This window comes from Medicago sativa, chromosome 3, assembly GCF_051527215.1.
Source record: "Medicago sativa cultivar Bolivia chromosome 3, Bolivia_mono, whole genome shotgun sequence".
NCBI lineage: Eukaryota > Viridiplantae > Streptophyta > Magnoliopsida > Fabales > Fabaceae > Medicago > Medicago sativa.
The window spans coordinates 21,483,962-21,547,392 of NC_140751.1; the positions used below are offsets into that span (position 1 = coordinate 21,483,962).

The 63,431-nt window shown below is 35.8% G+C and overlaps 5 long non-coding RNA genes across 5 annotated transcripts; all 5 read right to left on the reverse strand.

Moving 5' to 3' along the window:
• Nucleotides 1-18,365: 18,365 nt before the first annotated feature.
• LOC146936348 (uncharacterized) lies at nt 18,366-30,111 on the reverse strand. The gene is made up of 2 exons (XR_015030557.1): nt 28,423-30,111; nt 18,366-18,559 (listed from the first exon to the last, which is right to left on the reverse strand). It is a non-coding gene; the product is annotated as an uncharacterized LOC146936348 (long non-coding RNA).
• Nucleotides 30,112-30,147: 36 nt separating this feature from the next.
• Nucleotides 30,148-39,273, reverse strand: LOC146936349 (uncharacterized). The gene is made up of 3 exons (XR_015030556.1): nt 39,123-39,273; nt 38,029-38,277; nt 30,148-30,434 (listed from the first exon to the last, which is right to left on the reverse strand). It is a non-coding gene; the product is annotated as an uncharacterized LOC146936349 (long non-coding RNA).
• Nucleotides 39,274-40,425: 1,152 nt separating this feature from the next.
• On the reverse strand, nt 40,426-44,951 carry LOC146936350 (uncharacterized). The gene is made up of 4 exons (XR_015030559.1): nt 44,201-44,951; nt 42,630-44,085; nt 41,301-41,836; nt 40,426-41,047 (listed from the first exon to the last, which is right to left on the reverse strand). It is a non-coding gene; the product is annotated as an uncharacterized LOC146936350 (long non-coding RNA).
• A 2,300-nt stretch (nt 44,952-47,251) lies between these two features.
• On the reverse strand, nt 47,252-48,535 carry LOC146936351 (uncharacterized). Its single transcript, XR_015030558.1, has 2 exons — nt 47,609-48,535; nt 47,252-47,506 (listed from the first exon to the last, which is right to left on the reverse strand). It is a non-coding gene; the product is annotated as an uncharacterized LOC146936351 (long non-coding RNA).
• Nucleotides 48,536-50,501: 1,966 nt separating this feature from the next.
• LOC146936352 (uncharacterized) lies at nt 50,502-51,111 on the reverse strand. Its single transcript, XR_015030560.1, has 2 exons — nt 50,972-51,111; nt 50,502-50,869 (listed from the first exon to the last, which is right to left on the reverse strand). It is a non-coding gene; the product is annotated as an uncharacterized LOC146936352 (long non-coding RNA).
• Nucleotides 51,112-63,431: the final 12,320 nt, after the last annotated feature.

Below are 63,431 nucleotides of genomic sequence, written 5' to 3' on the forward strand. Positions count from 1 at the left end.
CTTCTTACTAATACTTATCCCGAGTTCTTACTTATGAGTTCACACTTCTGGTGCATCTTCATCACATACTTCGTTCCTCCAGGGTCCTATTCAGCTCTTAGGCGTCCGTTCTAATCGTTGAATGCTAAATTGAGTTGATCAGGCTCAACTAACAACAACAACTAGAACATTTACCCGGAACCCAATGGTCCCACTACCTTCGTTGTAACTTAATGACACAAGGCACGATTTCAATCGACCTGCTCTGATACCAAATGTGACACTCATACTAAACATATCTAGAAAGTTTAGCACCTGCGTTATTTTTAGTACTGGATACATTAAAATATACAACAGTAAAACTTCTAATGAATATTATTTACAACAACATACATTTGTACAATGATAATACTACTCATCTTTTCTAAAGTATAACAAATACATCCTTGAGATCCATAACCTCCTGCTGAGGGTACGAACGATCACTTGTTGAAACATCCATTCGGCTACTAGCTTGCCATCCAACCTGTTTATCTAAAACAAATAAGGATTAGGATGAGACATAATGTCTCAGTGAGTTCCCCTAAATCCTACGCTATAGGTAACCTCAGGGGAAACCTACGGTCACCACGTGTCTACAATACAACCTGACGGTTGATTATACGTGTGTGGTCATGCTTTCCTAGACGGTAGTGCATGCTAGACCCGTCATAGGTTCTTCTTACTTGTTAAAGGCTTCACTTCCTATATGTGTCATGGCGGTCAAGGGGAAATCTAAAACCGCATTGCCAAGAATACGCTCTATGTATCGAGGCCTAAACATAACATAGTCATGGCACGATTCTAAACCGGACGATTAGGGGAAACCTAAGATAGTCATCGGTATTATCTTCTTTCTTGTTCTGTACTTAACTTGTACATGTCTAAAGCATAATTGTGCATGAAATCATAATCATAATTATAACATACATGATCGTACATAAGTTCATTCATTATGTTAGCGTTGAACAAACATTCATTATCTTGATTCATTTTACGGAGAGCCCCGGGTGGAGTAACCCCGAGATACATGACCGATGAAAACTGTCATACCCCAATTTTTGACCTAAGACACCACTGACACATGTCACCTGACCCTGATCGGACCATGTGTTTCAGTTAAAAATTCGGCAGAGAGGTATTTTAAAATACCTCGTTTGGTTCCGAGTTGGGCCCTCTTCTCTCAATTTTTATTTTATTTTATAATTTAAGTTTGCATCTTTTATTAAACTCTAATTCTATTTTTATTTTATACTTTATTCAATTCTTTTATTTTCTTTTGAGTCACGTCCAAATAGGTCCAATTTTCTTTATGTTAGTAAGTCCAAAATTTTGTCCAATAATGCTCAACCCACACGCATGTTCATATCACATATCCAGTATGCTTCATTTTTTCCATCCCAATCCAAAGCAAACAAGCTGTTCCTAACCTTATCAATCCATAACAATATCTGCTTTTTCTCCTCCCCAAGTTACTGGTTTTCGGCACTTCTCCAACAGACCCTAAGCTCCAATCCCTTTGCTATAAATAAGCCTGTAAACTACACAATTGGGGGGAGCCGAAATTCAACTCATAAACCTGCAAAAAATATCAAATCGCAAAACAGCCAAAACCAATTCATCACAACCAACAGTTCCAATCAACACATAAACCCAAGCCCTTTCAACACCCAGTGTTCATCAGTCACAAAAATCACAACCGTATAATATTGCAAAAACTGTAAATCTAGCAGTGAACAAACCCAGCCGTTTACGAACCATACCAGACACCAATTCCTCAAATCGCCACAAACACATAACCCACAAAAGGTAACCACACAAAGTTTCCCGTCGACGGGCCCAACCGGCATTCAAGCATCACCAACTCGACAACGTCAAACACCAGAAATGGACCAACACAACAGCCACGCAACCAGAGTCGTACAATCATACACACAGAACAACAACCAACGGGCGGCAGCACTGCACGGATTCAAGTCCGATTCGAAATCAAGAACCAAAGGTATGATCTTTTAGATCTATTTTTTTAATTGTTTCAAAGCTTTTTTGGGAAATTGGTTTAGAATAAAAAAATCAAATAGAAATGAGTAGAAGGAGTTTGAACAAAAAAAAATAATAAAAAGAAGAAGAAAGGGAAATGAGGAAGAAACACGGCGAGAGAGAGAACAGAGAAGCATGGAGAGAGAAAGAAGGATGGAAATGAGAGACGAGAGAAGGGAAATAGAGATTTATAGGTTCCTCCGTTCCTGTGCATGCACGCCTACCCACTAACGTACACCCTCATGCCCCCTGCCCTTTGATCTTTGATCCTATGGCCCCTGATGCCTTGATCCTTGATCAGATGTAAGCCGTCTGATTTATCCGACGGCTGTAATCAATTCGGTTATAACCCACCCATACTTTTTAACCCAACCAACCCAACTTACAAACCGACCTGGTTCGGTTCTTTTCTCTTTTGAGCCCAACTCTTTTTTTACTACTGCACACCCCCTGCTCACTTCTTGCATCCCCAGCATCTCATTTGTTATCGTTTTCATGCATTTTAAATTCCCGTTACATTTAATTTTTCTTTAGCATTTTATTTTCTTCATGTCATCATTTGTTCAGCATTCACATATTTATTTCCATGTCTCTTTTTTCTTACTCGCATTGATTTAGAATGTATTTAGGCTATAATGTAACTTATTTATTTCCGTTTTTTTTCGCACACCATTTAGATTGTAAAAAAATAGGCTTTCATGTAATTTATTTATTTTCTCGCAGACCATAGAATGTATTAATAGGCTTTTTTGTAATAGCTTAGGTGCATGGGTGCGTGCGTGTGTGTATCCCTTTTATCTTGTTTCTAGTCTAGGTCAATGGTCTTTGTGGTGATCCAACGTCAATACAAAGTACCTACGCTTTTATCTTTCCTGCTCCGTTAGTTTAATTTCTTTCCAATTATTTGAAAACAACAAAAACATGCAAGTAACAAAATCACAAAAACATTTTCATAAATAAACCTTAATCTTAAATCAAGTGACGTCTTTTTTATTTTCTTTCCTTAATCAAACTTCAATCAATTTAATCATATTTCAAGTCATTTTTCTTTAATATAAAAAATACAAACAAATTCATTTCGCCATTTGGCTTTTCCATTTTAAAACCTTTTTCAAACTAATAAAAAACACACAACCAATCAAACGTCAGTTTTTTAACCCCGAACTACAAGGTTTTGGTCCCTCACGGGTACGTAGGCAGAGGACACTCGTCCTTCCAAATCAATAAAATGTAGATAAACTAGGTCTCCTTTCTTTTATCATTTCAAACTCTTTTTTTCAAAAGCAAGCAAGTTATAACACAAAACATTAAATAAAATCAAGAGGTTCCCGTAAAGTACTACAGACATAAAGGGTGCTAACACCTTCCCTTTATGTAACTAACCCCCGAACCCTAAATCTTTTCAATATGGGGTGTTTGAACTTTTTTCCTCTTTTCCTCAAAAATTAAATGTTCAGTCGTGAAATAAATTTAGTGAGTCAAAAGCTAATCAAATAGCCTTGATCTCCGAAAAATGACGCGACAGAAATGGCGACTTCACTGGGGAACCCCCTTAAGAGGGTTGAGCCTAACTTGGTTTTACCTAAATTTTTGTGCTATAACTTGCTTAAAAAATCAAAAAACTAAAAGATGGAAATACATGTATATATGTTCTCCCTTCTTCTTCTTTCTTCTTTTCTTAACGTGAGTGGTGAGATAAGTCCTAACTCGGACTTGAGAGAAATATAAGATAGGACGGGGTATAATCATAGTGCCATACCAAGAGCATTCTTGGACCATGTGTACATGTGATAACCCTACTCGGCGGAGGCCTCACGGAAGGTAGTACTCTTGTTGTCATGAGCATTCATGTCGACGTTATTACTTTCAATGAGAGTGTCCCGTGAAGCCGTGGACCTTAGTAACCCTTAACCCATCTTGGCCTTTTTAGGACGTAGTGCGGTGGCTAAACCAAGAGCATTCTTGACTTTAGTTGACACGCGATACTACACTCAAACTAGACTTCCTTGTGAATGATATTGGACTAGGAGCATTCCTATACACCGATATATTCATAAGGGTAGTTGCAATTTGGGAACTTGGTAGAACCCTTGTTACAATTACAAATGAAACCATAGTTCTTACCAAATGGCGTTGTTGCCCTTGACTCCAACATGTGGACTTAACCTCCCCATATTATCACTGTTTGTGTTAGCACAATCATGCATACATGCATTCATTCATGAAAACTTTTTCTCATTAAAAAATATCGAAGGACTTGAACAAGTTTTTGTTGTAAACATTGTAGATATGACTACTAGGAGTATTAAGAAGTATAGCTTCCAAAGCCAAGATCTGGAAAGCTTGAGGAGTTTAGGAGATGTCATCACTAATCCAGCGGGGTTTCAGTCTCACCATGGGAAGTTGCTCAAGATTCTCAATACAAAGTAAGACGAAGGGATCCTCAAGACTCTGGTCCAATTCTACAATCCTCGCCTCTACTGCTTCACCTTCCCGGACTACCAGCTTGTCCCCACCCTTGAAGAATATTCTTACTTGGTCGGCTTACCGATACTTGACAGAATACCTTTCAGTGGTTTCGAGGGGCCCCCTACAGCGTCAGATATTGCAAAAGCCCTTCACCTAAAGATATCCGACATAACTGATAACCTCACTACTAAAGGGAAAGAGAAAATCCAGGGGCTAACTTCCAAATTCCTAATCAATAAAGCCAACATTTTTGTTGCATCAAAGAATACCCTTGCTTTCGAGTCTATCCTAGCCTTGCTCATCTATGGTCTTGTGCTTTTCCCCAACGTTAATGGTTTTGTCGATGCTAATGCCATCCAAATCTTCCTCACCAAAAACCCGGTCCCTACTCTCCTTGCTGATACCTACCACTCCATCCACCATAGAACCGATAAGCAGGGCGGAACCATCCTTTGTTGTGCACCTTTACTCTATAAGTGGTACATCTCACACCTACCCCAATTCTACCTCTCCAAAGACAAAGCTATATACTCAGAGAAAATCATGTCCCTTGCTCCAGCTAATGTAGTTTGGTACAACCCAGCTTACGACACCGGAACCATCATTGACTCATGTGGAGACTTCGGTAATGTGCCTCTCCTCGGTATTCATGGGGGAATCAGCTACAACCCTATCCTAGCTAGACGCCAGTTAGGGTATCCTATGAAAGAAAAGCCTTGCAACATTGCACTAGAGGGCACATTCTATCTCAACCTCACTGACAGCAAGGGTATGAGAGATCAATTCGTGAAAGCTTGGCGTACCATCCGCAGGAAAAACAACAATCAATTAGGGGATAAGTCGGACCTCACTTATGAAACCTATACCCAATGGGTTATTGATAGAGCTGCCAAGTATAGGATGCCTTACCCTCTACCAAGGTACTTGTCCTCAACTATCCAGAACTACCTTTACCCTTACTCCCCAGTACCCAAGAGAAGTACCAGGAGAAAATGGCTGACTTAAACCGTGTGTGTACCACTTGGAAAAGGAAGTATGAGGAAGCTATGTCTGAAGCAGGGGATAAAGGTGTGGAAATACTGCAGCTCAAGCATGAGCTCCTCAACAAAGAGCGACAATTGATGGAGAAAAATGCTCAGATCCAAGCCCAAAGTGCGACGCTTGCACAATTCATCAGCAAAAAGGAGTGCATGGATTTCTTCGCAGGGGCGCACCCAGATTTCGAGGAGTAGTCTACTACAAGAGCTCAAGAGTTTCCCAGTTGTTTCACCACTTTATGTTGTTTTCTAGCTCTTTGTGATGTACTTTGGAGTCTATCCCTTGGCTCAGTTTTGTTAAAAGGGAATTATCTTGTAGTACTTTAATTAGTCAATGAAATTTTCAATTATGATGTTTACAAATTTGCTTTTATAAGTCCTTCAATAAAAAAAATGTGTGTCTATTTTTGCATAAGCATCATGCATCATTTTGCATTTCATAGTCTCAATTCCGAGTCTCACAAATTTTTCTTTTCCATAAAAGGGTCAACTCGTTTCACAAAGTGGTCCGACTGTTCTCTTTGCTCAGATATTTTACTTCAGTGCACATTCCAACAGGGGCAAACCCATCCTTCCCCAATATACAACATGGAGGTCGTGCTTCCCGTGGAGGTCGAAGTCCCGTCAATAGGAGTTCTGCTGAAGTCCAAGCTTGATCGAATTTAAACGCATGACGACCTTGTACGAACATATCAAAAGAAGTTTGAAACAAGCTTCTAACAAAAAGGTTCGTCCCCATGAATTTCAAGAAGGGAACTTTGTACTACTTTCCAACCAGACTCCAGGGGCAGGTGGACGCCTAATTATGAAGACTTGTGTGCAATGACTCTTACAATTATGGATGGTGACAAACTCGCATGTCCTATGTGTTTTATCTTGGTTTTCGGGTGTCAAACATTGATTACGTTTGAACCTTTTTAACCGGTGATATCTCATTTTTTCTTGGGAAGGGAAAAAATAAGCAAAACCCTTGAGAATCGAGGTCCGGGAGTTGTTTTCGCTACGGGAAGGTGTTAGGCACCCATAACGACTATAGTAACCTATAGGAACCGTCTTTACTTTCTACGCGCGCGCTTTATTTTTAAATGCTATTTGAAAGTGATATTTACACCTAAAGTTTGCTAAGTGAAGAATTGGAGGGAGGAGAAAGCGTTTGAATTTTTATTTTATTTGAATTGAAGGAATATTGGTTCCTTGCCTACGTACCCTTTTAAGGGATCAAATCCACCGTAGTTCTCTTCCAAAAAATGTTTTTGTTTTTGTTGGTTGATTTTAAGTTTGAAAATTGGAATTTGAAGAATGAGAGAGAGAGGCCTCAAGGGCATAAGATTGTGAAATTGTGAAGTTGAATTAGTTGTTTTGCAAAAGAAAGTCAAAGTATGATTAAAATTCATTAAGATTTTATTTAAGGAAAGAAAGGGAAAATTCAATGGGATTTGATCCCAAGGTCTATTTAGAAAATGATTTGAGTGATATTGTTCATATTTATTTGGAAAATGATTTTTTCTAAGTGTAAATCCTAGGCATTCATCTAAACATTCAATCCTAAACATACATCTAAACATGCATAACCTAAGCATATATCTAAAGTATCTATGTGATGTGTGTGCATGTGTCGGTGCTTGTGTCGGTGTACATCATTAGAGTCCATTGTCCTTTACATCATTGGCCTAGATACATTCTATGGTCTTGCAAGAAATTAAAAGCATAAGAAAAATATTACAAAATTCCTAAGTTTTTACATTCTAAGTATTGCATGAATTGTAAAATGCAAAAAAATAAGGGCTAAGAATGTGAGAGGGAGGATGAAATGTTTATGAAATGAATGGGACACAATGAAATTGTTAGTGGCACAAGGTGTAATATGGTAAAAATAAAGCAATAGAAACACTATAACAAGAACATAGAGATCAACACAAGATAATGCAAAATATAGCTAAAAACCCACTTCACCACATTCTTAAAGGCATAAACTCAAATTTTAGAATGAGAATCAAGACAACATGATGAACTTGACATTTTTAAAGTGAATTTAGGCATATATGCATTATTTATTCACAAACATAACTTGCAAACCAAGCAATTAAGCAAAGTTCACACACATGCAGCAAGAGCACATACAAACAGTAGTCAAAGATTCACAAAATCCTATGGTATGGATCACAAACACTCATCAAGGAATTGGAACTAGAATCAAGCAAATTTTCACAAGTTTTTTAATACAAAACATCACAAAATAGCAATAAAATCATCACATTATTTTTTATCAATTTTTATCATGCAAAATCATCACAAAAATATCACAAAATTAACAAGAAATGCACATGAGAAATTTTAGAATTTTTAAGGGATTTTTAGACTCAAGAACATGTAAAACTTCACAAATTTTAACAAAAGTAATAAACAATTAACAAGAAAATACCACACATTTTTAATCAAGATTTAACACATAATAACATCACAAAAATATCAATAAAATGATCAAGAACACATAGAAATTTTTTAGGAATTTTATAGTACAAAAATAAGCATGCAGGGGTTCAAACAGCAAGCAAACAGGTGCATATAGCAAGAAAACAAAAAAACGAAAAAAAAACAGGAAGCCTAGGCCCAAACCCAAGGGAATATGGATCCTAGACTATCCAAACGTATCAGGAACGTTGGATTGATCCAGGATCCTAAAACCCTAGATCAAACGGTTGAACATGAATCAGAGTTGAACCAGGACTGGACCGGTCTGGTTTAGGGGTCTATAAAAAAGCAAAGGGACCGGTCCAGTCCATTTCTTACTTCTCTTTCTCTCTCTAAGCCTATTCTAGTGAGAGAAGCTCTCACTTCTCTCTTCTTCTCCGATCATCTTCTCCGATGAACACTACGACGGAGGTACGGTGGCCGCCGGTGGCGCCGCCGTACCTGAACACTTTTTCTGAAAATTTTTATGTCGTTGTGTTCGTCTTTGACTCCTCTTCATGATTTTGAAACTCGTTTTTTGAAACAAGGCTTAGATTCGAACAGATCTACACTTGAATCTTACGTTCTAGGGTTTCAAATCTTTTTCTAATCTCTTTGAAACTAAACCCTAACTTGACCTATTTTCTACGCTGATGATGATTATAAACCTGGATTCATGAAATAAACGGTGAATCTTGGAGAATTTACATTTTTAGGGTTCGGTTTTCAATCTTTTTCAAAACTTTTCGAAGTTTTCGCTTCGATTCACCGTTTATTTTCAATTTCAAGCCTTCGATGATGATTTAGAGTGAAAACGAGAAGGATTTGTATGTTTACCTGGATTTGAATGAGAGTTTCAGACGAGATTCTTCGGAAAACTTGAATCCTGGATGTGTTCTTGATGTTTCTGGTAAGTTTTGCAAAGAAACTGAAAATAAATCAGTTCTTGATCCTCTTCTTCTTCACTGATCGAATTCAAACTTCGATTTCTTCGTCTTCTCTCTCTCAACTTTCTTCTTGTGATCGCCCTAGGGTTTGAATTGCAAGAAGAAAGGAAGCAGTTCAATGATGATGATTACGTAAGTAATCACTGAGAACTTCGCTAATTTCGAAAAGATTTTGTTGAATTGATAGTGTTTTTGCTTCGATCTTTAGATTTTGGTGTTGATTTTGTGTAATTTGTGACGAATTTGGTGAAGGATTGAATTGGTTAGGGTTCGGTGATGATGAATATTGATGAAGTTCTTGATGAACTTCAACAATGTTCTGTGGCTTTGTTGAATTTTTGATCTAACTGTCAAGAGAGAGAAAGTTATGATCTGTTTCTGTGATTTTGATGTGTTGGCGCAATCTGAATGGGATTGTGATGATTGGGACCTTTTATAGCTTGACATGTGTTCCTGATAGCCAATGTGTGCTTGCCACGTACTCTGGACTTTGGACTGAAATCTGGACTTGGGTCTTTCTGCAATTGTAAAAATTAAAAGGGCCAATCTGCAAAATAAAAAAAGGACTAAAAAATGAACTGGACCAAAATAGGACTACTCTGCAACTGTAAAAAAAACTTAAAAATAAATTGGAAACAAAAAGGACTTGAATGCAATTTTTTTTTAAAGACTTGAGGACTAATATAAAAAATGAATTAAAATTTGATAATTGGAAAAAAAACATAAAGTGAAACAAAAATAAAAAACACAAAAAGGACTAAAATGAACCAACTACTTAAATGAGGTACTTCAAAGTAACCTCTCTCTGCCAAAATTTTGTGTGAAAAGACCAAAATGCCCCTAGGGACTAAAACGACTCAAAACGACTCACATGCAATTTTAAAATGGTTTTTGACATGGGATTAAAGCAAGAGTTTATACAAGAAAAATTAAAAGACTCAGAGACAATTTTAAGAGATTTAAACAGAGCTTTAATACTAAAAATTACTAAAATGCCCCCCAGGGGCTAAACTGACTCAAAGTGACTTCAAATGTAATTTTTGAAATAGATTTTGTCATGAGATTGAAGCAAGTACTTATACAAACAATATGAAAGGACTCAAACAATTTTCAAAGACTAAAATGAGTTTGAATGCAGGAAATGACCAAAATACCCTTTTTCATGAATTTTGCAAATAACATTGAAATAAGATGCAGTAAAAGATGCAATTGATCAGAGACATATCAAATGTCTTGAAATACAAGAAAAGAAGAGTTGAGCTAGTATTTTTAGGTCCAAAATTAGGGTATAACAGCTGCCCCTATTTAAGTTTCTTTGTCCGGAGAGTCAAGAGACGAAGTCTTTGAGTTGACGGGACGAAGATACTTAAATATTAACATTTGCACTATTTTTGGACATAAAAATACGCTCTCAGATTTTCAAAATATGAATGCCATGCAATGTTTTGATTATGAATGCAAGACAAACAAACTGGAGTCTACATAGCATGTCACATCACTGGGGATTTAGGTAGACATTGATAGGGTAGACAAACCAGGGGACAAAAGATGGGTACAAGCTTTTCTTTGGATCGAACTCGCCACTTGACCATGCAATACAAACAGAAGATGGGTACAAGCTGTTCTTTGGATCGAACTTGCCACTTGACTGGGAATAGAAATACAAGACAGGTACAAGCTGTTCTTAGGATCGAACTTGTCACTTGATCGGAAATATGGATGTATAGGAAGATACAAGCTGTTCTTTGGATCGAACTTGTCGCTTGATTGAAAATGTAAACAGATAGGCAGGTACAAACTGTTCTTTAGATTGAACTTGCTGTTTGACCTAGAAATATAGACAAAAGACTGATACAAGTTGTTCTTTGGATCGAACTTGCGGCTTGATCAGTATTACAACATGCAGGTTGGTGCAAACTGTTCTTTCGATCGAACTTGTCGTTTGACCGATAACAAAACATAAGCAGGGTACAAACTGTTCTTTGGATCGAACTTGCCGTTTGACCGGAAACATAGGCATATAAGCAGGTACAAGCTGTTCTTTGGATCGAACTAGCCACTTGACCGATAACAAGATACAAATTGGAAGTTTGATTTGGAAAGATACAAATTGAGAGTAAGTTGATATTGACTTGACTTGAAAATAGACATGACCATTGTTGTTGGCCCAAAAGCAAATTGAGAGTGGATTAACATTGACAAAGACATTGAATTGAAAGTTTGAGATTGAAAATTGAGATTAATCAGAGACATAGACATAGACATTGAATTGGAGAGTTGAAATTGAGTTGAATTGGAGATTGAAATTGAATTGAATTAAATTGCCATTGAGATTGGATTGAAGGTTGAGGTTGAATTGAATTTGACAGTTGAAATTGAATTGAATTGAAATTGGGATTGGATTGAAATTGGGGATTGAGTTGAATTTGAAAGTGGAGGTTGAACTAAATTGGAAGTGAAGATTGAGTTGAATTGAAAGTTGAGATTGGGAGTGCAACATGTATGTATGGTATAACAAGATTATTAAATGTATGAGCACATAAAATGCATGATTATGCATGTATGAATGCTTGAAATGCATGATTGGTTTGTAGTTTGACAGAGAAATTTCACAGAGACAGATGAAACATTGGAAAATTGGGCACGTAGTGGCTCGTGCTACAACATATTCATATGGAAATCCTCTTTGGAGAAACCGTCATTGAAAGACGTATCAAACCCATGGCTGAGGGCAATAAAACTTGTAGAGGAGGGACCCTTGGAAGATTCTTGGATACAGGTCGCCGTTGTTAGGCGTGTCAGTGCTGGGTAAACATTGGATGTTCGCATCTGTGGTCAATACTTTTCATATCTTTTTCATTTTTCAATCCCATTTTGCCTGAACCGCCCTTTCGGGTTTTCGATTCACCGGGAATAAATTCTTTTCATTGCCCCATTTTTGCCTGAATTGCCTTCATAGGTTGTCAATCTGCGGGGTGCTCATTTTTGCCTAAGTTGCCCTTTCGGGTTTTCAACTTAGCGAGCTTTTTATTTGCATTTTCATTTCATTTTTTTTTACTTTCATTCTGTTTTTTCATTCTTGCCATTGACCACAGATCATCCTGGGGAGTAACCTGCTCGTAACATGTATTGCAATAGGCATTGACACTCATTTATCCATGCATGTTTCATTGAAATGTACCCTATTGCTCAGGTTTGCTTTCAAAATGGACAGGAAAAGATTTTTCAATTTTCAAAAATGTTTGTTTCATACATTGACATTATCAAATAGAAAGAAAATATTTTGTGTATAACATTGAAAGTAGAAAGAAAAATAGAGTTTCAAACAATAGCACAGGCTCAAATTGATGTAGAAGAGTGAAAGTCAGCCAAAGACATAACTCCACGGATTTACAAAGCTTGGAAAATGGTAATTTTATTGGTTGGTGGTACATTGAACACGACGACCGCTACATTTCATAGAAATTTTGAATTCACAAGTACAGAAGCTTCTGATGAAGACGATCATTGACAGTTGCAGATGCCCCAAGGGGTGATGGTGGTTTGCCAAATATAGTTACTCGTCTTTTATTGTCAACCTCATTTTTGCATGAACCGCCCTTTCGGGTTTTTTGCTCATCGAGGCTCTCATTCTTGCCTGAGTTGCGTACAATCTCAGCGAGCCCTTTCATATTCATTTTTTTGTCCCTAACTTTTGCCTGGATCGCCCTTTCGAGTTTTCGATCCACCGGGAAGCGCATTTTTGCCTAGGCCGCCCTTTCGGGTTTTCGACCTACCACGCTGTTCTTTTCTTTTTAGACAAAGTATTTCTTGACAATATCGGCATTAACAGGATTTGGGAGTTCAACACCATCCATGTGTGTAAGGATCAACGCACTACCAGAGAAGGCCTTCTTGACAACATAAGGACCTTCATAGTTAGGTGTCCACTTGCCCCTTGGGTCGGGTTGCTGGCTTATCCTTCTTTTCAATACAAGTTCGCCTTCCTTGAACTCACGAGGTCGGATTTTCTTGTCAAAGGCATTCTTCATTCGTACTTGATACAACTGTCCATGAGCCATAGCATCCATACATTTCTCTTCAATCAAATTCAACTGGTCATACCAACTTTGACACCATTCAGCCTCAGATAATTTTGCTTCCATGATTACTCGAAGAGACGGAATCTCCACTTCCAGAGGGAGAACTGCTTCCATACCATATACCAAAGAGAAAGGAGTTGCCCCGGTTGAACTGCGCACTGTAGTACGGTAACCATGCAAAGCAAAAGGTAGCATCTCATGCCAGTCTTTATAAGTAGTGACCATCTTCTGAACGATCTTCTTGATATTCTTGTTAGCGGCCTCAACTGCACCATTCATCTGAGGTCTATAAGGAGAAGAGTTGTGATGTTCGATTTTGAATTCTTCGCATAAAGCCTGCATCATGCTATTGTTCAGATTGGAACCATTGTCAGTGATGATCTTGTTGGGAACACCATATCGACAGATGATGTTATTCTTGATAAACTTGACAACTACTTGCTTGGTTACATTGGCCTAGGAAGCAGCTTCAACCCATTTGGTGAAATAGTCAATTGCCATTAAAATGAAACGATGTCCATTAGAAGCCTTTGGCTCGATTCTTCCGATCATGTCAATGCCCCACATAGAGAAAGGCCATGGGGAAGAGATAACATTGAGGGCATGTGGAGGCACATGAATCTTGTCAGCATAGATTTGACATTTGTGGCATCTCTTGGCATGTCTGTTGCAGTCACGTTCCATAGTTATCCAGTAATAGCCGGCTCTTAACAATTTTCTTGACATAGTGTGACCTGTAGCATGGGTCCCGAAAGTACCGTCATGTACATCATGCATCAATTTCTCAGCTTCTTGTTTGTCAACACATCTCAACAAGACCATGTCATAGTTCCTCTTGTATAGGATTTCTCCGTCCAGAAGGAAACTGCTGGCCCATCTTCTCAGGGTCTTTTTATCCCTGTTGGAAGCACCAGGTGGATATTCATGATTTTGCAAGAACTGTTTGATGTTATAATACCAAGGTTTTCCATCATTCACATCTTCATCAGGCTGACTTGGCATTTTTTCAATAGTAAACACATGAGCGGGTCTATCAAGACGCTGCACTTGGATTACGGGCACGTCATTCCAGTGATTGACACGAAACATAGAAGACAAAGTAGCAAGAGCGTCAGCCATCTGGTTTTCATCCCGAGGGATGTGGTGCAGCTCAACCTTGGTAAAGTATGTCAACAGACGTCTTGCATAGTCACGGTAAGGGATCAGTTTCTCATGATGAGTCTCCCATTCACCTTATATCTGATTAATAACAAGTGCAGAATCTCCATAGATGTCAAGGTGGTTAATTCTCATATCAATGGCTTCTTCAATGCCCAAGATGCATGCTTCATATTCAGCTATGTTGTTCGTGCATTCAAAGGTTATTCGAGCAGTGAAAGGAATGTGGTGCCCCTGCGGAGTTACAATAATGGCCCCAATTCCTTTACCATAAGCATTGACAGCACCATCAAACACCAATCCCCATTTGCTATTGGGATCTGGCCCTTCACTGATTAGTGGTTCTTCACAGTCTTTTGCTTTCAGATACATGATCTCTTCATCAGGGAATTCAAACTTGATTGGCTGGTAATCATCGAGAGGTTGACAAGCAAGATGCTCAGCAAGGATGCTTCCTTTGATTGCTTTCTGAGCTTTGTACACAATATCATATTCAGATAACAACATTTGCCAACGCGCGATCTTTCCAGTAACAGCAGACTTCTCAAAGATGTACTTGATTGGATCCATTCGGGATATCAACCAAGTTGTATGATTCACCATATAATGACGCTGGCGTTTGGCAGCCCAAGCTAAAGCACAACAAGTCTTTTCAAGCATTGTATACCGAGTCTCACAGTCGGTGAATTTCTTGCTCAGATAGTAGATAGCATGTTCTTTCTTTCCAGTCTCGTCTTGTTGACCGAGAACACAACCCACGGAATCATCCAACACTGACAGATACATAATTAAAGGTCTTCCTTACACTGGCGGGACAAGGATAGGTGGTTCCAACAAGTATTCTTTAATGCTATCAAAAGCTTCCTGACATTCATCATTCCATACAACAGGCTGATTCTTTCGGAGCAGCTTGAAAATTGGTCCGCAGGTGGTAGTCATGTGAGATATGAATCTTGAAATATAATTCAGACGTCCGAGAAAACCTCTGACTTGCTTTTTAGTTTGAGGGGCCGACATCTCTCTAATGGCTCGGACTTTGTCAGAATCAACTTCAATGCCTCTTTGGCTGACAATGAAGCCTAGCAACTTTCCAGATTTTACACCAAATGTGCACTTGTTAGGATTCAACCGCAGCTTGTACTTTCTCAATCTTTCAAACATCTTTTTCAAGTACACAACATGCTGCTCTTCATCACTTGATTTCACAATCATGTCATCAACATATACTTCAATTTCCTTGTGAATCATATCATGAAACAGAGTAGTCATACCCCTTTGATAGGTAGCACCAGCATTTATCAAGCCGAACGACATCACTTTATAACAGAACGTTCCCCACGGAGTGATGAAGGACGTCTCTTCTCTATCTTCAGGTGACATTCGTATCTGGTTATAGCCAGAGAAACCATCCATAAAGGAGAACCCTTTGGATTGAGCAGTACTGTCAACAAGCACATCAATATGAGGCAATGGGAAGTTATCTTTTGGACTGGCTTTATTCAAATCTCTGTAATCAACACACATTCGAACTTTCCCATCTTTCTTCGGTACTGGTACAATGTTGGCAATCCACTCAGGATATTCAGCTGTCATGAGGAAACCCGCATCAATTTGCTTTTGCACTTCAGCCTTGATCTTAAGAGCCATGTCTGGACGAGACCTTCTTAATTTCTGTTTGACAGGAGGACATTCAGGTCTTGTCGGTATCCGATGTTCCACAATCTTGGGATCTAGACCCGGCATATCTTCATAGGACCATGCAAAGACATCTGGATAATCATGGAGAAGCTGAGTAATCTTTTTTTTCACTTCTGGCTCAAGTGCAGCACCAATCTTGATCTCTTGCTTGTTTTCTTCAGTACCCAGGTTGATAAGCTCAATTTCTTCCTAGTGAGGCTGAATGGCTCTTCTTTCTTGCTCAAGTAGTCGAGTGATCTCGTACGGTATCTCTTCATCATTTTCCTCATCTTCAGCTTCATATATAGGGAATTCAAAATTTGGAGGAACCATAGGGTCACTGTGTTCAACGGGTTTATTGTGGTTCAATCTGCATAATATGATTGGGATGATTTCAGAAAAATGTTTTTCATGCAGATTTTTGAAATTAATAAGAAAATACAGATGTTTTGGTTTTTTCTGGCATTACCATTATTTCCAAGAAAAAGGCACTAAAAAGTAAAAAACAAAGAGTCGTGAGAAAGACGACAACTTTTATTGATAACGGCAATGCCGAAACAAACATGCCCTTACAATGATATCACTTTTGCCTTGGGCAGAGCGAACGGATTGTTATTTTGAAAAAAAAAGAACATGAGCAACAAGACACATTACATGGAAGCATGCATGACTAAAGGAACATCAATGGCCTCCCAATTTCTCACAGTGCCTCCTGGTACAACAAATGTAGGCACATAACTACTTTCAGCAGCATCTTCAGCAATAACATTGATAAACCCAGCACTGTAGAAAGTTCCTGTTGAAACGCCTGAAGCCGGGGAGAATCCAAGGCCCTCTTTACGCTTGTTTTCCAAAATCTGTATCACTTTGCCCCAACCAGCAGCTTGCCCTTCTCGAACAGCTTTCTGGGCGTCTTTTAGTGAAGCCATACTAGCACCAGCCCTCCGGGGCTCTGCACCTTCAACAGTCAAGCCTTGAAATGACGTCCCTTCAGCAGACCCTGCTTCAACACAAGAGAAAGATGACACTTGGCTAACCAGATATGCTTCTTCACCATGTACAGTGACAAGCTTACCATTCCTCACAAACTTGAGTTTCTGATGTAGAGTAGAAGTTACCGCCCTAGCGTCGTGAATCCACGGTCTTCCGAGGAGACAACTGTAAGAGGCATTGATATCCATGACCTGAAAAGTGATCTGGAATGTCTCAGGACCAATGGTAATTGGTAGATCTACCTCCCCAAGAACATCCTTGCGAGATCCGTCGAAAGCCTTAACCAAATAACCACTTCCCCTTAGAGAGATTCCATGATGACTCAACTGTCTCAGTGTAGACTCAGGCATTACATTTAAGGATGATCCAGTGTCCACCAGCACGTTGGATATCATGTCAGACTTACAGTGTACTGAGATATGCAAAGCTAAGTTGTGGTGTTTCCCTGCTTCGGGGAGCTCATCGTCACCAAACCCCAAGTTATTGCAAGCAGTAATGTTACCCACTATTCCATTGAACTGATCCACGGAGACTTCATGATCAACATAGGCTTGTTCCAGCACTTTCATTAAAACTTTCCTGTGAGCTTCTGAGCTCAAGAGCAGAGACAAGATGGATATCTTTGACGGAGTTTGCAGCAGCTGGTCTACAATCTTATAATCGCTCTTTTTGATGAGCCTCAGAATTTCATCCAGATTAGACTCTTCAATAGACTGGCCTGATCGGTTGGCATTCTGGTTAATAGGAGGAGCAACTGGTGGAGTTATCGTAGCAACAGGTGTAACCACCTTCTTTTGGAACAAGGGTGGACGGACTTTTCCGCTTCTCAGAGCTGTAATTTTCCAATCACAAGCCTTAAGGCCTCTTTTCTCTTCTTCAAACTTGTATTTTTAAAATGTAAAATCAATCATAACCCACCAAAAACAATTTTTGAGAATGAACTACGATTGGTTTTGATCCCTTAAAAGGGTACGTAGGCAAGGAGCCAATACTCCTCCAAATCAAATAAAACAAAAATCCAAACACATTCTTCTCCCTCCAATTCTAAACCTAGCAAACCTTTAAGTGTAAATAATGTTTTTAATAGCATATAAAAGTAAAGCGTAGATGTAGAAAGTAAAGACGGTTCCTATAGGATACTATAGTCGTTATGGGTGCCTAACACGTTCCTATAACGAAAACAACTCTCGAACCTCATTTCTCAAGGGTTTTCTCCTCATTTTTCACTTCCCAAGAAAAAATGGAGATATCAAAGGTTAAAAAGGTCCAAGCTTAATCAATGCTTGACACCCGAAAACCAAGATAAAACATTAGGTAAGTTTTTGTTTTCCATTTCCTTCTATCCTCACTTTTAATTGCGTTAATGCATAGCTCGCGCTTCAATGTTCATCTTGTTCGGAACACAAACCACGGGCTTTGTTCGGGTTTTGTAACACCCATACTAGACGTATCTAGAAAGCCTAGCATGTGCGTTAGTTTAGTACTGGATACAGTAAAAATTTACAACATAAAAACTTCAAATGAATATATTATACAACAAAACGCGTTCGTACTTTATCAATACAACAATTCTTGTCTAAGATAAGATAAATGCATCCATGTAATCCGTAATCACAATGCTGCTAGTATGAAGGAGCTCTTGCTGAAATATCCATCCGGCTACTACCTTGACGTCCAAGCTGTTTATCTGAAACAAATAAGGATTGGGATGAGACATAATGTCTCAGTGAGTTCCCCTAAAATCCTAGGCTATAGGTAACCTCAGGGGAAACCTACGGTCACCACATGTCTACAATACAGCCTGGCGGTTGATTATACGTGTGTGGTCATGTTTTCCTAGACGGTAATGCATGCTAGACCCGTCGCAGGTTCGTCTTACTTGTTATAGGCTTCACTTCCTATACATGTCATGGCGGTCAAGGGGAATCTAACACCGCATTGCCAAGAATACGCTCTACGTATCGAGGCCCTAACATAACATAATCATGACACGAAACGATTAGGGGAAACCTAAGATCGTCATCGGTATCATATTCCTTACTTGTTCTATACATGACTTGTACTTGTCTTATAGCACCTCATGCTCTTGCTCTTAACTTAATCATACATGAAATCATACTTGCATAAACATAACATACATGATCGTGCATAAGTTCATTCATTAGGTTAGCGTTGAACAAACAGTCATTATCTTGATTCATTTTACGAAGAGCCGTGGGTGGAGTAACCCCGAGAACAATCCCATTCATGACCGATGTACATACATCGGACTCCCTCGGTGTCGTGCGGGTCCCTTGCGGCTTGAACTGTTCCCCTTGAGTCGAGAACCTCTCGCATCCCCCTGACTTGGATAACAAGAGACACGAGCACCGCCATGCAGTTATAATCTTATTATTATCATCGTGAAAGATTAAACCTATTCATACTTGCTTGTTTACCTTGGAACCATGATCGATCTGATTAGCGGTAACATTATACTTGTTCATGTACATGCTTAAACATGGTGGAGAGAAATAACTTATCCATCCACAGCTTACATACTTGCTAAGTCATTCTAACTCATGTGCGAAGAGGTTACACTTCACGTCTTAACATTCTAGGGATTCTTGCTTAACATGCTAATTCTCAACAACTATGGCGAGGCTCCAGTTTTTCCCTTGCTTAAGAAATAACTTGCTACCCCAATTTGTATCGTAAGTTCTCTCGTTTGCCATGCTTTACTAGCTATGCCAAATACATGTTTCATTCACATGAAAACCTTGCAAAAGATTATCATTTAGGACCTTGGTTTGAGGGGTTTATCTTACAAAAGACTGCTTGAAGAAAACTTGAGCAGGAACATGCCAACAATGCGAGAAGCGAGCAAACAATACCCTGGGTACTGCTCACTCGCCTCGCGAGTGATCCTACTCGCTGTGGCGAGTTGATTGCTTGATGTGGCGAGTTGGGGGCAAGTAACACCCCAGTTCTGCCATTCTGCTCGCCTCGCGAGCTCCTTGCTTGTTATGGTAAGTATTGACAGTCCAGCACCTGCATAATTGGTATTTTTGACCCAAAAACCTCAAAACTAAGTGCCTCTATGCATGTTATGACTCTAGAGGTCATGAAAAACTTGTAAAACATTTACATGACAAGTATTTGCAAGCCTAGAAAGCATGACTCAAAGGGGCAACTAAACATAATACTAAAAAACCCTAGAATTTATCATCTTATACTCACAAGTCATGACATAATCCCAAAGAGGGTAGAAAGCTATCTATGGAACTCACCTAGTAATTTTCTTGCAACATCTCCAAGTCTCAAGCTTAAGCAAAGCCATAACCCTAGCTCTTGAACACTTGCTCTCTTAGCTCATGCCATTCCAATCTTCATATTACTTCTTTGTTCAAGATAAATCCATAACCTATGCAAACTCAAGCTTCTGAAGGAAAATCGAAAGATATCATACACAGCGGAAGAAGAAGAAGAAGAAGAAGAATTTCGATTTTCTTTCTTTGGATCATTACGAAATTCAAACATGAATCAGTGATTCGATTGTTACCTTGAACTGTGGAATCTGAAAGCTAGAACTAGAAACTGGAATCTCGATCACAGCCAAGCAAGCAGCAAGCAGCAAAGCCTCTAGCAAGTCCACACGAACAGTGCTCCTCCAAAACTCGGTGCTAGCCAATGAATTGGAAGTGCAGAGAAGAAATGGGTTGCTTCAAAACGTGTAACCAAAAACTTCAGCACCAGAGTTCTATTTATAGAACTTCTAGTGTGCTCTGCAAGTCATAAGTCACTATTGGGCTTCAGTAAGCCCAACAACGAGTTTAGTAATTTTGCTAACTAATTAGCGTTATTTACTAAACGCACCCCTTATATAAGTCATACTTATATATATTTCTCTTTTGACTGTTCTTTGTGTGTGACCCTATAGGTTCTAGTCACGTTGGCAATAATATTAAATCTAATATTTAATATTATAAACAATGAGCGGTATCTAGCAACACATCATTGCTACCCAAGTGACAAGAATGTCAAGTGATCTGACGAAACCTTTCCATGATAATACTCATGTGTACACTTACTCCTTTGTCTCGATATCTTTATTGATCCCAAGGCATAGATATTGTCACCCTTGTATAGATCAATATTTATATTCCTTGATTCCGAAATATACTGAATAACGAATAAGTCCAATATCTTATATTGACTTAGTTCGGCATGACCATGCAATTTTACAGTCATATTTCATCAAGAGGCCTAAAGATATATCTCCTGTTTGTGAGGAGGGACAAATCCCATCTAGGACACTCATGTCCCTCAGCATGATTTATCAAGTACCCATCAACCAACGTTATGGTTATCCTTTTACAGACAATGTTAGAATGGCAACAAAGCACTTGAGTCCACATCTAGGGATCATAGTGGTTTCAGGTCTAAGAGCGATATACATTATTATTATTGTGAGAATATCTTATGACATTTTCATAACATACTATGTAGTATTCTCACGATGGGTCAATCCAGTATAAATATTACTCCTAATATTTATACCTATGTATAGACTTAATATCTCAATATCAATGACCCATGAGATGCGATCATCAGTCTACATACATAATAGTCTTTATGCTTTATTATTATCCCAAATCATATTAAAGCTTGACTATGGATATGTTTAAGAATAGCGTTCTTTACGTAATGTAATCTCATGATTAAGTCACACTTAATATTCCATTACATGAACTATCTATTCTAGGGACTTTATTATTTTGAAACATAACAAAATCAATAAAGAAATGCCTTATTAAAATTAATTTAGTTAAGTTAAACCCAAAAGAATAACACTTGGGTAAATTGGATTACTGCACCGCAACTTACTAGTATAGAAAGTGCACCTCGCGGAGGCGAAACCTACACATTTCGATATTAGTCTTGAAGGGTGTTAAACTTTTGGAAAGCATTAAACTTAATATTTTGAATTGAAGGATTTTTATTAAGTTTGATCTCACCTCACCACGGCTTATATATCATATATATTCGCACTCCAATCATAACATGCATAACGATTATACAATAATAAAAGTGACATGATTATGGCCATCCTAACGCTATGACTTTCTCAAGCCAATGAGAGAATCTAAACTAATCCTAGAAACGACCTTGCTTCTCCAAGCTTGACCTCCAGGACTATCCTAACGTCATGAGCCCTATTACTTCCTTGCATTCTATTTATATTACATATGAAAGAAACTCGTTTTACATACAAGGGAGTGGATGAGAAGAGAATGTACAATAGAGATATAAGAGAGAGGCACGACACGCAGGCCGTATTTTAATATCCAAAAGAAATAAAATAAAAGGACTAGGGCCATAATCATTCACATGATAATAATAACAAACACACTTTTATTATTATTAATTATACCTTATAATTAAATAAATTAAATTAAAATTTGACATATGATCACACTACGCAGATTAGCTGGGGGTTTAATTGAGTACCAAAATATATTATATTGAGTACAAAAATATATTATATTAAGTACAAAAATATCTCATATTATGTACCAAAATATATTTTATTGAGTACCAAAATATATTATATTATGTACCAAAATATATTTCAGATCAAGTACTAAAATATATTAGATTGCATACCAAAATATCTCAGATTGTGTTCCAAAATATTCTAGATTGCGTATTTCGCATCAACACTTGACACGTTTATGAACACCCAAATCGTTTTGGCAAATATTATGATCAAATCCAAAAGATCATATATGATATTGAAACTCTTTCAAATCATGATTCTTTTAAATTATAAACAAATCAAGTTAAAGTCATGCAAATCGATTAAATAATTTCAAAAGATCATATATGACATTGAAACTATTTCAAATCATGATCTTTTAAATTAACTATCAATTTAGGATCGTTTATTACCTTTCAAACAATTTTTGAAAAACAATCCAAAAGGTAGAATTTTTATTTACTTAATTATAGTAATATTGACACTCAATAATTATTATAATTAAATCTGCTTTATTTAGGCAATCAATTTGTTTCAAAAACAAATTACAAAAATCATATCTGATATTGAAATTAAGCAAATATTTGATATTGAAACTCTAAAAATTAAGCAAATATTTTATTACCAAATTCAAAAATCATATCTGATATTGAAACTCTTTCAAAATCATGATCTTTTAAATTTACTACCTTTCTCCAATTAAATAAATTAATTAAACATAAATATTTTCAAGGATTGTTTGTTTAGCATGAACAACCGGATCTATGATGCTTCACCAGATTCGGATATTGAAGCTCACTCTCACGAATTGTTCAAATTTACAACAATCTCTTTGAAAACAATTGATCGAATGATACAACCATAATAATACAACACTTGTATAGTTAGGTATCCTAATACAACAATCAAACATCAATAGTTTTAACAATTGTTTGTTCAGTATGGACAACCGGATCTTTGATGCTTCACCAGAATCGGTATTCGAAGCTCAATCTCACGAGTTGACTACAAATTCACAATCAATTATATAAAACCTATTGAACGAATGATATCATCAATATATCACATATAATGATGTTGTATTAAAATCATATATCACATATATGATATTGATCAATCAATTTTAATTAATATTTAAATTTAAATAATAAAATATTAACACTTAATATTCTATTTTATTAACGGATATGCATTCCAAATTAATTCCTTATAGAATATCAAAATATTAGCAAATCAAATATTTGCGAAAATATTATTCACTACAAGAAATCTTGCGTTTTGCCAGGGAATAACGCCAGGAGCATCAGCTCCTGGCAAATTTGACAAGAGTAATGCCAGGGAAACCCCTGCCAAATTGCAATTACAAACTGGACCATAAGCCAGGAGCAAACCCTTGGCAAAGTGCAGTAACCCCTGGCAAATTTTGGGCGGGAAAATTTAATTCAAATTTGAGCCCCTAAAGTCAAGGGAATCTCTGCATTATGGAGGAGATTTGACAAAATTCTGAAAAGCTGACATGCCAGGGGCTCAACCCCTGGCAAAATGCACAATTTCGTGGCAAATTACTGACACCTTTTTTTTAGACCTACGGCTACTCAATTGTGTTGGAGACCGAGCCTTGCCAGGGGTTGCTCCTAGCTGGGCTCCTGGCAAATTGCAAATCTATAATTTTTACAAAAACAACACCGTTCCATTCATTCATTGAAACACCCCTGTCTCACTTAGAAAATTTTCCTCTTCTCATTTCTTCTTTCTCTCTAATACATTCATCTTCTATTTTCTAATTTTGAGGTAAAAAATTGTTTTGTTATAATTGTATTATTTTTACAATAAATTTTATACTCACTTATTTACTTATTTTTTTCTTGTTTGCTGCATCAGTGTTGTATCTCATTTGCCAAAGTAATTTCCACTGCCTCCTGTGAAGCTTGCTCTTGGATTTGTTTGTTGTTCCTCTTTGACAGGTTAGTATAAGTGTGTTGTGTTGATTATGTACAAAATAAAAGGATTTTATTGTGTTGATTTTTTCTGGCCGAAAAAATAAATAAATGTGGTGCTGTATGTGTTGAATTATTTTTCCTTATATGATTTGTTCCAAAAAATAGATTTGTTATGCTGTCTTGATTTTTTTATTCCTCATAAGATCTTTTATTTTGATTTTTTTGTTCCTCATAAGATCTTTTATTTTATGTTATGTTGTGTATGCATGTATGCTGCTGCTGATGGTTGAAATGAGAAATAAGGTTACTCTTGATATAAAACTTTGGAAATAGTAATTAGAAATGAGAAATAAGGTTACTCTAGTCTAATAAAAAAATTAATACGATTTTTTTAAAGTAATTTTTTTTATTTAAGACAAATTATTATAAGGTTACTCTTGATATAAAACTTTGGAAATAATAATTAGAAATAAAAAATAAGAAATTCTTTTTTATTAGTTTGTAAATTTAAATTAATTTGTAAAACTGTTTTTAAAGTAATTTAAACTGTTATTTTAATTATTAAATTTTAATATTTTGATTTTTTAAACAACTAAAAAAACATTTTTTTTTAAAAATTCGTACTCATTTTGCCAGGGGTAAACCCCTGGCAATTTCCTTGGCATGGTCTGAAAATGACTGATGTGATCTCTGCAAAAGCCTGCATGTGCCAGAGTACATCAGAAAAGCCTGCATGCATGTGACACATTTTGCCAGGGGTTATGCCAGGGTTTGTGCCTGGAGCGCATTTTGCCAGGAGCTAAACCCCTGGCAGGACAATTTGCGATGAGCGGATTTGCTGATGATTCTGCTACTGGCAAAACCCCTGGCAAACGTCCATTTGCCAAGGCTTTTTGCATTTTACCAGGGATTCTGCCCCTGGCAAAATGCAATATTTCTTGTAGTGATTATCTCTTAAAACAATTTTTAAAGATAATCTAATTTGATTTGTTTCCAATCATGTTCCCGTCGATATGAATAATTGATATGTCGATACTTCACCAGAAACGGTTTCTGAAACATCAAACAAATCGAAAAGCCATGCACAGAAAACATGATACGATGCCAATTTTAATTCTCTTTATTATTTAATTCCGATTCAAAATGTTTAATCATATTAAAACATAAAGCAGTAACAAAGCAATCCGATTCATGGTTTCGTAATTGACTCTGATACCACTGAAGGAAAATCGAATAGAAGAATGGAGTAGAAGCAGCGGAAAATTTTTGATTTTCATTCCTTGGATCATTACGAAATTCAAACATGAATTAGTGATTCGATTGTTACCTTGAACTGTGGAATCTGAAAGCTAGAACTGGAAATTGGAATCTCGATCACAGCCAAGCAAGCAGCAAGCAGCAAAGCCTCTAGCAAGTCCACACGAACAGTGCTCCTCCAAAACTCAGTGCTAGCCAATGAATTGGAAGTGCACAGAAGAAAGGGGTTGCTTCAAAACGTGTGACCAAAAACTTCAGCACCAGAGTTCTATTTATATAACTTCTAGTGTGCTCTGCAAGTCATAAGTCACTATTGGGCTTCAGTAAGCCCAACAACGAGTTTAGTAATTTTGCTAACTAATTAGCGTTATTTACTAAACGCACCCCTTATATAAGTCATACTTATATATTTCTCTTTTGACTGTTCTTTGTGTGTGACCCTATAGGTTCTAGTCACGTTGGCAATAATATTAAATCTAATATTTAATATTATAAACAATGAGCGGTATCTAGCAACACATCATTGCTACCCAAGTGACAAGAATGTCAAGTGATCTGACGAAACCTTTCCATGATAATACTCATGTGTACGCTTACTCCTTTGTCTCGATATCTTTATTGATCCCAAGGCATAGATATTGTCACCCTTGTATAGATCAATATTTATATTCCTTGATTCCGAAATATACTGAATAACGAATAAGTCCAATATCTTATATTGACTTAGTTCGGCATGACCATGCAATTTTACAGTCATATTTCATCAAGAGGCCTAAAGATATATCTCCTGTTTATGAGGAGGGACAAATCCCATCTAGGACACTCATGTCCCTCAGCATGATTCATCAAGTACCCATCAACCAACGTTATGGTTATCCTTTTACAGACAACGTTAGAATGGCAACAAAGCACTTGAGTCCACATCTAGGGATCATAGTGGTTTCAGGTCTAAGAGCGATATACATTATTATCATTGTGAGAATATCTTATGACATTTTCATAACATACTATGTAGTATTCTCACGATGGGTCAATCCAGTATAAATATTACTCCTAATATTTATACCTATGTATAGACTTAATATCTCAATATCAATGACCCATGAGATGCGGTCATCAGTCTACATACATAATAGTCTTTATGCTTTATTATTATCCCAAATCATATTAAAGCTTGACTATGGATATGTTTAAGAATAGCGTTCTTTACGTAATGTAATCTCATGATTAAGTCACACTTAATATTCCATTACATGAACTATCTATTCTAGGGACTTTATTATTTTGAAACATAACAAAATCAATAAAGAAATGCCTTATTATTATATATATTTATATCAATATCATGATACAAAGCCAAACCCAATCAATTTTGATTGGATATTAGGGCTTACTCCAACAGCTTCCACTTTACCATGATCTTTTCTTGATGAGGAAAAGGAGTGAAGAACAACCCAAACCAAGCTTCTAAGTACTATAAAATCTTGAAAGAATCTTGTTCACCATGCTTCTTGATTTGGTAAGAGATTGGGAAGGATTGAAGAAGAGAAGGTGAAGGATAAATCAAGCTAGAACCAAGCTTCACATGCTTATGATAACATTAGGGTTCATAATATAATTTACCATGGAAGAAGTGGTAGTTTAGAGAAGATTGGTGGTGATGAGATGAAGAAGGGTGGCGTGAGAGAAGAGAGAAGGGAGAGCAATTGCCAAACACAAACCCTAGAGAGAGAAAGAAGATAAGGAAGTGAGATATTTTGGTGCCAACCACAAATAAATATCCTTGAAATGTGCAATTACCAAATTGCCCTTACCTTAAACGTGTTAAATCCGACTCTGACAATTGACCCGTATTAAACTGTTAACGCATGGTAATTATTCCGTCAAACTTACTTTCCGTTATATTAATCCTCTGACACGATTGACTGGTGATATTTCGATACTGACAGGCGGGATATTACAGGTTTGTTGCTAGTTTACTGTTAAACTAGATTAGAGAAAAGTTTAAGAAAGACATGTATTTCTATTGCTTTCCATCCAGTGAATTATGTAGAATAATTTAACACGTTGAAAAGATTCGTGTTGCTTTATGGTGTCAGTCGGCAATCCTAAAAGCAGGCTGGGTTGTTGCATGAGGCAACACGACTGGAGCAGTACCCACAAACCACAACATGACAACTGTTGCGAATATATCAACAGATTTCAAAAAAATGTGAATCCAAAATCACGACTTGAGAAAACTGAATCCTAAGTATATTGACTAAATATTATGCTAAAACAATATAATTAACTTAATATATAACATGATTTTGTATTATTGTTAGCCTTTGAGTAAGAACTTTTTATGTTTACATTATGGTTGTTAGGGGAATTTAAACTAATTACTTAAGGTATTAGTAATTTTCTCCTCAAGCACTATGTTGGCTCTTCAACTCTACATTTCCACCTTTCTTCCTCGAAATGTCGATAACAAAGTAAATAATATTTGGTCAAGAAATTATGCAAAAAAATGAGATATTGGCTCTCAGTTTTGAGGCTCGATTTTGCCTCAAGGTGTTAAGAAAAGTCATTTGGAGCAATTTCTCCAATATTCGCAGCAAAAATCTAAAAAGGGTAAAGGATTTCAATCCTTTCTATTGGATGTGGCAAAAAAAATCCCATATTTCATCGTTTGAATCAATCTTTCGAAATTCCGAAGTCGTGGCTATGCTTGTTAGCTTTCCAACGCATGGTCACATGCTTCGATTGGATAAGGCTCAACCATGTTACGACCTTTTTAGTGAGTAGGGGTCAAACAAGAGTAAAATCCAAATATTAACATGAAAATTTACTTACCCTCCATTCTGGCCGAATTTTTTGAAAATGCTAAAAATCAACCATTAGTCATCACAAACATACAAAACCACAAAATAAACAATAATTGGTCAAGAAGTTATGCAAAAAACGAGATAAATTAGTTTTTTTATATATGTCGTCAATGAAGTTTTAAATGTTGCCAATAACATTCTTAATTCAAAATTGTTAATTTACATGAAATTAATTTTGGCCCTGAGATAGTTGTTGGCCTTGTTGAGTATCTTATTCTCAACAAACTCAGCCTTGACTAATTTGAACTATAAGTAGAATAGATAATAAATATTTGTGACCCACGAAGAAATACTGAATATTAATAATCATATATCGGCATTATAAATCAAAGTGACTAATAATTATGTAATAACATTGTTATTTTTTACATTGTTTTTGTCAAAGAGATTTAAAGGTGGGCAAAACATTTCTTAAAGTAAAAACAAAGTGCAAATGAAAAACATGACATCTAAACTATGTTGGCCTCCTATTATTATAATCTATAATTTGCAGCATTTTAAAATTATTATAATAATTAAAAGGAAAATGATAATTACAAATATTGGGGGACTAGACCAAAACCCAATTAAGGATAAAACCTGAGTATTGGAAAAAAGTATAGAGCAACTAAACAACACAAAGATAACATAAACATAGATCAAAGTGCATAGGATATTATTAAAGTAAGAACATTATGACATAAAAATAAATTAGATGTAACATAATTATTATACATACTATAATAGTTACAATTTTAAGCACACGCAAGTTGAAGTTGCGAAATTGCAAAACGGCTTTTCTTCATGAAATTTACACCCAAGTTCTAGCACATTTTCTAAACAATCAAAGTGATCTTTGCTAGTTTACTGTTAAACTAGATTAGAGAAAAGTTTAAGAAAGACATGTATTTCTAATGCTTTCCATCCAGTGAATTATGTAGAATAATTTAACACGTTGAAAAGACTCGTGTTGGTTGATGGTGTCAGTCGGCAATCCTAAAAGCAGGTTGGGTTGTTGCATGAGGCAACACGACTGGAGCAGTACCCACAAACCACAACATGACAACTGTTGCGAATATATCGACAGATCTCCAAAAAATGTGAATCCAAAATCACGACTTGAGAAAACTGAATCCTAAGTATATTGACTAAATATTATGCTAAAACAATATAATTAACTTAATATATAACATGATTTTGTATTATTGTTAGCCTTTGAGTAAGTACTTTTTATGTTTACATTATGGTTGTTAGGGGAATTTAAACTAATTACTTAAGGTATTAGTAATTTTCTCCTCAAGCACTACGCTGGCTCTTCAACTCTACATTTCCACCTTTCTTCCTTGAAATGTCAAACACAAAGTAAACAATAATTGGTTAAGAAATTATGCAAAAAAATGAGATATTGGCTCTCAGTTTTGAGGCTCGATTTTGCCTCTCGGTGTTAAGAAAAGTCATTTGGAGCATTTTCTCCAATATTCGCAGCAAAAATCTAAAAAGGGTAAAGGATTTCAATCCTTTCTATTGGATGTTGCAAAAAATCCCTTATTTCATCGTTTGAATCAATCTTTCAAAATTCCGAAGTCGTGGCTATGCTTGTTAGCTTTCCAACGCATGGTCACATGCTTCAATTGGATAAGGCTCAACCATGTTACGACCTTTTTAGTGAGTAGGGGTCAAACATTGTAACACCCATATTTGGAAATATCTAGAATATTCAAAAGAGTGCTAATAGTGATATTGGATACATTAATTATACAAATAATAAAACGGCGTCAAGTCTTGAGTCTAAATATCTTGAGTCTAAATACACCAACGTTCTAAGCTCTTATGTTACATTATTACACCAAGTTTTTGTCACTACGAAATACAAGACAACATATAAATATTAACACGACTCATAATGTAACATATGCATCCTTATTCCACACCATGATAGCTCCAAAGAACACGATCATTCCACGACCTTTTCTTTACCTTTACCTCGTGAAACCTGTGAACCTGAACAAATAAGGTGTTAAGTGAGACATAATGTCTCAGTGAGTTCCTTCTAGCCCTAGGCTAGTGATAACCTTGGGGATACTTAGGGTTATCACGTGTCTACATTACAACCTGACGGTTGATTATACGTGTGTGGTCATTTACCCTTGACAGTCGTGCAAACTAGATCTGTGTTAGGTTTTCTCCTAATTTGTTATAGGCTTGCTAATATCATACGTGCCATGGCGGTCGAGGGACCCTAGAACCGCTTTGCTAAGATACGCTAATGTATCTAAGCCTAAACAAGAAACAATCATGGCACAACCTATACTAGACGAATAGGGTAACCTATGTTCGTCTTTGGCACTCTTTCATAACATATTCATATCTAACATCATATCATAAATCATACATGAACAAATTCATTAAATCTTTATGTTAGCGTTGAACAATCAAACATTAACTTGATTCATTTTACGGAGAGTCCCGGGTGGAGTAACCCCGAGTTCACTCCCTTACATGACTGATGTACGTACATCGGACTCCCTCGGTGTCGTGCGGGTCCCTTACGGCTTGAACCATTCCCCTTGAGTCGAGAACCTCCCGTATCCCCCTGACGTGGATAACGAGAGACACGAGCACCTACATCTTGTATTAGCCTTGATCATTATGCATACATGAAAAGTTGACTACACGAGTTAAATACTTATAACTCGGATCCTTGATCGATTTCCTTAGGGTAATAACATACAAGTTCATAAGCGTAAGAAAGTATTCTTCGCACCTTAACATAATGAAAAGGCTCTAGTTTATCTTCCCTTGCTAGGTATTTACTTGCTACCCAACCAATGCTTGTTCCATTTTCCACAAACCATACTTTACTATACGAATAAATGCTTGCTTCATCTTAGAAGAGACTATTTTAAAACTATGCCTTGGGAACTAATTACGAAGGGTTTACATTTAAAGAAAAGTTTGCATGAGCGAGTACTGAACCAAAAGCGACAGAAGAGTGAGACGAGCGAATCCGGGCAGCAGCCACCATGTGCTCGCCTCGCGAGCAAGCTTACTCGCAGTGGCGAGTAGCTACTCGCCTTGGCGAGTCTGGGGCGAGCAACCACCCCCATTCGGCCCCTCATGCTCGCCTCGCGAGCTCTGTGCTCGCAGTGGCGAGTTAGTGCAGTTCAGTACCTGCACAAGAGTGGTTTTAAGTCAAAAATCCCCAACACAAAGTGACCCAAGGCATATGATGTCTCTAATATTCATATGGGACCTGAAAACACACTTTAAGCAAGCATAAACAAGTATAGCAACTTCAACAACAGAAAAGGGGTAACATTCCTATATGAAATCCTAGAAAAATACATAGTTTTCTTGCAAGCTTTACCCACATCCCATCGACAAGATCTAACTAAGAACTCACCTTAAAATAACCTGAGAATTGTTCACAACCTCCAGTTCTTGATAGCAACCCTAATATCAAAACCCTAGCTTGAAAGAAAATAAGTTTGGTGAAGCTTGCTTCCAACATGTCACCAACAACTAGCCAAACCCTAGCCTTGCTTGGATTCTAACTTCTTGGAGGATTTAGGAGAAGATTTAAGGAAGATCATGGGTAAAGAGGAGTAGAGAAGGTTGCTCCATCAAATCACTAACCAAAAGCCATAAACTCTAACCAACTCATGCTTGATTCCAAAGAGGGGAAAGATGAAGCAAAGATTATGGGTGAAGGTTGATGATGATGACCGATTTCCTAGAGAGAAGGGAGAGCAAAACTTGGATCTTAACCCTAGAGAGAGAAAGTGAAGAGAATAATGAAGAATTTTGGGTCAAACATCCTTTTATAGCCATCTCACGAGCATTTACCAAAATACCCCTAGTCTTAAACGCGAATAATCTATCGTTGTCAGGTAAAACATTGTATCGTAAAAGTGGGATATTACATCTTATCCCCCTTAAAAAAAATTTCGTCCTCGAAATTTGAAATATACCTGAAAACAAATGCGGATACTGACTCAACATCTCTGATTCAAGTTCCCATGTCGCTTCACCATCCGGCGATCCTTTCCATACTATTTTCACTATGGGAATCTTTTTTCTACTATACCCTCTGGTTCTGGCTGAAACGTCAAATCTGATCTTAACTCTATAGAGTCTAATTCAACTTGCTGGAAGGGATCCGGAACATACTTCTTCAACTGCGATACATGGAATACATCATGCAATCCCGACATAGCTGGAGGTAAAGCTAACTGGTAAGCTACTGGTCCGATACGTTTAAGTATCAAAAATGGTCCTATATACCTAGGACACAACTTCTTGGTTCTAAAAACACCTCTCAAACCCAGTTTAGGCGTAACTTTCAGGAACACATGATCACCTTCTTCAAACTCTAAATGTCTTCGCCTATTGTCCGCATAACTTTTCTGACGACTCTGAGCTATTCTCATTTTCTCTTGTATTGACTTAATCTTCAAAGTCGTTTCTTGAATAATCTCCTGCCCAATGATGCTCTTATCTACAACCTCGGCCCAACACAAAGGGGTTCTACATTTCCTACCATACAATGCTTCATGTGGTGCCATCCTAATACTTGAGTGATAGCTATTGTTGTAGGAAACTTCTATCAAAGGTAAGTGATGGTTCCAACTCCCTCCATCTTCCAAAACACAAGCACGTAACATATCTTCTAAAGTTTGGATAGTCCTCTCTGACTGTCCATCCATCTGCGGGTGATGCGACGTGCTCAGTTTCAATTTAGTTCCCATAGCTCTTTGAAAAGCTCTCCAAAAGTGTGAAGTAAATATTGGATCCCTATCTGACACGATACTCACTGGAACACCATGTAGCTTGACTATCTCGGAAATGAACAAATCTGCATATTATGATGTCTTGTAGGTAGATTTAACTGGTAAGAAATGAGCTGACTTGGTTAATCTATCTACAATCACCCATATCGAATCATGACCTCTCTGAGTACGGGGTAAACCTTCTACAAAATCCATGGTAATGTGCTCCCATTTCCACTGAGGAATCTCTAATGGTTGCAACATACCAGCCAGTCTCTGATGTTCTATCTTGACTTGTTGACAAACAATGCATCTCGCTACAAATTCAGCAATATCCATTTTCATGCCAGGCCACCAGTACTCCTTCCTCAAATCTTGATACATCTTGGTAGCACCAGGGTGAATTGAAAAACTACTCTTGTGTGCTTCCTCCAAAATCAATCTTCTAAGCTCTCGATCATTGGGAACACATAACCTTCCTTCAAACAACATTGCTCCATCTGAAGTCATAGAAAATTCTGGGTGAACACTTCTTTTCTGAAGTTCTGAGTCAACAATCTGAGCTTGAATAATTCTTGACCGCAAATCACATGAAACTTCCAACCTGTGCAACCAAATACCATCATCATCTTCTGTGACTTCAAGATTAAGGTCTCGAACCTTCTCATACATGTTACAAGTGTGCATCCGCTACAACATTGGCCTTTCCTGGATGATATTTCAAATCAAAATCGAAGTCTTTCAGATACTCCATCCAACGTCGTTGCCTCATATTCAAATCCCTTTGATCAAACAAGTATTTTAGACTCTTGTGGTCACTAAACAACTCAAAATGTGCTCCGTACAAATGATGCCTCCATATCTTCAAAACAAAAATTATGGCTGCCAACTCTAAGTCATGAGTAGGATAGCTCTCTTCATGTGTCTTGAGCTGTCTAGATGCATAAGCTATCACATTATTTTCTTGCATAAGTACACCACCAAGTCCCTTAGACGATGCATCACAAAACACAACATACTTTTTCTCCGGGTCGGGTATGGTTAAGACTGGAGCTTGAGTCAACTTCTTCTTCAGAGTTCTAAAACTCTTTTCACATTCTTCATCCCACACAAAGGGCACATCTTTCCTCATGAGTCGGGTTAAGGGTAGAGCAAGCTGAGAAAACTTCATGATAAACCGTCAGTTATATCCGGCTAACCCCAAAAGGCTACAAACTTCTGAAACATTCTTCGGTCTTGTCCAATTTTGAACAGCTTCGACCTTTGACTGATCAACTGCCACACCTCCTTGAGAAATTACATGACCAAGGAACTTGACCTCTGACAACCAAAACTCACACTTACTAAACTTTGCATATAACTGTTTTTCCTGAAGGACTTCCAACACTATTCTCAAATGTTGTGCATGCTCTTGCGGATTCTTAGAATAAACCAATATATCATCAATGAAAATAATGACAAATTGATCTAAATAAGGCTGAAAAATCCGATTCATGTAATCCATAAAAACTGCTGGAGCATTAGATACGCCAAAAGGCATTACCAAAAATTCATAGTGTCTGTAACGCGTTCTGAAAGCCATTTTGGACACATCTGAGGATTTGATACGAATCTGATGCCCCCTTAAGTTGATCAAGTAAATCATCAATCCTTGGCAAAGGATACTTATTTTTTATAGTCACCTTGTTCAGCTGACGATAATCATTACACAGCCGCATGCTGCCATCTTTCTTCTTGACCAACAAAACCGGTGCACCCCATGGAGACACACTAGGTCTAATGAAATGCTTCTGAATAAGCTCTTCCAGCTGAGTTTTCAATTCTTTGAGTTCTAGGGGAGACATTCTGTAAGGTGCTACTAACACTGGTTCGGCTCCCGGTATCAAATCAATCGAAAACTCAATTTCTCTTTCCGGTGGCAAGTTAGTGATATCCGCAGGAAAAACATCCAGATACTCACTTACAATAGGAATATCACTTGGACTCAAATCTGACTCCGAAGTCACAGTGAGCATAACGTAAAAACCCTTATCCTGAGCACAAATAAACTGAGCCATCTGATACGTGTGCTTAATCAATTCTGACAAGGCTATTCCTTCCACCGTATTACTAGTTGGCATGTAAATACTCTTTTCTGCACACCATATATACACATGATTGGCTGACAACCAGTCCATACCTAAAATAACATCAAGTTGCTTCATCGAAAGACATACTAAATCTATATAGTACGTCTTACTAGATACGGTAATGGGACAATTCTCACAAACATAATTCGCTATAATGCTTCCGTCAGTGGCCGTGGTTACCTTCATAGGGGGATTTAATACCGAAACAGACAACTAAAGAGTTTCAACACATTGAAAAGAAATGAAGGAACATGATGCACCACAATCAAATAAAACATTAACAGGATTCTGGCCAAGAAAACACGTACCACCAATCAAGTCTTCATTTGCCTGCGCCTTCTTACCATCAAGGGAATACACTCTACCTTTACTCATTGTAGTACTTACACCCTTGCCTTTACTTCCTCTGGTTGGACAATCTGCCACAAAGTGTCCTGACTGACCGCATGCAAAACAATTACCAGAGCCTACCCTGCATTCTCCCTGACGAGCCTTGCCACACTTCCTGCAAGTTGGATAAGTTCTAGGTGGACCTGTGTACTTCCCTCTAGTTGGAGAACCCTTGGGTTTCAGCTTCTCATGATACTTATCAACAAAGTTACCTTTATTCCTCCCACTTGCCCCAGAACCTTCTATAGATACCTTATCAAAACCTCTTTCGGCCTCCAAGCTGTTATGCACCATCTCATCATAATCTGTTACCCTTTGTTGACTTACTACAGCATAGAGTTCTCCCCTCAAAGCATTCTTATATTGGTTAACTTTCCACATCTCATTAACCGCATACTCATTGTGAGTAGAGTAATAAGATAACTCCTCGAACTTCTTCGTAAAGTCTGTCACCGACATATGACCTTGCTTCAGGTGGAGAAATTCCTGTTCCTTCCTGACCTTGTATGACAAAGGAATATACTTCTCTTTCATCACTTGTTTGAAATTCTCCCAGTTCAAATCTAACCCATTAGTCTCCATCCTACGCCGAGCAGTCTCCCACCAATCAAGAGCTGCACCTCGGAATTGATTCGTTGCAAAAATCACCTTATCTTCCTTGGTACAATTAACCATCAGAAAAATCTTTTCCATATGCTTGATCCACCTCTTAGCTTCAGGTGGCTCACCGCTACCATCAAACTCCAGAGGATGGTTCCGGTTAAATTCTCGAAAAGTTGGATTTCCCACAACGGGAGGTGGTGGAGGGGGTTGATGATAAACACCTGGACCTTGTTGAATATTTGCAGCCCACTGCTGCTAAGTCTGAGCATTCTGCTGCATTTGCTGCTGCATCATATGCATCATCTGTTGGTTTTGCTGCATTAACTGCGCCCACATCTGAGCATCAGGGCTAACATTATCCTCCTCATTCCGATTAGCGCTTGGCTGGCCTCTTGCCCTTCGCGCTCAAGACATTATCGCTCTAACTGTCATATTTAAGTCAAAGTGATCAGTTTCAACCAAATATAACAATGAGGACAAATATCCTAAGCTCAAAAAGAACAACTACTTGAATTGTACTCTTAATGACCCAAGGCACGGTCTGAATCGACCTGCTCTGATACCAATTGCAACACCCATATTTGGAAATATCTAGAATATTCAAAAGAGTGCTAATAGTGATATTGGATACATTATTTGAAAAATCAATTTAATGAATCCTTATGATGGGCCCATAATTAATGGGTAAAAGAGAAGAGGAAATTGCTCTTTAGGCACCTAGCAATTGCTCACGACACTTCAAATTACCCACCCCCAACGACAATTAACTACCTATCGGGAAGCTTTTTAAATCGGTTAAACCAGTTTAAAAAGTGATTTAACCGATTTAAAAGTGCCGAACGGTAATTAACTACCGTTTTGCAGCGAACAGTAGTTAATTGTCGTTCAGTAGTTGCCTGTGAGCAATTGCTAGGTGCCTAAAGAGCAATCCTCGAGAGAAGAAGGCTCTATAGGCCCAGTGATGAAGATGAATCAACTGGGTTAAGGAGAGATGGAATAACAGAAAGTACATGTGGAAATTAGAGAGTCGAGGGAGAGGTACGGAATCAACTCTATATATGTGGAGAGGTGGGTTGAATGAAGGGGCGTATGAAAATTAGCAATTGAGAATAGGAACTGGGGTCTATTTTCTGCTTTGAGCTTGTAACTGAGGTTTCTTCCTCCCATTATTAAGAGTATTTTCGTATTCATATCAGCTCATTTTATCAATCAATATATGAAGAAATGAATTGTGATAATAGCAAAAGGGCCACTGTCATTTGACTATGGTAACTCCTTACCCCTCAGCAAAAGATCTACTTAGAAAAAAGTGTATAATATTTGATCAAAATGCGAATAACCTAACATGAAATACCAAACTCTGGTCTTTTCATTCCGTATTAAAAAAAAAAAAAAAGTTCGCTTGCAATCTAAGATGGAAGGAAAGAAACATAATACAGCTGGAATAATAGCATATAAGAAGAACCCCATCTACTCAAGTGCGTTGAAGAATGTGTTCCCAACAATGATATCATAAGAACAGAGGATGCCTTCGGACAACTCGATTATAATTTAGTTGAAATAGGTTAAGGAAAAACACCAGCTAACATAGTGCAAAGTTTTCTAGAACAACAAAACCTACGTTTCTGTCGGCCATACTCGGAACCATATTTTACATGTCCTTAAATATTAATCCACATGGAATAGTAGTATAAATGGTAGTACCTCGGTAATGGAAGTTTCCTGCAAACTTAAAAGTGCATGTTCTGTTAAAAGGGAGCCAGCAGTTTCGATGTTTTTCCGGCAATTTGTGGAACGATAAGCTTCATGGTATCTTCCTTGATGTCCGTTAATTTTTGCAATTCCTCCCCTAGATCCTTCACAGTGGCATCCGGATTCATGTCTACAACAAACTTCTTTCCCCTCCATGTAACAGAGATGTTGATCATGCTTGATGAAGTTTGCATGTTTAATCTATACAGTAACAAAACACGTCCAGTCACTTACCACTGATTATATTATTGTTGACACAAAAGGTGCCCCTAAAGAAATAGTAAGCGAAATCTAACGTATGAGTGTGTGTGTGTGTGTGTGTAGGTTGACCCCTTGTGGAAAACTTTACATGCAAGTTAACTCCAATTGAAAGCTTTAGCATTTTCCCTCTTCCCCTTTTCAATATTCTTTCATTCATTCATACAACCTAGGGCCTGTTTGAATTGGATTCTCTGAGCTTATTATCTACAGACATAAGTTTTGTGAGACTCTTCGGGAGAACTTATGAAAACAACTTACGACATTGTTCAAATGCTGGTTTTAGCTTATTCTCATAAGTACTCCAAGATAGCTTATAGGAGAACTATTTACCTTTATTTAATCTTTCGCTATATATAAATAGCTTATACACAAGTGCTTATCATGATAAGTTGCAAATAAGTTGTTTATTTATCCTAACAAGGCCAAAGTCTTGGGTGCCAAGAGTTGGAAAATAAGAAATTAAAACTGAAATATCCCAACACAATAAAATCATCTCAAATTCAACCATAATCCGTAATCAAGAACGATTAACAACTCTATACAATCACATATACGATCAAATTCAACAAAAGTGAACCTTATGAAAAAATGAAAGTGATCATGAGCAAAAAAAAAATAATATATCTCAACTACCACAACCAATTTCTGGAAATTAGAGAAAAAGCCATGTGACAATCCTTAATTGTGAAACATCCTTGAACCACAAACAGATAAAAGAAAAGGACAATTCGAAATAAAATCAGCTCTAGTTGAATGAATAACAGCACCGAATTGAATGAAATTACCTTTGGGTCCGAAATGAAGCTACGGAGCAGACGAAAACAATAAAAAAAAATGAGTAAATTGAATGGAGAATGAGATGAGAGATGATAAATGTGACCGGGAGATCGACGCATGCGCTGACGCATGCATATACCACCTTGAAAATTCTAGTACCTTTGTTTATTTTTTAATTTTATTTTCATTATTATTTTTTAATTACAAATTTAGGACTTTCAAATTATTTTTATTTCTTTATTTTTTTAGTTTGAAATTTTTTAAAAACTCAATTTTCAATTTAATTATTTTTTATTGAGTTTTTCTTTGGGGTGAATAATTTTTTATTGAGTTACATTACATGTTCCGGTATAAATTTATCCACTATAAAAAAAATTATTAAAACGGAAAGTTAAGATTAAAAATAATAAAAAAAATATCTAACATATGTGTGGTATCGAAAGAGATTGTAGTTGAGAAAATTGTTTTAGAAGAAAATTTGTAGGATGTGTTCATATAGTTATTGTCTTGTTCAAGGTTTAAGCATTGTTTGAACTTGATTAAATTTGTTGAAGAGCAATTCATTGATGGAGATTGCAATAAGGCGATTGATTGTTAAATTAGAATCACTACTAATTTAGAGTTAAAGTGGAAAATGTTGAAAATAGTCTCAAAATTTGGTGATGAGGTTACTAAAAAATTGTGCCACGATTTGGTGCAATCACGACACGATTAGATGCCATTGTTTTTCATGTTTTTGGTTCGTCAAAAACTGTGGCACAATTGGTTGAAATTGTGGCACAGTTTTGCCTACTGCCACCAACAGTACAATGTACAAACTGCAGATCGAGTCACGATTCAGACAAATTGTGACGCGATTTTGTCTCGGCATGGACAATGTATAAGCTTTAATTCAACATTTTATGAGCAATCTTGTAAAATCGAAGAATGGGACTTTTAAAGAACCTTGAGATTGAGTGTCTTTGGATGGAATTATTGGTTGGGAAACACTTCACAATCACCTTAGGTAGTGAGATCTCGTTAATGGATTATCAAAAAGCTTCTCTCTCTTGTTTCCTTTTAGGATTCACTAGTGTGTGAACCCGTGCAATGCACGGGAAAAATTATGCTTGCTCGTGGGAGCTTAGATTTATATTATTTAAAAAATTGAAATGAATTTTATTTAAATAAAATATAGCTCTTCAAAAAATTAAATAAAAAATAGATAAAAAATATTCGTATTAATTAGGGAAAAAAACAATGAGAACATGATAGAGAGAATGAAGCATATACTATTTTTAAACTATCAGAATAATAGAGGTGAAACAATAATCAAAACAAAATACATATGTTGATTACGATTAACAATAATGTAATGCAACGTGTTTCGCCTCCACCCATTTCAATTACTTTAGCTCAACTACAAACACAACAATGCTATTTGTCCCGACGATTTTTATCATGAACTTCTCGCGAACTTTTTTTTTGAACAAATGAACTTCTCGCGAACTACTGTTGAACCAATCATATCTCATGTTGGCCGGCAAACACGGGGTAGTGGTATAGTGGACTTTAAATTGTATAACGCTACAAAGCCTCTATTATTCCCCTACAAATTGTCACTACATCATTTGCTATCTCAAGCATTTCCCCTACAAATAATATAAGACAACGTAACGTGAGTATCGACAACTTTCTTTCGACATGGCCACTCTAATGAACAATCATCAACATCATGAAGAAAATAGCATTGCAAGCACACTTCACGTTATGAGCACAAATCAGGTGAATCAAAGTATTGTTGCAATTGAATGGAAAACAATAATACAACGAAGTTGATTTCCAAATAAACATCTCCCTCAACAGACTGTTATAAACTAAAAGAAATCTCCCATGTGATTATGCTACAAATTTGAATTTCATGTTATTACTTGTAAGTAGTTTGACTGTCAACCTGCACATTTATCAATACATTTGGTATAAAAAAAGTAATGATATAAAAACACAAATAAGGTGCAACAAACCCACCAAATTAAAGTAATATGATAATGTAAGAAATAGAATTTTTGAAGACTTCTGCCAAAAAATAAATAGCTGAATAAAGATGAAAAAAAAATCCGGTCCTAATATTTATGGTCGTGAACATATGAATTGATTTTCACTCGAAATTTATTTTAAAATACAATATAAATTTGGAAAAGAAATACCACTTATAACTTCAACTACACTTCTTTGACATCCTTAGAAAGAAGCTTCCACAAAGTTTGTGATAAGAGAACCTAACATTGTCTAAAGAAATATTAGAGAGGCTATGAGAAAACTGACAGCAATTGTAAGGTGATCTGCACAGTAAACTTACAGTAATTGCAACAAATAATTTATCTTTCTCACATATTTATTCCCTAGATTAATGTTGGATCCCATATTCTTCATGGCTTTAATGTTACTATTTTGCCAAAAGATATCATCATTAACAAATGAGATGATTAAGTGGAGAAGGGAATGGAAGAGGCATTAAAAAGCTCTTATGTAGTTACTTGTTTAGCAAATATTGAACTGAAGTATAAAAGAAAGAAGGGGAAGAGTTTGAGAGTCAAAATGGAACAGGGAGATAATATAAAGCGAGGATGGACAAAACATTATACAAACTAAAATAGACTCGCCTGTATAATTTATGTCTTTGAAGATATCACATCAACTATACGTACTCCTTGAAAAGTCTAATAGTTTGAATATGCCGAACCTATAATACAAAAAGAAGTAAAGAATTAGCAAATAATAAAACCCAAAAAAGAAGATACCAAACTCAACTACGTTCATCACTGTTTATATTAAACTAAATTATACAAAAGGTAATGAAATTTTATAATTAAAACAAAAGAAGTATGGTTTCAATTCATCTATGATGTGTAACCAAAAAAAATATCATCTATAAAGTACTAACTAATTACTACCAAAGAATAGAAAAACAATTTTTATGATAGGAAGTCTGGTGCTTTGGTTGAATTTTGAAAGGAGAAATGGAGAGCAATCGGTAGCCAAAAGCACCAAAAATTAATTTTTTGTTAGAAATAAAATCAAATGCTATGATAAATATGAGAATATGAAGCAAGGAAAACCTTGAATAATCAACAAAGAAACGCAACAGAGAAGAAATGAGAAAGAGGGAGGATTCAGATTTGAAATGAAATCTTTGAGAAGATAGAAATTTGGGTATGAATTAGTCGGAAAAAAATGAAATTTTGGGAAAGAAAAGGATAAAACCAAGTGAGGCACTGATGATAGTGAATTAGGCGTGTTCGATACACTTGGGGGTTCAAAAAAGTGAAAAACGGTTTGTATATGTGTGTCTTGGTTTGCCTTTTCAATAAATCAACACTTCCAACATTGAAAGCACACGTTCCATGAAAAAAACATTGAAAACATACTGATTTTAATTCTTGCTATTGGAATTTGTAGAGAAAGAAATATTAAAAAAAGAGAAGAGGAAATTGTTCACAACCTGAGAATTAACTAAGAACTAACTAAGAACTCACCTTAAAATAACCTGAGAATTGTTCACAACCTCCAGTTCTTGATAGCAACCCTAATATCAAAACCCTAGCTTGAAAGAAAATAAGTTTGGTGAAGCTTGCTTCCAACTTGTCACCAACAACTAGCCAAACCCTAGCCTTGCTTGGATTCTAACTTCTTGGAGGATTTAGGAGAAGATTTAAGGAAGATCATGGGTAAAGAGGAGTAGAGAAGGTTGCTCCATCAAATCACTAACCAAAAGCCATAAACTCTAACCAACTCATGCTTGATTCCAAAGAGGGGAAAGATGAAGCAAAGATTATGGGTGAAGATTGATGATGATGACCGATTTCCTAGAGAGAAGGGAGAACAAAACTTGGATCTTAACCCTAGAGAGAGAAAGTGAAGAGAATAATGAAGAATTTTGGGTCAAACATCCTTTTATATCCATCTCACGAGCATTTACCAAAATACCCCTAGTCTTAAACGCGAATAATCTATCGTTGTCAGGTAAAACATTGTATCGTAAAAGTGGGATATTACAAACATGAGTAAAATCCAAATATTAACATGAAAATTTACTTACCCTCCATTCTGGCCGAATTTTTTGAAAATGCGAAAAATCAACCATTAGTCATCGCAGACATACAAAACCACAAAATAAACAATAATTGGTCAAGAAGCTATGCAAAAAACGAGATAAATGAGTTTTTTTTATATATGTCGTCAATGAAGTTTTAAATGTTGCCAATAACATTCTTAATTCAAAATTGTTAATTTACATGAAATTAATTTTGGCCCTGAGATAGTTGTTGGCCTTGTTGAGTATCTTATTCTCAACAAACTCAGCCTTGGCTAATTTGAACTATAAGTAGAATAAATAATAAATATTTGTGACCCACGAAGAAATACTGAATATTAATAATCATATATCGGCATTATTAATTAAAGTGACAAATAATTATGTAATAACATTGTTATTTTTTACATTGTTTATGTCAAAGAGATTTAAAGGTGGGCAAAACATTTCTTAAAGTAAAAACAAAGTGCAAATGAAAAGCATGACATCTAAACTATGTTGGCCTCCTATTATTATAATCTATAATTTGCAGCATTTTAAAATTATTATAATAATTAAAAGGAAAATGATAATTACAAATATTGGGGGACTAGACCAAAACCCAATTAAGGATAAAACCTGAGTATTGGAAAAAAGTATAGAGCAACTAAACAACACAAAGATAACATAAACATAGATCAAAGTGCATAGGATATTATTAAAGTAAGAACATTATGACATAAAAATAAATTACATGTAACATAATTATTATACATACTATAACAGTTACAATTTTAAGCACACACAAGTTGAAGTTGCGAAATTGCAAAACGGCTTTTCTTCAAGAAATTTACACCCAAGTTCTAGCACATTTTCTAAACAATCAAAGTGATCTTTGCATTTCATAAATGATGTTCGCACTGCAATGTCAAATAACAAAAAAGTATTTTCATTAAAGGAGTATGAAATATTATGTCTAATATAAATAAGAAAATGAGAAAATAATGTCGAAAATTACTTAATGCCATCGGTTACCATGAGATATAAAGAAAGAAAGATTATCAAAGCATAAACAAACTTTGAAATGTGAGTCATTTTTTCTTCTTTTACATGTAATCAGTAAAAAATGGATGAAACATTTTATACGTAAAAATTTATTGCTTTGTTTTTTTAAGAAGTTTATTGCTTTGTTAACATCAATTCAATGTTTTTTAACACTTAAGAGTTAAAAAAATGTTTATTAAATTGAAGTTATTGTTAAATGTCTCGAAGCTAGATCGGTGCGTCAAGTTTATCTTTTAGCTCACTCAATTAACCAGTTATACTTTGATCTCGAACAAACATTCATTAAATTTTTTATTTTATTTTTTCACTCTTCATAATAGAGAAGGGTCAAATACCTAAATAGAAATAATAGTGATGAACAATGAAAAAAGTTAGCTTTCAGAGGAACTTGGTAGTAAAAATAAAATTGATCAAGTTTTTACTTTCAAGGATTTTGATTCAAAATAGTTTGTTTGAAAGAAGCATGAAGTTATAGCTCTTTAAATCTTAAGCGAATAATATAAACTTCATCATATGTAAACCACAAGAAGGAGTTTAACTCATGGTGAGCTTGACCAAGAAGATGAAATGAAACATAAATGAAAACATGAAAAGCTAAATTGATAGACAATAAAGATTTAAGAATATATTACACTCCAACAAAAAAAAAACAGGCGAGTTTGAAGCATCACTAAAGTAATCCTAACTCTAAATCACCAAGAAATATCACTCATTCTCATCTTCTTACATTAAGTATATTATTCTTCAGAGGGACTAGGTTTAGAGAGTTGCGGTTAGGGTTTCTAAAATTTGTGAGTTAGGTTAACTGTATTAAAAAAAGTGTAATGCTCGATCACAAGGGCTCTATTTATCGAACCACTTGTGTGGTCATCAAGCCAAACACTTAAATACATCGTACCATACTGTTCACCATATTTTACTTAAACCCATCGTACCATACGGTGGACCACATTTCTCTATTTACATAGATTAATTAATAAGTCATACTTAATTATGTAATTACTAATAACTCCTACTTATTATTTTATAAATAAGTCTAACTTATTTATTTCTCTCATATATATGTCATTTGTGGGTAACCCCATAGGAGATCTTCACTTGGAAAGGGAGCTGATTAGATCTTGACTTGGAAGAAATTTGTACCCGAACCTCCCCTTTCGGCTGTCGAGTCTATTTATGGGGAAGCCTCCCCCACAAAGGAGGAATTTAGGAATGTTCTGAGCAGGCATGATTTGGTGCACTTGTCAATCAAACAACAACAAGTTTTAGGCGGCGTTGTCGGAGATTGTTGATATTTCGAAGGTAATCAATAGAGTTTATTTTTTAAATAATTAGGTTAGGTTCGGTAAGTTTTCTTTTCTGTTTTTTATATTTTTTTTATGTTTAAGTTCTGATCAAATTGGTAAGTTTTGTTTTCTGTTTCCTTCTATCCTCACTTTTAATTGCGTTAACACATAGCTCGCGCTTCAATGTTCATCTTGTTCGGAACACAAATCCCGTGCTTAGTTCGGGTTTGTTGCTAGTTTACTGTTAAACTAGATTAGAGAAAAGTTTAAGAAAGACATGTATTTCTAATGTTTACCATCCAGTGAATTATGTAGAATAATTTAACACGTTGAAAAGACTCGTGTTGGTTTATGGTGTCAGTTGGCAATCCTAAAAGCAGGTTGGGTTGTTGCTTGAGGCAACACGACTGGAGCAGTACCCACAAACCACAACATGACAACTGTTGCGAATATATCGACAGATCTCCAAAAAATGTGAATCCAAAATCACGACTTGAGAAAACTGAATCCTAAGTATATTGACTAAATATTATGCTAAAACAATATAATTAACTTAATATATAACATGATTTTGTATTATTGTTAGCCTTTGAGTAAGTACTTTTTATGTTTACATTATGGTTTTTAGGGGAATTTAAACTAATTACTTAAGGTATTAGTAATTTTCTCCTCAAGCACTACGCTGGCTCTTCAACTCTACATTTCCACCTTTCTTGCTTGAAATGTCAAACACAAAGTAAACAATAATTGGTCAAGAAATTATGCAAAAAAACGTGATATTGGCTCTCAGTTTTGAGGCTCGATTTTGCCTCTCGGTGTTAAGAAAAGACATTTGGAGCAATTTCTCCAATATTCGCAGCAACAATCTGAAAAGGGTAAAGGATTTCAATCCTTTCTATTGGATGTAGCAAACAATCCCATATTTCATCGTTTGAATCAATCTTTCGAAATTCCGAAGTCGTGGCTATGCTTGTTATCTTTCCAACGCATGGTCACATGCTTCGATTGGATAAGGCTCAACCATGTTACGACCTTTTTAGTGAGTAGGGGTCAAACATGAGTAAAATCCAAATATTAACATGAAAATTTACATACCCTCCATTCTGGGTGAATTTTTTGAAAATGCTAAAAATCTACCATTAGTCATCACAGGCATACAAAACCACAAAATAAACAATAATTGGTCAAGAAGTTATGCAAAAAACGAGATAAATGAGTTTTTTTATATATGTCGACAACGAAGTTTTAAATGTTGCCAATAACATTCTTAATTCAAAATTGTTAATTTACATGAAATTAATTTTGGCCCTGAAATAGTTGTTGGCCATGTTGAGTATCTTATTCTCAACAAACTCAGCCTTGACTAATTTGAACTATAAGTAGAATAGATAATAAATATTTGTGACCCACGAAGAAATACTGAATATTAATAATCATATATCGGCATTATTAATTAAAGTGACTAATAATTATGTAATAACATTGTTATTTTTTACATTGTTTTTGTCAAAGAGATTTAAAGGTGGGCAAAACATTTCTTAAAGTAAAAACAAAGTGCAAATGAAAAACATGACATCTAAACTATGTTGGCCTCCTATTATTATAATCTATAATTTACAGCATTTAAAAATTATTATAATAATTAAAAGGAAAATGATAATTACAAATATTTGGGGGACTAGACCAAAACCCAATTAAGGATAAAATCTGAGTATTGGAAAAAACTATAGAGCAATTAAACAACACAAAGATAACATAAACATAGATCAAAGTGCATATGATATTATTAAAGTAAGAACATTATGACATAAAAGTAAATTATATGTAACATAGTTATTATACATACTATAACAGTTACAAATTTAATCACACACACAAGTAGAAGTTGCGAAATTGCAAAATGGCTTTTCATCAGGAAATTTACACCCAAGTTCTAGCACATTTTCTAAACAATCAAAGTCATCTTTGCATTTCATAAATGATGTTCGCACTGCAATGTCAAATAACAAAAAAGTATTTTCATTAAAGGAGTATGAAATATTATGTCTAATATAAATAAGAAAATGAGAAAATAATGTCAAAAATTACTTACTGCCATCGGTTACCACGAGATATAAAGAAAGAAAGATTATCAAAGCATAAACAAACTTTGAAATGTGAGTCATTTTTTCTTCTTTTACATGTAATCAGTAAAAAATGGATGAAACATTTTATAAGTAAAAAATTTATTGCTTTGTTAACATCAATTCAATGTTTTTTAACACTTAAGAGTTAAAAAAATGTTTATTAAATTGAAGTTATTGTTAAACGTCTCGAAGCTAGATCGGTGCATCAAGTTTATCTTTTAGCTCACTCAATTAACCAGTTATACTTTGATCTCGAACAAACATTCATTAGATTTTTTTTATTTTTTCACTCTTCATAATAGAGAAGGGTCAAATACCTAAATAGAAATAATAGTGATGAACAATGAAAAAAGTTAGCTTTGAGAGGAACTTGGTAGTAAAAATAAAATTGATCAAGTTTTTACTTTCAAGGATTTTGATTCAAAACAGTTTATTTGAAAGAAGCACGAAATTATAGTTCTTTAAATCTTAAGCCAATAATATAAACTTCATCATATGTAAACCACAAGAAGGAGTTTAACTCATGGTGAGCTAGACCAAGAAGATGAAGATGAAATGAAACATAAATGAAAACATGAAAAGCTAAATTGATAGACAATAAAGATTTAAGGATATATTACACTCCAACAAAAAAAAAAACAGGTGAGCTTGAAGCATCACTAAAGTAATCCTAACTCTAAATCACCAAGAAATATCACTCATTGTCATCTTCTTACATTAAGTATATTATTCTTCAGAGGGACTAGGTTTAGAGAGCTGCGGTTAGGGTTTCTAAAATTTGTGAGTTAGGTTAACTGTATTAAAAAAACTGTAATGCTCGATCACAAGGGCTCTATTTATTGAACCACTTGTGTGGTCATCAAGCTAGACACTTAAATACATTGTACCATACGGTGGACCACATTTCTCTATTTACATAGATTAAATAATAAGTCATACTTAATTATGTAATTACTAATACCCCCTACATATTATTTTATAAATAAGTCTTACTTATTTATTTCTCTCATATGTATGTCCTTTGTGGGTAACCCTATTGGAGATCCTCACTTGGAAAGGGAGCTGAATAGATCTTGACTTGGAAGAGTTTTGTACCCGAACCTCCCATTTCGGCTGTTGAGTCTATTTATGGGGAAGCCTCCCCCACAAAGGAGGAATTTAGGAATGTTCTGAGCGGGCATGATTTGGTGCACTTGTCAATCAAACAACAAGTTTTAGGCGGCGTTGTCGGAGATTGTTGATATTTCGAAGGTAATCAATAGAGTTTATTTTTTGAATAATTAGGTTAGGTTAGGTAAGTTTTCTTTTCTGTTTTTTATATTTTTTTTATGTTTAAGTTCTGATCAAATTGGTCTAATTGGTAAGTTTTTGTTTTCCGTTTCCTTCTATCCTCACTTTTAATTGCGTTAACACATAGCTCGCGCTTCAATGTTCATCTTGTTCGGAACACAAACCCCGTGCTTAGTTCGGGTTTGTTGCTAGTTTACTGTTAAACTAGATTAGAGAAAAGTTTAAGAAAGACATGTATTTCTAATGCTTTCCATCCAGTAAATTATGTAGAATAATTTAACACGTTGAAAAGACTCGTGTTGGTTTATGGTGTCAGTCGGCAATCCTAAAAGCAGGTTGGGTTGTTGCATGAGGCAACACGACTGGAGCAGTACCCACAAACCACAACATGACAACTGTTGCGAATATATCGACAGATCTCCAAAAAATGTGAATCCAAAATCACGACGAGAAAACTGAATCCTAAGTATATTGACTAAATATTATGCTAAAACAATATAATTAACTTAATATATAACATGATTTTGTATTATTGTTAGCCTTTGAGTAAGTACTTTTTATTTTTACATTATGGTTTTTAGGGGAATTTAAACTAATTACTTAAGGTATTAGTAATTTTCTCCTCAAGCACTACGCTGGCTCTTCAACTCTACATTTCCACCTTTCTTCCTTGAAATGTCAAACACAAAGTAAACAATAATTGGTCAAGAAATTATGCAAAAAAGCGAGATATTGGCTCTCAGTTTTGAGGCTCGATTTTGCCTCTCGGTGTTAAGAAAAGACATTTGGAGCAATTTCTCCAATATTCGCAGCAACAATCTGAAAAGGGTAAAGGATTTCAATCCTTTCTATTGGATGTGGCAAACAATCCCATATTTCATCGTTTGAATCAATCTTTCGAAATTTCGAAGTCGTGGCTATGCTTGTTATCTTTCCAACGCATGGTCACATGCTTCGATTGGATAAGGCTCAACCATGTTACGAGCTTTTTAGTGAGTATGGGTCAAACATGAGTAAAATCCAAATATTAACATGAAAATTTACTTACCCTCCATTCTGGGCGAATTTTTTGAAAATGCTAAAAATCTACCATTAGTCATCACAGACATAGAAAACCACAAAATAAACAATAATTGGTCAAGAAGTTATGCAAAAAACGAGATAAATGAGTTTTTTTTATATATGTCGTCAATGAAGTTTTAAATTTTGCCAATAACATTCATAATTCAAAATTGTTAATTTACATGAAATTAATTTTGGCCCTGAAATAGTTGTTGGCCATGTTGAGTATCTTATTCTCAACAAACTCAGCCTTGACTAATTTGAACTATAAGTAGAATAGATAATAAATATTTGTGACCCACGAAGAAATACTAATAATCATATATCGGCATTATTAATTAAAGTGACTAATAATTATGTAATAACATTGTTATTTTTTACATTGTTTTTGTCAAAAAGATTTAAAGGTGGGCAAAACATTTCTTAAAGTAAAAACAAAGTGCAAATGAAAAACATGACATCTAAACTCTGTTGGCCTCCTATTATTATAATCTATAATTTACAGCATTTAAAAATTATTATAATAATTAAAAGGAAAATGATAATTACAAATATTGGGGGGACTAGACCAAAACCCAATTAAGGATAAAACCTGAGTATTGGAAAAAACTATAGAGCAATTAAACAACCCAAAGATAACATAAACATAGATCAAAGTGCATAGGATATTATTAAAGTAAGAACATTATGACATAAAAGTAAATTATATGTAACATAGTTATTACACATACTATAACAGTTACAATTTTAATCACACACACAAGTTGAAGTTGCGAAATTGCAAAATGGCTTTTCATCAGGAAATTTACACCCAAGTTCTAGCACATTTTCTAAACAATCAAAGTCATCTTTGCATTTCATAAATGATGTTTGCACTGCAATGTCAAATAACAAAAAAGTATTTTCATTAAAGGAGTATGAAATATTATGTCTAATATAAATAAGAAAATGAGAAAATAATGTCAAAAATTACTTACTGCCATCGGTTACCACGAGATATAAAGAAAGAAAGATTATCAAAGCATAAACAAACTTTGAAATGTGAGTCATTTTTTCTTCTTTTACATGTAATCAGTAAAAAATGGATGAAACATTTTATAAGTAAAAAATTTATTGCTTTGTTAACATCAATTCAATGTTTTTTAACACTTAAGAGTTAAAAAAATGTTTATTAAATTGAAGTTATTGTTAAACGTCTCGAAGCTAGATCGGTGCATCAAGTTAATCTTTTAGCTCACTCAATTAACCAGTTATACTTTGATCTCGAACAAACATTCATTAGATTTTTTTTATTTTTTCACTCTTCATAATAGAGAAGGGTCAAATACCTAAATAGAAATAATAGTGATGAACAATGAAAAAAGTTAGCTTTGAGAGGAACTTGGTAGTAAAAATAAAATTGATCAAGTTTTTACTTTCAAGGATTTTGATTCAAAACAGTTTATTTGAAAGAAGCACGAAATTATAGCTCTTTAAATCTTAAGCGAATAATATAAACTTCATCATATGTAAACCACAAGAAGGAGTTTAACTCATGGTGAGCTAGACCAAGAAGATGAAGATGAAATGAAACATAAATGAAAACATGAAAAGCTAAATTGATAAACAATAAAGATTTAAGAATATATTACACTCCAACAAAAAAAAAACAGGCGAGCTTGAAGCATAACTAAAGTAATCCTAACTCTAAATCACTAAGAAATATCACTCATGCTCATCTTCTTACATTAAGTATATTATTCTTCAGAGGGACTTGGTTTAGAGAGTTGCGGTTAGGGTTTCTAAAATTTGTGAGTTAGGTTAAGTGTCTTAAAAAAACTATAATGCTCGATCACAAGGGCTCTATTTATAGAACCACTTGTGTGGTCATCAAGCCAAACACTTAAATACATTGTACCATATTGTTCACCATATTTTACTTAAACCCATCGTACCATACGGTGGACCACATTTCTCTATTTACATAGATTAAATAATAAGTCTTACTTAATTATGTAATTACTAATACCCCCTACTTATTATTTTATAAATAAGTCTTACTTATTTATTTCTCTAATATATATGTCCTTTGTGGGTAACCCTGTTATACCCTAATTTTGGACCTAAAAATACTAGTCAATTTCTCTTTTCTTGCATCTCAAGTCATTTGAACTATCTCTGATTAATTGCATCTTTCCTTGCATTTTATTTCAAAGTTATTTGCAAAATTTACATGTAAGGGCATTTTAGTCATTTCCTATGTCAAGTGTCTCTCAGTCTTTCAAAATTTTGTTTGAAGTCCTTTCAAGTAGTGTGAATAAGTCTCTGTTTCATTCTATGACAAAATCCAGTTCAAAATTTGCATTTGAAGTCATTTTGAGTCAGTTTTGCCCCTAGGGGCATTTTGGTCATTTCAAGTGTCAAGTCACTGTTTAAATCCTAAAAATTGTCTCTGAGTCTTTTAATTTTGCTTGTATGAGTCTTTGATTCAATTTCTTGTTAAAAATTCATTTTAAAATTCGTATCTGAGTCATTTACAGTCGTTTTAGCCCCGGGGGCATTTTGGTCATTTCACACGAAATTTCGGCAGAGAGGTACTTTAAAGTACCTCATTTAGGCCATTGGTTTATTTTAATCCGTTTTGCCAAATTTTAGTCGTTTCACTTTACGTTTATTTCAAATTACGTTTTTTAAATCAATTTTATTATTTTTTTGTTTTAAAGTCCAAAACTTCCAAAAAATTGCATTCAAGTCCTTCTAAGTTCCAAATTTTACCTTTAAACCTTTTTTCTTCTTTGTTAAGTCTTTTTTTTTAAGTCCTTCGAAGTTTTTTTGTTAGTCCTTTTGTCCAAATGTTTTTTTTGCAGAACAGTCCTTCAAGTTTTCCAAATTTGCAAAAAGAGCCCAAGTCCAGTCATTTTAGTCCAAGTCCAGGTGGCAGTTTTCTATTAGTCCAGTGGCACACATGTCAGCCTATATAAGGCTGCGTCAGCAACACAATTACACAGAAGCCATTCACTTTCGGCCAACTCACCAAAAACTGACACCATTTCATTTCCACGCGCCCACGCGCCACCCTAACAAAAAACTCTAACAAACTTTTTCAGCCTTTGAACCACCGTAACAAACACAAAAACTGCACCAATTCTTCACAAATTCAACACAGAACTATCACAAGTTCACCAATCCATTGCCAAATACAGAAGAATCAACACAAATTTCTGAGAATCAAGATCAAAAGTTGCAATTCATCGAAAAGGTTTTCGGATTCAACAAACTCTCAGAGATCACTTGCGTGATCTTCATCATCGAGCTCGTTTCCCTGCAATTCAAGCACAGATTCATCACCGGAGCGACAAATCATGCGATCACAGGGATAAAAGAAGAGAGAAGAAGGGAAATAGAAGCAAAATCAGACCAGTTCGAAGAAGAAGAAGATCAATACCGATTTATTTTCGGTTTCGAAGCTTACCAAAAGGATCTGAAGCTCGCAAGGATCCACTTGCTCAAATCTCCAAGGAATTCAGGTAAAAACACAAAGAAACCTTCTCATATTCATCATCGAAGCTTTGTATTGAAAGATAAACGGTGAATTCGATCGAAAGCTTGAAAAAATTCGAGCAAGTTGAAAACTGAAACCCTAAGACGCAAGATCATGAAAATTCACCGGCTACCTTTCAATTCAGAATGCAAATTCATCATTAACAAATCAATTAGGGTTTCAGTTCCAAAAATCCCCAAAAATCCGAAACGTTTCGAATTGGTGAGAGTTTGAGTTTAAATCCGTTCGAATCAACGAGTTCGAATCACTTCGAACATTTTTTTTCCATCAAGAACAACAAGTTCAAACTATTTCGAACGATCTCTTGTCAAAAATGTCAAAATCGAAGCAGTTCGAACAGTTTCTTTCAAGAAACTTCAAGATCGAAGTGCTCCGAATACTTTTCTGCAAAAAAAACTACGAATTCGAAATGGTTTGAACAACATCTTTCAAAAAATCACAAGTTCGAAACGGTTTGAGCATCATCCTTCAAAAATCACAAAAGCGAAACGTTCTGTGTCAGATCCATGCTAGTTTGTGGTTTAGATCACAGTTTATAAGTCAAGAATCATGAGGATGAATGAAAACGATGAAGAGAGAACGAGAGAGTGTGAGAGAATCTGAAGAAGAGAGAGAGAAAACTAGGGTTAGAATGACTTTGAACCGGTCTCCCTGCTTTTATACTGGAGTGAACCGGATTGGTTCAGTCAGACCGGTCTGGTTCACTCCTGAAACCTGAATCCCCCACCGTTAGATCTAGGTCTAGGGTTCCTGGATCAATCCTGCGTTCCACAGGCTTCCTTGTGATCCAGGACCCACTTGTGTTTGGGTTTGGGCCTTAAGCCCGTTATTTTTCTGTATTTCCTTTGTTTTGTGCTATTTTCATGGTATTGTTTGATAATCACACCCCTGGCATGCTTGAAACATTTTAGGAAACCCTAGCAAAATTTATAGATTTTTCTTAGTGTTTTTATGATGCTTTTGTGTTGATTGTACACTGAAAAACTTGATAAAAAATGTTGAGATAATTTCTTGTTATATTTCTTGGACTTCATGTTAAAATTAGGGTGAAATTGGTTTAATTCTTTTGTTTCTATTCTTGATGCACATTTGTGATTCATGAAGGGTGTTTTTGTGAAGAATTTACCATAGTTTGAATGTATTTCCTACTGGTCATGTGCATATGTTACTCACTTGCTTTGCAAGTAATGTTGATAAATCTTTAGGCCTATTTTGCATTATTTGTGTTTGTTTTTATGTTGATTTTCTTACTTTTGTTATGATAGCTTTGTTTTGTTTCATATCTTGTGCTACTAACCCTCTTCATTTCATGTTTCATATTCATCATAAGCATTCCCACTTCATCTCCTTCTTCATCTAATTTCTTGCATTTTAGGTTTCAATTTCATGCCAAAGTTAGAATGTAAACACTTAGGGGTTTTGTAATATTTTCCTTTCATGCACTTTTAATTTCTTGGCAAAGAGGCCATAGAATGTATCTAGGGTATGATGTAAAGGACAATGGACTCTAATGATGTACACCGACACAAGCACCGACACATGCACACACACCACTATAGCTAGAATATGCATGTTTAGATGTATGGTTAGGATTGTATGTTTAGATGAATGCCTAGGACTTATACTTAGAAAAAACCAACTTTCCAAACAAATGTGAACAACTTCACTCAAATCTTTTCCAAATAAACCTTGGGATCCAATATCCCATTGTATTTTCTTTCTCATTTTCTTAATCAAATTTCAATGAAAATAATCAAACTTTGACCATATTTTGCAATTCACTAATTCAACCTCACTACTTTCCAATCTCATGCCCTTGAGGCCTCTTTCTATTCTTCAAAATCCAATTTTCAAACTTAAAATCAACCAACAAAAGCAAAAACATTTTTGGAAGAGAACTACGGTGGATTTGATCCCTTAATCGGGTACGTAGGCAAGGAACAAAATTCCTTCAATTCAACTAAAATAAAAATTCAAAAACATTCTTCTCCCTCCAAATTCTTCATTTAGTAATTCTTAGGTGTAAATAACATTTCAAGATAGCATTTAAAAATAAAGCGCGCGCGTAGAAATTAAAGACGGTTCCTATAGGTTACTATAGTCGTTATGGGTGCCTAACACCTTCCCGTAGCGAAAACAACTCCCGGACCTCGATTCTCAAGGGTTTTGCTTACTTTTTCCCTTCCCAAGAAAAAATAAGATATCACCGGTTTAAAAGGTTCAAACGTAATCAATGTTTGACACCCGAAAACCAAGATAAAACAGCTGGCGACTTCACTGGGGAGATTCGAGAGTTACGCCTAGTCTTTATTTCCACGCTTGCGCTTGTATTTTTACTTGTTCCTTTTACTTGCTTTCCTATGTGAATAAATGTTTAATTTCTTGCAAACGTGTGGGGTGAGAATATCAAAAGTCCTGCACCCGGGCTGAGTGAACTTAGGATTTAGGAGGGATATAATCGACAATTCATTCCGGGGGTTGCCTCGTGTTTTGGATTATGCGATCAATCCCACATAGCTGAGGCATTTTGGAGGTGATGTTGTCGGCGCGGGTTATCGCGTTTAGGCACTTTGCTTCTAATTGTTCTATGACGCTATGAACCGTAGATAACCAAACCCATCCATGGCCATTTTCTAGGATGTAGTGCGGAGGCTAAACCGAGTGTCGTCTCGAGTTTTAGTCGTCACGCGATACTACACTCAAGTTAGACCTTCCACGTATAATCATGGAGCGAGAGTTGTCTCGTGACACCATGAGATACGTCGGAGAGGTTGCAACTTGGGAACCTTTTTAGAACCCGGTTACTATATCCTAAAACCCTAGTTTCACCGGACACCGTGTCCACCCATGACTCCTCGACTTTGAACTTCAAACCCACCATGTTTTCTCCGAACTTGAACATAATCATGCATTCATGCATACATGCATACATGCATAAACTTTTTGTCATGCATTGTTATCGAAGGGCTTAGACAAGTTGAAATTGTAAACATTGTAGGGATGAAGATGACTAAATCCTACAAGTTCAAGGAAGTGGATTTGGCTAGTTTGAGGGATTTGGCACTAAAGATTGAGGATCCGACTGGTTTCCGACGCCGTTACGGGGCTTTACTTCCTATTCTCCATACTAATGTGGATGAGAAGCTTGTGCACACTCTAGTGCAATTCTATGATCCGGGGTGTCGGTGCTTCACTTTTCCAGACTTTCAGTTGGTGCCTACTCTAGAGGCTTATTCTTCCTTGACGGGTTTATCTATTGCTAAGGGGATACCTTTCTCAGGACCTGAAAATCCTCTTCCTCCATTGGTTATTGCTAAAGATCTCTATCTCAAGACCACCGATGTCTCCAAGAATCTTGTTACTAAGGCACATATCCGAGGGTTCACTTCAGAGTATCTTCTTGGGAAAGCCAACCTCAATACCACTCGTCAGGACACTCTTGAGGCTATTCTTGCACTTCTCATCTATGGGCTTATTCTCTTTCCGAATCTTGATGGCTTCGTGGACATGAATGCTATTATGATCTTCCACTCCAAGAATCCGGTTCCTACTCTGCTAGCTGACACATACCATGCTATTCACGATCGCTCCAGCAAAGGTCGTGGATACATTCTTTGTTGTGTGCCTCTCCTCTATAGGTGGTTTATTTCGCACCTTCCGCAGTCTTTCCACGACAATCCGAGGAATTGGTCTATTTCACAGAGGATTATGGCTCTCGCTCCTAATGAAGTGGTTTGGCTCACTCCCGCTTCTAGGGTCAAGGAAATCATCTTTGGTGGTGGAAAGTTTCTTAATGTACCTCTTCTTGGTACCCGGGGTGGAATCAACTATAACCCGGAGCTTGCTTTGCGACAGTTTGGTTTCCCGATGAGAGATAAGCCCATCAATCTTGCTACGGCTCCTTACTTCTTTCACTACTCCAATGCTCCCACCGGAATTAGAGAAGATTTCATGCAAGCTTGGACTAAGCTTCGGAAGAAAGAGGTGAAGCATATGGGTGTAAGGTCCGGTATTGCTCATGAGGCCTATACACAGTGGGTGATAAACCGAGCTGAGGAGGCTGGTACGCCTTACCCCTCTATGAGATATGTGTCTGCAACTGTTCCTACCAGGCCCTTGCCTCTACTCCCACCTACCCAGGAGATGTATCAGGAGCATCTAGCTATGGAGAGTCGGGAGAAGCATCAGTGGAGAGCTAGATACTATGAGGCTGAGAACTTGATCATGACTTTGGATGGAAAGGGTGAGCAGCAGACTCATGAGGTCTTGACACTGAAGAAAGAGTTAGCTAAGGCCAAGAGAGAGATTGAAGAGAAAGATATACTGCTTATGAGGGACTCCAAGAGAGCTAGGGGGGCCCGTGACTTCTATGCACGATACTGCGACTATGAGTCTGAGTCTGAGGACGATGCTTCCACTTCCTATGCTTGAGGATTTCCATTTCCTGTTGTTATTTCCATTTGTTTATGTTGAAATTGTCTTGTAAAACTATGTTGGTTGTTTGTTTCCCGTTTATGTCAATTGTTGTTTAGTAATGTTTACAAGCTTATAATTTGTCTAAAACCTTCGATAACGTAAAAAGAGTCTTTTTGCATGCATTTACACATTTCATGCATCATATGCATTCATTGACCACAAAGAACTTCTCTCGTGCTCATTGCCTCCTGGTTTTGTCCGCCGCAGTCTGAAAAGTGGCTCGTGTTCGCAAAGTCTACCAACCAGATAGAATTCATCAGACAAGATTTCACAAGAGAAGGATGATGGCTAATTTTGAAGAAGAGAATGCTCAGCTCCGTGCCGAATTGGCTGCTATGAAAGAAGACTTGGCTAAGGCTCATGACGCTATGTCTGCTATGATGGCTTCACAGGAACAACCAGCCACCTCTATTCCTGTCACTGCTGAGGTGATCCCCTCTATCCCACTGTCTACTGTGGCTACTGATGCTCGTTTTGTTATGCCCAACGGCCGTCCTTATGGACTCCCACCTTTCTACTCTCCTAATACTGCTGCTGGTGTCTCTGGTTTTGCTGGTCAAGGACAGATTCCTGTGTCTACTGCTATGCCTCAAGTAACCACTGTTGTTACCGACCCTATTGTACACACTGTGCAACAGGTGATTGATGTTGATACTCCGCATGGACAAGATCCCGCAATGGAAGCTATGAAGAGACAGTTAAGGGAGTTGGCTGGAGAACTCCGTGAGGTCAAGGCTAGCCGGGGAAACAATGGTGCTCCTGCTAAAGCTCGTGACCTGTGCTTGGTATCCCGATTTGAGGTTCCTAAGAAATTCAAAGAGCCAGAATTTGACAAGTACAATGGGACTTCTTGCCCACACAACCATGTCATCCGGTATGTCCGAAAGATGGCTAACTATGCCGACAATGATGCACTGATGATCCATTGCTTTCAAAGTAGCTTGACGGATGATGCAGCAGATTGGTACACTAGTCTGAGCAAAGATAACATCCATACCTTTGAGGAACTTGTTGGAGTAAGCCCTAATATCCAATCAATATTGATTGGGTTTGGCTTTGTATCATGATATTGATATAAATATATATTGTGAATATATATAATCATAAGGCATTTCTTTATTGATTTTGTTATGTTTCAAAATAATAAAGTCCCTAGAATAGATAGTTCATGTAATGGAATATTAAGTGTGACTTAATCATGAGATTACATTACGTAAAGAACGCTATTCTTAAACATATCCATAGTCAAGCTTTAATATGAATTGGGATAATAATAAAGCATAAAGACTATTATGTATGTAGACTGATGATTGCATCTCATGGGTCATTGATATTGAGATATTAAGTCTATACATAGGTATAAATATTAGGAGTAATATTTATACTGGATTGACCCGCCGTGAGAATACTACATAGTAAGTTATGAAATTGTCATAAGATATTCTCACAATGATAATAATGTATATCGCTCTTAGACCTGAAACCACTATGATCCCTAGATGTGGACTCAAGTGCTTTGTTGCCATTCTAACGTTGTCTGTAAAAGGATAACCATAACGTTGGTTGATGGGTACTTGATGAATCATGCTGAGGGACATGAGTGTCCTAGATGGGATTTGTCCCTCCTCATAAACAGGAGATATATCTTTAGGCCTCTTGATGAAATATGACTGTAAAATTGCATGGCCATGCCGAACTAAGTCAATATAAGATATTGGACTTATTCGTTATTCAGTATATTTCAGAATCAAGAAATATAAATATTGATCTATACAAGGGTGACAATATCTATGCCTTGGGATCAATAAAGATATCGAGACAAAGGAGTAATTGTACACATGAGTATTATCATGGAAAGGTTTCGTCAGATCACTTGACATTCTTGTCACTTGGGTAGCAATGATGTGTTGCTAGATACCGCTCATTGTTTATAATATTAAATATTAGATTTAATATTATTGCCAACGTGACTAGAACCTATAGGGTCACACACAAAGAACAGTCAAAAGAGAAATATATAAGTATGACTTATATAAGGGGTGCGTTTAGTAAATAATGCTAATTAGTTAGCAAAATTACTAAACTCGGTGTTGGGCTTACTGAAGCCCAATAGTGACTTATGACTTGCAGAGCACACTAGATGTTCTATAAATAGAACTCTGGTGCTGAAGTTTTTGGTTACACGTTTTGAAGCAACCCCTTTCTTCTCTGCACTTCCAATTCATTGGCTAGCACCGAGTTTTGGAGGAGCACTGTTCGTGTGGACTTGCTAGAGGCTTTGCTGCTTGCTGCTTGCTTGGCTGTGATCGAGATTCCAGTTTCCAGTTCCAGCTTTCAGATTCCACAGTTCAAGGTAACAATCGAATCACTGATTCATGTTTGAATTTCGTAATGATCCAAGGAATGAAAATCGAAAATTTTCCGCTGCTTCTACTCCATTCTTCTATTCGATTTTCCTTCAGTGGTATCAGAGCCAATTACGAAACCATGAATCGGATTGCTTTGTTACTGCTTTATGTTTTAATATGATTAAACATTTTGAATCGGAATTAAATAATAAAGAGAATTAAAATTGACATCGTATCATGTTTTCTGTGCATGGCTTTTCGATTTGTTTGATGTTTCAGAAACTGTTTCTGGTGAAGTATCGACATATCGATTATACATATCGACGGGAACATGATTGGAAACAAATCAAATTAGATTATCTTTTAAAATTGTTTTAAGAGATAATAATATTTTCGCAAATATTTGATTTGCTAATATTTTGATATTCTATAAGGAATTAATCTGGAATGCAAATCCGTTAATAAAATAGAATATTAAGTGTTAATATTTTATTATTTAAATTTAAATATTAATTAAAATTGATTGATCAATATCATATATGTGATATATGATTTTAATACAACATCATTATATGTGATATATTGATGATATCATTCGTTCAATAGGTTTTATATAATTGATTGTGAATTTGTAGTCAACTCGTGAGATTGAGCTTCGAATACCGATTCTGGTGAAGCATCAAAGATCCGGTTGTCCATACTGAACAAACAATTGTTAAAACTATTGATGTTTGATTGTTGTATTAGGATACCTAACTATACAAGCGTTGTATTATTATGGTTGTATCATTCGATCAATTGTTTTCAAAGAAATTGTTGTGAATTTGAACAATTCGTGAGAGTGAGCTTCAATATCCGAATCTGGTGAAGCATCATAGATCCGGTTGTTCATGCTAAACAAACAATCCTTGAAAATATTTATGTTTAATTAATTTATTTAATTGGAGAAAGGTAGTAAATTTAAAAGATCATGATTTTGAAAGAGTTTCAATATCAGATATGATTTTTGAATTTGGTAATAAAATATTTGCTTAATTTTAGCCCTGTAATTCGTTTTGGAAACAAATTGATTGCCTAAATAAAGCAGATTTAATTATAATGATTATTGAGTGTCAATATTAATATAATTAAGTAAATAAAAATTCTACCTTTTGGATTGTTTTTCAAAAGTTGTTTGAAAGGTAATAAACGATCCTAAATTGATAGTTAATTTAAAAGATCATGATTTGAAATAGTTTCAATGTCATATATGATCTTTTGAAATTATTTAATCGATTTGCATGACTTTAACTTGATTTGTTTATAATTTAAAAGAATCATGATTTGAAAGAGTTTCAATATCATATATGATCTTTTGGATTTGATCATAATATTTTCCGAAACGATTTGGGTGTTCTTAAACGTGTCAAGTGTTGATGCGAAATACGCAATCTAGAATATTTTGGAACACAATCTGAGATATTTTGGTATGCAATCTTATATATTTTAGTACTTGATCTGAAATATATTTTGGTACATAATATAATATATTTTGGTACTCAATAAAATATATTTTGGTACATAATATGAGATATTTTTGTACTTAATATAAATATATTTTTGTACTCAATATAATATATTTTGGTACTCAATTAAACCCCCAGCTAATCTGCGTAGTGTGATCATATGTCAAATTTTAATTTAATTTATTTAATTATAAGGTATAATTAATAATAACAAAAGTGTGTTTGTTATTATTATCATGTGAATGATTATGGCCCTAGTCCTTATATTTTATTTCTTTTGGATATTAAAATACGGCCTGCGTGTCGTGCCTCTCTCTTATATCTCTATTGTACATTCTCTTCTCATCCACTCCCTCGTATGTAAAACGAGTTTCTTTCATATGTAATGTAAATAGAATGCAAAGAAGTAATAGGGCTCATGACGTTAGGATAGTCCTGGAGGTCAAGCTTGGAGAAGCAAGGTCGTTTCTAGGATTAGTTTAGATTCTCTCATTGGCTTGAGAGAGTCATAGCGTTAGGATGGCTATAATCATGTCACTTTTATTATTGTATAATCGTTATGCATGTTATGATTGGAGTGCGAATATATATGATATATAAGCCGTGGTGAGGTGAGATCAAACTTAATAAAAATCCTTCAATTCAAAATATTAAGTTTAATGCTTTCCAAAAGTTTAACACCCTTCAAGACTAATATCGAAATGTGTAGGTTTCGCCTCCGCGAGGTGCACTTTCTATACTAGTAAGTTGCGGTGCGGTAATCCAATTTACCCAAGTGTTATTCTTTTGGGTTTAACTTAACTAAATTAATTTTAATAAGATTAAAATAAATTTAGAAGCAATGTTTGGGAACATCTATATGATAGATTAGAGTAAGGAGTTATTCACTCAAATGATTTGAAAGTTGTATGAGATACAATTGGAAGGAGTTCCTACCTAAATAACTGAGTTTTGAGTACAGCCCCCGTTGACTTAAAGCAAGGTGAAATATGGATTTCAACCCACTAGAAAATCTTCCAACGGGATTTTCCGAATCAAGTGTTTTGAAGGTCATTTGATTTGAGTAAAATAGTGGGAGCGTATTTAATTAAAGACCTATTTAAATATGTTTTAAATCATGATACATTTATTTTATTTATTTTCTGTATTTAGAATTTCTTTAGCATATAAATTTTATTATACTGTTAAAAGTTCTTATGAAGAACAAAATTTTCAGAAAAGAGTTTCTGAATTGGTACAAAATTTAAGAATTGTTCTTAAGAATGAGAAAAACTGTATATTCTCGAGCTGTTATTTCCTAGCAACTTTCTATGTCTATATTTGAAAAACAACGCTTATCAGAAGCATTGGGTCAAATGAGTAGATATAGGATATCTCATAGTGGTAACGACGATGGAGAATGATATGATCATTCAACCTCAATGTTATAAGATGAATAGTTTAAGTCTATCAAGTAGATGTACATGGATAAGAATAAAATTCAAATTCTGTTTTTCTACCTTTGAAAGGTTAAACACGGTTGCAAAAAGGGGAAGCAATTATTTCAAAAGTTGAAAAACAAAAATTG